This window comes from Mustela lutreola, chromosome 5 (genome assembly GCF_030435805.1).
Source record: "Mustela lutreola isolate mMusLut2 chromosome 5, mMusLut2.pri, whole genome shotgun sequence".
In the NCBI taxonomy this organism is placed as follows: Eukaryota; Metazoa; Chordata; class Mammalia; order Carnivora; family Mustelidae; genus Mustela; species Mustela lutreola.
This window is the reverse complement of record NC_081294.1, coordinates 85,224,232-85,290,850: the sequence shown is the minus strand read 5'-3', so window position 1 is coordinate 85,290,850 and position 66,619 is coordinate 85,224,232. Positions and strand designations below refer to the sequence as shown.

At 39.3% G+C, this 66,619-nt stretch overlaps 2 protein-coding genes across 2 annotated transcripts; both read right to left on the bottom strand.

Annotated features, from left to right (window-relative positions):
• Window positions 1–13,543: 13,543 nt before the first annotated feature.
• MARCOL (MARCO like) lies at window positions 13,544–30,457 on the bottom strand. Its single transcript, XM_059173358.1, has 5 exons — window positions 30,409–30,457; window positions 25,942–26,609; window positions 23,349–23,470; window positions 14,370–14,407; window positions 13,544–13,584 (listed from the first exon to the last, which is right to left on the bottom strand). Exons 1-5 carry the CDS (start codon window positions 30,455–30,457, stop codon window positions 13,544–13,546), a joined length of 918 nt encoding a protein of 305 aa, XP_059029341.1.
• A 22,128-nt stretch (window positions 30,458–52,585) lies between these two features.
• On the bottom strand, window positions 52,586–56,867 carry LOC131831154 (serine protease inhibitor Kazal-type 6-like). Its single transcript, XM_059173357.1, has 3 exons — window positions 56,721–56,867; window positions 53,949–54,064; window positions 52,586–52,631 (listed from the first exon to the last, which is right to left on the bottom strand). Exons 1-3 carry the CDS (start codon window positions 56,865–56,867, stop codon window positions 52,586–52,588), a joined length of 309 nt encoding a protein of 102 aa, XP_059029340.1.
• Window positions 56,868–66,619: the final 9,752 nt, after the last annotated feature.

Below are 66,619 nucleotides of genomic sequence, written 5' to 3'. Positions count from 1 at the left end.
GGGTGATCATCAAGGAAAATTTGAAGGGAGAATGAACACCTGAAAAAAAAAATGATTGGAGAATCTGAACAAGTAATTTCCAAAGAAAATATAAGGATGGCTGCTATATCCCTAGATTATGGAGGAATGCATAAACATGCACACGAATTATTGATAATAAAAATGCAATTTAAAACATTTAGGTACGATTCAGTTAAAAATTAAAAAACAGAAAGAGTATTCTCTCTTGTTGGGAATTCTCATGTGTTGACAGTTATTTCAAATTGTTACTATCTTTTTGGAAGGCAATACTGTAAGGGTTATTAAGTTATGCACGATCTTTGACCCAACAAATGATTTCTATAAATTTAAAAAAATTGTGGAGATGCAGAAAGATTTAGCTATAAGGAGTTCCATTGCCTTCTCATCCTCTCATGAGAAAAAGTTGCAAGTAATCTAAATGCCCCCAAGTAATTAAGTAAGGCTATGAGTTTCCCATTGCTATTGCAACAAATTATCAAAAACGTTGTGGCTTAAAACAACACAAATTTCTTATTTTGTAGCTCTGTAGGTCAGAAGTCTGATGCAGGGTCTACTGGGCTAAAATCAAGACTCTGCAAGGCTCCATTCCTTTCTGGAAGTTCTAGAGGAGAATCGATTTTCTTGTCATTTCTGGTTTCTAGAGGTCACTCCAAAGCCAATGACGGCTGGTGGGGTCTTTCTCACAGTGCACGGCTCTGACATGGACTCATCTGCCAGCTGCTTCCACATTTAAAAATGCCTGTGATTACATTGCCCCATCCAGATAATCTCTGTATTTTAGGGTGAGCTGATTAGCGATCTTAATTCTTTAATTTCATCTGCAACCTCCATCCCCCTTTGCGTAGTAAACATATTCACAGGCTCCAGGGAGTGGGATGTGGGCATCTGTACGTGGATGGGGATCATTATTTTGGATGCTATTGTTTGTAAGTTATAATTCTTCTATATAACTATTCTAGGCAACAGTGATCACAAAATGTTGCTGTATCAAACAACATGTTGGTGTCACCACAGATCCTCTTGGCCTCCAGCAAGTCCATGGATGTTGGACTTGTTCTTCAGCTACTCTGTGGAGACCCATTCTGTATGGTGTGGGATTGTCTTTCCTGGGCACCATGTGAGAGCACCTTGCCTCATGCCCACATGATACAGCTTATGTTTCTCATCCCTGAATTCTTTTTCTACTGCTGAGGCCTAGGAGGTTCATGGTGCAGAAATTCAGGGAAATCAAGCCTTTTGGGAAATCTATTGATTAGTGGGAGATGGAATCCAGTGGATAAACTCTATTCTCCTTTGTCCTCCTCCCAAGGGGTATTCTTTGAAGCCATAATTCCCAGGGTTCTTGGAAGACGGTCTGAGCAATCAGCTGCTCTTATTACCAAGAGGTTTTCCAGTTCAGCTATGCACCCTTGCACTGGTACTTCTCCTTGATACTCCTCTTCTCCCTCCATACAAGCCCCACTCCCTTCTCAAGCATTATGATCTCTAAGAAAGTGGTAGCACATAATCTCTCCTCTCTGAGAACTCAGGCAAAACAATTGGGAGCGGCACTCAGGGTGGGGAGTGGTCTTGTAAATTAGATCAATGCAAAATAAGATTGGATTTCCACACATTTATCTCAACTGTGTTTCTTTCCTTTTTTTTTTTTTTAAGATTTTATTTATTTATTTGACAGACAGAGATCCAAGTAGGCAGAGAGGCAGGCAGAGAGAGAGGAGGAAGCAGGCTCCCCACTGAGCAGAGAACCCGATGCAGGGCTCGATCCCAGGTCCCTGAGATCATGACCTGAGCCGAAGGCAGCAGCGTAACCCACTGAGCCACCCAGGCGCCCCTCAACTGTGTTTCTAAACGTTAAGCCCCTACAATGGAAATACTATTTATATAATTCATGTAATTGCACATTCACTAATTCTTCATGTATTTGTCAAAAACTTTCCATTAAACCGTGCTCTGGCTCGAAAAATGCAGAGATGAACAAGGACATCTTCTCAGCACTCAAGAACTTAACCATCCAGAGTGGGACTTCTCCTCATGTTACTTGTCTTCTCTCATAGTTCTTCAGTTCCTTCCATCCACCCGTACTTCAACCATCCATCTACCCATCCATCCACCCACCCATTTATTTATTTATTTAATGAGGGGCCACTGTGTTCTAGGAACTGGAAGAGGCATGAAAAGTGGCTATTGTCCTAGTTGGCATGGTAGGATAAATATGGCACTTCCTGGATATTTGATGCTGACGTGGGATAATTTTCCTAACCTATGGAATTGATAAAGAGTATGATTTTAATAAACGCGTTCACTGGATACATATTTAATTGTTTCTTACATGCTGGGCACTGTGCTAGATGCATAATAAATCCTGGCCCTCACAACCTTGATTTCTTAGGGAACTATTAGTAGTTCAGATTTTCAGGAATCTGAGTGTGGAAGTGGTGGGAGATGAGGGTAAAGAGGAACTTTATGGAGAAACCTTAGCACGATGATAAAGTATGTGGACTAAGCCAGGGATGATGGGAAGTCAGTGAAGGGTTTTAATCAGAAGAGGCTCAGGATTCTGTCCTCATTAAAGAGACGCCACTCTGGGACCAATGGGGTTACTAATGACAGCTCCAGAATGTCTATATATGAAAGGATTAAGAAATAGCAATTTGTCGAAAGGTGGCGATTTGCAAATTGCCTTGGAGTCATGTTTCCATAGCAAGACCCAGTTTTTACCTAGAGTGAATGCTTATTGAAGGGGGGGCGGTGCTTAATGTGAAAAAATTGGCATAAACTCGTGCTGGGGTGTGAGACTGAATGCTGTCAGTGATGGAAGAGGGAGGGAGTTGACAGGGCCACTGGCTAGGAAATGCTTGTCCAGGTTGGAATTAATTGAAACTGTGGGGATGGGATGGAAGGACAGATAAGAGGCATTAAAATTAGTTTATTAAAAAAAAATTAGTTTATTTGTGATAATGAGTTCTCTACAAAGAGACAAGGCCAGAGAAGAGGGGGCTGGAGAGAAGATTGGAGAGAAGAGATGGCTGTGGGTGCCTACATTTCTACTGCCCCATGGTGCAGTACGTGGGCACCCCCAGCCCCTGTCTCACAAGTGGGAGAATAGGGTTTCCCTGAAGTGGGGCATGTTGGGAGAGGGGTAATTGTAACAACTTTGATTTTTCTGAATTTGGGGCTTAGAGTGAACTTTGGTATGAGAAGAGACTTTTATGAGGTATTCACCCCAACTTTCTGGTCATAATTCAGTTGGTTAGTTATGGTTGAGGGACAGAGCTTTCTATGTGGTGGGTTTTCTAGGCGATGAAACTATCAGACCACTGTCCTCCCCCACTTCCCCAACCCCTGGCTCTGCATCTCATGTCACCCTGCTAGGTCACTAACTACCTCGCTGCCATTATAGCTACAGCTACCACTAGGACAGTCCCGCTCATTTTCTTTCTGTCTTCTTTACAACCACTTTACTGAGGTATATAATTTGCATAACATGCAATTCACCCATTTAAAATGTATAATTCATATTGTCACAAATGGCATGATTGCATCCTTTTTGATGGCAGAATATCCCACTGTATGTGTGTGTGTGTGTGTGTGTGTGTGCATATCTCATACACCTTTATTATAGACAAACAAAAAACTAAAAAGGATCATAAATACAGGGAACAAATTGATGGTTGTCAGAGGGGAGGGAACTAGGAGGATGGTGAATAGGTGGAGGGGATTAAGAGGTACAAGCATCCAGTTATAAAATAAGAAAGTCACTTATGAAATACAAACAATGAAAATAAAAAGTGTACAATTCAATGGTTTTTTATATAAAACTACTAATTTTTTAAAATTGTGGTAAAACGTACATCACATAAAATTTGCCTTTTTAGCTGTTTGCGGTGCACAGTTCAGTGGCATCAATCATATTCACAGTTTTGTGCTAGTATCTATTTCCAAAAATTTTCAGCTGCTTTAAATAGAAACTTTGTAACCATTAAGCAACAATTTTACAATCCCCGGGATTGTGGGCAGGGTCACTGCCATGGCCCCACACCTGAAATCAAGGACCACAATGCCTCCTTCAGATGGGGCTGAATATGGACAACAGAAAGCGTCTCTTTACTTCCCCCCTCTGGGATAGCAAGAATGGAGTAAAAAATAACAGCAGTCTACTTCTGGCAGGAGGAGACAAAAGTGAGGGGAAAGAATCTCATTGAGGTTCAGGCTCACGGGCAAAGCCAAAGGCTGAAGTGGATCGGAACACTGAGAAACCTTTTGTGCTAACCCAACCCCAGCCTTAAGTACAAGCTAATGCCAGGGGAATTTAAAGCCTGAGGTATATTGATAGTAACTAGCAACAATAAATACAAAAGCAGGTTAACTCCTGAATAGGTTGACTCAATTCCTCCCAGTAGAAGTCTAGATAATGAAGGGTTATTCACACAGCCAGACATGAAACCATTTACCTCAATGTCTACTGTCTTGAAAATTATGATGCTCACAAGAAGCAAAGAAAAACATCACACAGTCAAGAGACAAAGCACTCAATAGACTTGAGCTCATAGATGCCTAAAATGTCAGAATCCTCAGAAAGAGAACTTAAATAATTATGATAACTATGTTAAAATCTCTAGTGGAAAAGACAGACAACAGGCATGACCCTATGAAGGATATCAGCAGATATACAGAAACTACTAGAAGGGACCAAATAGAAATGCTAGAGATGAAAACCATAGTGAAAGACTAATAACTTGAATGGCTCATCAGGGGACTTTATTCAACAGGAAACTTAGAGATGGGTCAGCAGTAATTGTCCAGACTGAAGCACAAAGACAAAGAAGAAAAGATGGAAGGAAGGATGGATGGAACTAAGAAAGCCAGAGCAGATCATCCAAGAGCTGTGGGACAATACCGAACTCACCATCATAAAATGGAATCTCCGTTAGAAGAGAGGGACAGGGTGGCAGAAGAAACATTGGCAACGATAATAGGGTGAGCCTTTTATCCCTCCTGAAAGCATGTAAGACTGCTCTTTTCTTCCGCAGACTGAGATGACATTTGCAATCTGATTATTTCACTAATCTGAGCTACCTGGACATATTTACCTCTCTAATTAAATTTCTAGAAGCTGCTATATTCCTCCCCTTATCCATTCAACTTAAGATACTTAGAAATTACCCACTATGGGCTAGATCTGGGAGGCAGGGCCACAAGGGATCTAGTGGCCTAAATAGACCCAGGAGACACTGGGGCTCTGGCCAGTGGGAAGACAGACAGGGCTTTGGAAGTACGACAGCCCTGCCTCTAAATCCTGTACCTGACACTGACCACGTGCACGGTGTCTGAGCACAGTGGTGTGGGGAGTCAGGGGGCTGTCGAAAGGACTGCTGTAAGGGGTTGCTTCTATGAACGACTGAACTACTCGGTCTGGGGTGATGGCAGGTATTTCTCCCCCAGCTTCCCAGGTAGTTATAAAACCCCAGTGAGGACAGAGAATTGCCGCTGTGAAGTGGACCTCCCCCCCCATAACAGGCACTTAGCAAATGTTCGTAGGCCCCCTGTACCTACCTGGAATCGCCACCAAATCACAGTCTTGGCAGATGCAGCCCTAAAGGGAAGGCTGGTTTCCTCTTTATTAGAGATGGGGAGGGAGAGGGGAGAGTGGGTGTTGACAGGAGGAAGAAGGTCCCCTGAGAGTGAGTCTGAGGGGAGGTGGGATGGGCTACAGCTGCCCCAGGCTCATTCTGGGGAGTGTAAGGGGAAGGGTATAACTGGAGAATCCTTTCTCACCAGCTTCTCTCAGCTCAGCAACCCCCCACCACCACTAGCAACTTCAGCTCAAGACAAAACATTTCCTGCAGTTTACACTTGGCCTGATTAGAGAGTGCCCTCCGCTCAGTCCTCTGAGACCCAGTCTTGTCTTTCCTCTGCCTCATGACTGCCAAATGCCACGTTGTTGCTGTGAATACACACACTGTAGGTGATGGTATAAGACATAAATCTACTCTGCAAAAGTCCTTGAATTAGCAAAATTTGATAATTGGTGAAGGGGCTGGGTGATGGACCCATTCCCAGAGTATACATTCAGCCTAGTATTCTCTGCACGTGGGGACTTTCAAAACTAGAGTCCTTGATGGCTTTACTGTGCTGTCTGTGTTACTTGTACCTTGGCAGAAGAGTGACCTGGTGGTATATTCTTACCATCAGATTGTTGAACTTGACCAGAGAACAACTAGCACATATGAACATCGCAAAAGGATTTGGCTAATCACAATGAGTTATAATGTAAAAAACAAATCTTTAAATTTCATTTTGGCATATTTTAAATGCTTATGGTTTTTCTTTGGCCTTTTTTGATTTGTTTTACTGATCGTCTGTGAGATAGCTGATTTTTTGTTATGTTTTGTTTTGGTCTGCGTGAATTTGAAGAAATCTATATGTATGTCCAACTTTTTATAGCATTACAGAGAGCAAGACAGACACAGTTCTGTGGTTGTATACTGGACTGTTTGAAAGCACAGCTGCTGGGCAGAAAGAGGTGGCTCCCCAGCTTTTTAAGTTAGGCACACCTCACTTTACTAGAGTAGGTGTTTGGAGGCTGAAAACCACATCTTCTGTTGTGGGGAATAGAGCTAATTATGGGGGGCAGGGCTCCTGTGGGCACTAAGCAGTTTGGGTGATAGTTTTTTCTTTGTCTACCAGGCTACTTTATTAGGTTAGATTCAGTTACCTCTCCAGAGGTATTTGAGGGTGGGTGGAGGATGAGACTTCTTTCTCTCCTTAACTGACATCTGGAAAGAGTGCTCAGGGCAGAGGGGGTAGGGGCACAGTAGGAGGAGAAGAGTGTGAGTATGTGTATGTGTGTGCAATAGGCTGACCAAGTATGAATGCAAAGACTTGATTAAGATGTCTTTAGTTAAAATGAAAAAATGTCAGCGAAGCTGAGAAAATAACCAATGAGGTAGTTTTACTTGGATGTGAAATGGGCACATCTCTAGCGTCGCACTATTTGTTAAGAGTAAGATGGAACAGCAGTTATCATATAGCTGAGCTGTGAGAAAGAACTCACCTTTAACAAGGCTTACTATATGGAGGCACCTTGGTGGCTCAGCCAGTTAAGCGTTGGACTCTCAGTTTCTGCTCAGGTCATGAGCTCAGGGTCATGAGCTCAGGGTTGTGAGATCAAGCCTCCCATCCCGCTCAGGGTGGAGTCTGCTTAAGATTCCCTCTCTCTCTCTCCCTGCCCCTCCTGCTAGTGCTTTCTCTCTCTGAAATCAATCAGTCAATCTTAAACAACAACAACAACAACAACAAAAACAAAGCTACTGTATGTGTAGAAGGCTACCGCTGTGATGATCTCTTAGCATTTTCTCAACTACCAGTTTTATACATGGGGAGACTGATGATTAGGGAGGTTAAGGAACTTGACAAACCTTGTTAATTGTGCACTTGGAATGCAAATCCAGATGGACTCCAGAGCCCATTTTCTTCTCCACGGGGTAGCAGGGATATCCATGCCACAGAGAGGTGTATGCAAAGCTGACGGATGCGTGACAGTGGAGTCTGGGCCAGGGTGATGTCCATAAGGGAGTGCCTGTCCACACAGCAGTGACGTCTGGAACTATGTCCCTCTAACGAAAGAGCTGGTTAACCACCATTAGCCGAGTTTGGTGGGCAGAGAGCTGCAGAGTCTGGACTCCAGCCCTGACTCTCCCAGTCCCTGGGGATTGCCCCCCTGTGATGCATTTATTTTCCTTGGCAGCTACTATTTCTGTCTCTTAGGTAAGAGAATAGTTAGACTTAAAGTACTTGTACCACCTCAGAGGCTAGGAGAATGCCTTGCAAAATTAACTTTGAAATGTAGTTTGGGGCAAATATATACTGACCACTATTTTCTTGGGGACTTTGTTCTGGTCGTAGTGAAGGGATCTCTGAGAAAGTGTGGAGGGGATCCGGGGCACAGGGACAGGGAGGAACTGCTTGAGGCAACTGGCTAGCAGCTGCCTGAGGTTGGAGAGCCGTGAGTAGCCTGACTTTCTGTCTTGTGGGGAAACTGGCCAGTAGACTGGTTTGTAGGGGAGTTTCATGCAGGGTGACAACGATGGACCTCCTGGGCTAATTACCCTGAGGGAGGGCACTTGACAGAGCTTCTGAGGCTGGGTATGGCTGATAGCTCCTGGTGACGGAGACATCTAGTGTTTGTTTTGCGAAAGACACAGAACTTTAGTCCTTTGGATTCTAGCATCTGTGGCGTGCGGGAGTGTGTGTGTGTGTGTGTGTGTGTGTGTGTGTGTGTGTGTGTTTCCAAGACCTTGCCATCCCAGTTTCCTCTTCATAGTCTCTTCACCTTCTGGAACCACAGGGCCCCAGGGACCTGGAAAAGTTGTGATCCATATTCAGGCTCCTTCACTGGTGGAATCCGGACTTTCATGTTTGAAGTGACTGGAAGGCATGGGGATGGATGCTCAGAGAGGGGCCATGGACCTTCTTATTGCTTCCAAGGCTCAAGGGATAGAGACTGGGATTTAAAGTTGATGACATATCCTCCTGTGATAGCCTCTCTTTCCCACAGAGGTGACAGGCGCAGGGCCAGAAGCATTTGAAAACGAATGGTTGGAGGCACAGTTTTTTCCCAGTCTTGCTGGGCTTCTCTTGCAGGATTTCACGCATCCATTCATTGGTTTATTCATGTATTCATTCGTTTGTGAGCTATTTACTGACTTTCCCATGATGAGAAAGACACCGACCTCACATTCTATGGGGCTGGAGTGGGTACCAAAGCATATCAGAAAGAGACCTTTTTTGGAAGGAGTTTACAAAAGGAGATAAGATAGAAATGTCAATACCTAAAATACAAGGAGGAAATGCTAAGTGCAAAAAATGGCATTTGCTAAACACTATCAGGTTCTGGAAGAGGAAGAAAGTACCTGCAACTGTGAAGGTCAGGTAAGGAATCATGGGGGAGACGGTTGGATTTGGACGTGCAGGGATTGGAAAGAGAGCACGAAGGAAGGAAGCCTCCAGCATCAAAGTGGGGAGGTGGGAAAGTGGAAAGTGTTTGGGGGAATAGCAAGCTGTTTGGTTTGGCAGGAACATGAGGTTACTGGGTACAAATGGAAGAGTTTTCTCTCACCCCCACCTCCATACCTTCAAGAATAAGGCATGTGGAAGACAGCATCAGGCCTAAATCTTGCCTCAATTAGTACTACTGAGAAAAGGAGTTAGGGATCCAAACCACCTCTGGTTCTGGAGTCCATGGGACCCTGCCAAGGAGAGAAGTTAGTCAAAAGACCAACTTGAAGACTCCCTTTCTTGATGGTTTCCTGAATGGATTCTGATAACCACTCTGGAAAGGGCTGGTGAACCAACCCTCAACACAAACACCCTTGGCAAACCTAGACTGCCAACTCTTTCTGGACATTGAAAGGCCTGGTTTTTTAAGTGGACTCCTTTCACAAACACAAGAAACAAGTAACTGCAAGTGAACTGTTTCTTAGAGGAAGAACTAAAGCAAAAGTTTTCCATTCTTTGGATCTAACACTGTCTTTCTTCTGGCATGAGGAAGACCTTGGGTGTGGGCCAGCTTAGAGGAAGGATGGGGGGAACACTGGCATCCCCAGATGGCTATTGCTAAAATGTTTTCACAGGTTCTAGATGCTACTTTCCAGTAACGAAGTCTGCACAGCAGGGTGGACGTTGAGCAATGTAATGGACAACATTTTTCAGAAAAAATTCATCCATGTTGTTGCATGGGACAGGATTTCTTTCCTTTATTTATTTATTTTTTAAAGATTTTATTTATGTATTTGACAGAAAGAGATCACAGGTAGGCAGAGAGGCAGGCAGAGAGAGGAAGGGAAGCAGGCTCCCTGCTGAGCAGAGAGCCCGATGCGGAGCTCGATCCCAGGGTCCTGGGATCATGACCTGAGCCGAAGGCAGAGGCTTCAACCCACTGAGCCACCCAGGTGCCCCTCTTTCCTTTATTTTTAAAAATTTGAAAAATATTGCAGGATTTTTTTCATTGCAGTAAATGAAAATATATGTAGCGTAAATTTGGCCATTACAACCATTTTTAAGTGTACAATTCAGCGGTAATAAATACATTCACATTGTTGTGCAACTTTCACGAATATCCATCTTCAGGACTTCTTCTGTCTTTCCAAACTGGAACTCCATACTCATTAAGCATAATGAGTCCCCATTCCTCCCTCCCTCAGCCTCTGGAAAAGAGCATTCTACCTTCTGTCTTGATGAATCTGACTACTCTAGGTACTTCATATAAGTGGAATCGCACAGTATTTGTTCCATCACGAACAAATTTTGCTCATTTCACTCAGCTTACTGTTTTCAGTGATTATCCATTTGGTAGCTGCTGTCAGACCTTCCATCCTCAATAATATCCCTTGATCTGCTTATACCACATTTCCCTTCTCATTTCGTCCATTGGTGTTTCCTTGGGTTGCTCCTACCTTTTGGCTCTTGTGAACGATGCTGCTCTCAACACGGGTAAGCAAGTATCTGTTTGAGTCCCTGTTTTCAGTTCTTTTGTGTGTATATCCAGAAGTGGAACTGCTGGATCCTATGGTAATTCTATTCTTAGGTTTTTGAGGAATCAGCATAGTGTTTTCCATACTGGCCCTACCATTTTGTATTCCAGCAACATAGCATCAGATTTCCGATTTCTGCATGTCTTTGCCAAAACTTGTTACTTTCTGCTTTGATAGTAGACATCTGAATGGGTGTGAGGTGATATCTCATTTTGATTTTTATCTGCTTTTTGAGAACATTTTTAATATAACATTTCTATAAGGATAAAGGTCATGACACAGGCTGAATGCTTTTTTACAGTATGACTCCAAAAAATGTATAGTCCAATGGATATTTTCATTAAGAATCAAGAGTAGAAATTTTATACAAAGAAATAGTCCCTACATCAATCCCACACTTCCATAAAAATGGAGAAAATTTTTTTTAACCAAAAATGAGCATGTTTGATATATTATATATGGCAGATTTATACTTACCTTCCGGTAAGACAATCTACATTTCTGTCATTAAAATTGAGCTTTAAATGAACATTTGGCCACTCAGCTAAAAGCTGCTTCTTGTTAGTTGGGAAATGGGAAGAAATGGAAGAGCATCAGACTTTCATCACAAATAGATATCCTACTGTCACCTGCCATTAGATCACTCACTTACCTCTTGACTTATTTGTGAGAAAATAAATAATACAATAAATATTTCCCAAGCCTTTGAAATCTTACAGTATCTTTGAATACATTCTTTAATTCATTCCATTATAAAATTTAAGCTCTTACTAATAAACTACTTCATTAAGTTCTTATTGCCTTGCTTTCATGATTATCACATTGGTCTTGGGTACTTCCAAAATTCAGTTTCCCGCACCCCTTTCCTTGGAAAATTTGATTGTTTAGGATGGAGCAGACCCAAGAATCTGCACTTTTGTTAAACACCCCAGTAACATATTACTTGTTTGCCTCTGAATATATTGCTTTGATTATCCTCTCCCAAAGTATGCACATCTCTTAACTCACTGCCCAGTTAAAGAAAGGGTATTTTGATAAAGATGACAACAATTTAACATTTTAATGAATGAAATATTTATTATTTTAAATCACATTACTTTTCATGTTATCAAACATGCAATCAAGACATTAGTGTTTCAAATTACCATTGAATAATTGAACATAGAGAATTAAAAAACCTGAAATCACAGGAAATTCGAGTTGGAAAAAAATTTTCAAATTCTCTATATTTTGTCTTCTGTTCATAGGATGTACCTGGCCATCTATGAATTTCAGGCTCTGATCGAGAATATTCTAATTGTCTGTGGGCTCTTCTACAAAATATGATGACACATTCATATGAAGGGCTGTTCGATCAATATTCAACAAGTACCAAAATGTGAAAAATATATATGAGCCCTGTAAAGAAAGCAAGAGAGAGAGAGAGAAAAGGAAATTAAAGAGTTATAGGGAAGAAATAAAGTTTGCTCCATTTAAAAAAAAGCTAAGAAAGATGTTAGTTGAAAACTCGGTGAAATCCAAATGAATTCTATAGGTTAGTTAACATACCAATGTTAATTTCTTAGGTTTGAGATATGTGCCAGAGTACTATAAGGTGATAACCTTAGCGGAAACTGGATAAAGGACATGGAAAATTGGTACTATCTCTTAAGATTTTCTGAAAGTCAAAAGTTATCTTAAAAATAAAAATTTTATTTAAAAACGTGATCTTTTAAACCCCTGGCTCATCTCACTGTAGACAGTAAATTCACTGCTATAAATTTGATCGTTGGCTGCACAGATTGGATCCATTTCTGTGGTGCAGAAACGTAGATAGTATGCATGGAGAATACAGTTTGGATAGATACATGATGATATTAAAGCGCTTCTCAACAGGGAGGATCTGAAGGTGGCACATGGTGGGGAGGCTGTCCTCCACTATGGAAGCAGTTGGGCTCAGCTTGCTCCTCGGGTGTGGCTTATGTCCTTGTGCTGTGCTCGTCCCCTATTAGGCTACATGACTCTTCCCACGTGCTCAGTTCTGACTCAGTCTTGGGACGCACCCCAGTCTGAGAGAGGAGTTATTGGAGATGGTCTTAATGGCTCTCTGTAAACAGAGGCCAATTTGGGGGATTCAATTTGCAAGGATTTGTGAAAGGAAACACCTGTGAGAGAAAATGAGGAAGGAGGTGGGAAGGCTGGCCAAAGAGTTAGACAACAAACTCCTTCAGAGTGAAGGGGACAGGGGAAGGGAGATTTGATGGGAGTACTCAAGAATGCCCTACTGCCCACGGAGGATATCTGGAGACTGTCATGGATGTTATGAGACAAACTGGACTATCAGAGGAGTTCCTTTCTAGCATGAATGGGCCCATTATGATGGATTTCAAATTGCAAAGGTCAGTTCAGGTTCACACATGAGTAGGCCCTCTGCAAACAGAGGTCTGCCGGGGTCAGGATCATGGCCACCATGGAGAACTATCATTCTGCATCAGGGCTTAGGCATTATGTCACACTGGTTGCTAGTCTGCCCTTAGTAATTCACAATTAAGTTCAATGAATTGATTTCTGCCTTTGCACAGTATCAAGCAAAATTATAGTGAGAGTGCAAACACAAAACAACTTTCAGAAACAGGAACTTTGGGGAAAGGTGCAAGTGTGGCCCCTAAGTTTTTACAGACATCTTACCATTACCATCTATTGTGCTGAGGTTATCTATAACACAGATTTTGCCATCACTTTGTGATAGTTTCTCATACTCTTGAAGAATAAAAATAGACTGTTGTGTGCTTACCCCCTTCCCCTGCAGAAAGTACATGGGTTGCTATAAGTTCTTCCATTGCTTGCACAGACTGGATCCCATTCTCTGGTGCAGAACTTATTCTCAGGAGGAAATCGTGTACAGTCCACCGTCTCAACAGAGAGACAACAAAATTCGTCAGGGAATGAAACTCTAGAATTTTCTTGAATCTCCTTCTGAAATGCTACGTGTCAAACTGGAGAAACATAGTCTATATGTAGTTGTAAAAGGTAATATCTATAACACTAACACCTAGAAAATGAACACATATATCCCTTAAAAAATAAGACATAAAAATGTCTTTACAAACCTGCTATTACTTTGTAAAAGGTCACAGAACTAGCTGTGTTTTTCTAATTTGATACCACCATCCTCACTTCCCGTCACATCTTTCTACTTCCAAACTTGAGAAGAAATTATAAAGCTGAAGTTTTTCTGTTTATCATTCCCTTAGCTTTCCTGATAATTTCACAATGTATATGTGTGTGTGTGTGAGTATAAGCATATAGATATAAATGCAATTTGTTTGGTGTTGACAGTGTTGGTAATCTTCATAAATAATATGTATGCATGCTTATATTATCTGCTTCTGAAATTTCCCTGTGACTCTGTTTATTCAGATACTCAAATAGGTACTTTAATTTATACCTCTCTGTGTATATATGGAAATGATCGTATTCCATCCATCCTTGAAGTGTGTATTTCTGTTGGTTCACTTTTCCTTTTGTTTTGCTAAAATGAACACTATAAACACCATTTGACCTCTCTCAGATGCTTGTATGACATATTTGTGCCCTTTAACTACATTTTTGTGTAATGGGATATGTACATTTTTATGTTGTCTAGATAATGACAAATGGTTTTTTAAGGCTGCTATGTTTCTATTCCTTGACGTTAGTGTAAGAATACCACTGCTTTGTTGTAATTTTTGAAAGATTTCTCCGTTGTACATTTGTTTGGTAAATTCCACTGTTAAAATTTACAATAAAATAAGCCAAGTATTTTATTTTTTCCAACTTCCATCATTATTGACTTACCGGAGGATCGGTTGTAGTCGGAGGTCCGAAAGCTGTCTCTGCAACCAACAGATTGATGTAATCATTAAAAGTGAAGATGAGGAAGAGGAGGAGGAGAAGAAGAAGGAGAGAAAGGAAGAAAGAAGGAGGAGGAGGAGGAAGAGGGGGAGGGATGAGGGAGGAGATGAGAGACGAAGAAAAGGAGTAGGATAGGGAGGAGTAGGAAAAATGGTCTTTTTGGTAAATAGAACCCATCTCTTAATAAACCTATGGGAATTGTTCCTCAACACTTGGCAAGTAATGAGGTGGGGCTTTGTGTCATTAACAAAACCAAACACTCACTGAATACTATCAAATTTGGAAATCTTTTGAAATCCCAATTATTCTCACTCTGTGAAATATAATTTGATGTATAATTTTTAATCATCCCTAATGCCCTTCTTTGAAGATAGGCTCTTTTTTTCTCCTTCTTTTTGTAGGTGAGACATCTAAAACTGAGAAGACCATGCTTTTGAGCACGTTGCTTACATATGAAGAAATCAATGAGAATCAGTTCCCTAATCTAAATGGGAACGTCTATCCAATACGATGCAGATGACTTATTCTGCAGTTCATGGTCCCCCTTCAGCTCTAAGAAAGATAACTTTTGTCAGAGGAGTCAATGTGTCTCTCCTTCGAGGCCTGTTTTTGGGACCTCACTGGGTGATCAAGCAGCCAGAATATTAACCAACAGCAGACCCAGAAGAGATCATTCCTCCCCATGGTTTGTATTTAACAACAATGGATCTGACCTCCAAAAAGGGGGAGGAAAAAAAAGGGGCGGGGGATTTAAGTAATGTTCTTTAGTCACAGATGGACAAACAACGAAGTTCTGCTGCCCATTCTAACCCACTGCTCTGTCTCCACTTGTCCAAAAAAGGAAACGAGAAAAAGCAATCCACTGATGCAATTTTAAAAAGACATTTGTAGGGCACCTGAGTGGCTCAGTCAGTTAAGCAACTGACTCTTGATTTCAGCTCAGGTCAGATCTTAGGGTCCTGGGATTGAGCCCTGTGTCAGACTCCCCATTCAGCTGGGAGTCTGCTTAAGATACCCCCCACCCCCCGCCCCGGGCTCCTCTCCCCCAGCTCAGGCATGCTCTTTTGTTCTCTCTCCATTAAAACAAATAAATAAATCTTAAAGATCCCATACTATGCCTCTTATCACTTTACCAGTTTAGAAGCTGCAAAGGAGCTCCTCCCTCCTGGTTTGCTGCAGTGGCTTCCTGCATGTTCTAAGATATATTTTGCCTTGGACAGGAAATATCTCACCTTGAACTGGAAAACTTACTCACCAGAATAAAGAGGAAACACCAAGGCAATGATGAAAATAGTTTTGATCCACGACGAAAGGAGAGACATTTTATCAAGTCTGTGGAAAGAAATTTTGGTGTGTTTAGAACACATGGCACATGTACAAATTTTCTGTTTCCACATGAGGGTTTTTGACTGGCAAAGTCCCAAATCCTAGAGTGCTTAACAGATAACTAATTAAGGTAGACCACGTATTCTCATTTTTCTTCCCTCAGCTCTCAGATTCAATAGGACATATATATGAACAAAAGGGCTCCTAGAGATGTGAGAGTAATCCCAAGATAAGTCCTCTCAGCACATTCAAGAAGGAGCTGCTCATTCTCCCAGGCTTGGCACAGCTCACAAGGAGCCTGGCTGCACAGAAGGAAATAGGCCTTTTGGAGGCCCCGTTTTGCCACAGAACACAGAAATGGTTATTTCTGGAAGGAGTGACCTTGAGCAGTCCTCACAGTGATGCTCTGTGCCAGGGCCACCTTTGTGACAGTCCTCCTCACTGACCTGAGACAGAGATGGCAGTGGAGAGAGTGAGGCCTTCAGCTTTAGGGACTGACTCCGTCTGTTTTGCTCATCTGTCTCTCTTGGTCACTCCCACCCAGCAGAGGTGCCTCCTTTATTGGCCTATCAGTGGGGAGCCTGACGGCACAAAACAGATGATCGGCAGCAGACAAGAAGCTGAGGTATCGTGTGCTATGTGTGGAAAAGACGTCCCAGTTTTTCTGTCAGGGGGAGGCTGGGGACAATTTGATCCGATGAGTACAGAAGAATGAGATGGAAGAGCGTAATCAGGGTAACTATAGATCCCAAGATAGGGAAAATGTATGTAAGCTTTCCAAGCTACTGAGTTGGAAAGGACAAGAGAATCAAAACCAGCCAAGAAGAGCAGTTCGCTGAAGTGTAATTAGATACAGGCCTAGACCCTGGGCTTCACAACGCAGGAGCAGAGACTCAATCGGAGATTTGTTTTAGATTGAAACTCTCCTTACAGTTTCAATGTCAACTTTTTGTTTTGAGATAATTATAGGTTCAATGTAGTTCTAAGAAATGACACAGAGCTGTCCGGCATCCCTGAGCCAGTTTCTCCCACTGGGAGCATCTTGTAAAACTGGAGGGCAGGGGCGCCTGGGTGCCTCAGTGGGTTAAAGCCTCTGCCTTCAGCTTGGATTGTGATCCCAGGGTCCTGGGATCGAGCCTCACATCCGGCTTTCTGCTCAGCAGGGAGCCTGCTTCCTCCTCTCTCTCTGCCTGCTTCTCTGCCTACTTGTGATCTCTGTCTGTCAAATAAATAAATAAATAAATATCTTAAAAACAAAAACAAAAACAAAAAAACTAGAGGGCAAATTCCCAGTCAGGAATTGCTATGAGCGGAGACCTCTGGTTCGTGTCTGCTCTCATTACCAAGATTGTGCATCATTGGTTTGTACACAAAGACTGGGTAGTGGTATGTTGGAAAAACTCCCAGGTGGGTATCAGCGTAGCCAACTTTGGAACCTAGCCTAAAAGATAGTAGGCATGAGAGAGACCAACTCATAGTGTTAATCCTTCCTTGATACGTATGTGCATCCAATCATCACGCTGTATGGCTGTAATTTACAGAATGTTATATGTCAATTCCATCTCAATAAACCTGGAAAAAACTAAAGAAGACTCACAGAAACGAGACTGAGACCACATGGGGCAATGTCTTAAGTTAAATAAGCGGGTGACATTAGAGACTTTGAAGGAGGGTACGGTATCATCAGTCTATGTCTCCCTAATTAACTAACCTCCTTTACAGTCTGATATCTGGAGTTTCAGCAATTGAAAGACTTGACTTCGAGTCTCATCTACCACTGAGTGACATATTGACACAATCTTTCGATATTCTAATGTAACTTCTTTATTTTAAATGTGGGCATAACAATTCCTGTGTCTTAGATGTCAGGGATAAAATAGAAATGCGGTTTGCATTCACAGTTGAGTGGTGGGCTTACCTTTGCCGCCCTAATGTAACTTGCCTTTGACCAGCAGTGGGAACAGCTAGGACTCAGGTGGGAAACTCGGAGGGTAGAACCATTCAACTCCAATTTTATGGAAGAATACAAAATCTGTTGTGTGCAGAAAGCGCTTCATTATTCTAGTTCAGTGAATATTATTCCTAGAGGAACTCTTGGAATTATTGACAGACACCATCAGAGGCTTCTGTAGCAGATCAGTTCTTCTGATGCAGGACGTTTGAGGAAGAAGAAAACTGAAGTCTCGAGTTGAAATTACTGAGAAGCCCTCCATAGTTCCCACCCTAGACTTCTCTTGTTTGTTCTCACCAGTAGAGTCTACGAGCAGGAGAGGCAGCCTATGAATCCCAGCTGGCCACATGCATTTTTATTCTCTGTTTTTTAAATTATTCAGCATGAATGTTTACATGTGTGAGATGAAAGTTTCATGAAGAAAAAAATGAAGATATTATTCAACTTGCCTCAGAGGAAAGATAAGAAGACTGCATCTTTCAAATAATAGAGATATTAAGAGAGAAGGAAGGAAAAAAATGGAAAGTGCCACTTCTAAAAAATGAGAAGTACCTCAGTGCCGCTGCCCCATAAATTGTGGGCAAAGAAATCCGCCATTTTGGACAATAACAGTAAGCTACCTGAATTTTGCCTGAACATGTAAAACACCAGCTGGACTGATACATGAACTTCTCCTGGGTCATTGAATAATGCGTGTGTATGGTTTTTTAAACTTCATACTGTTGAAGAGAATAGGAGAAGTCCACATTTACCAGTATTTCATGAAAGACTGAGTTCTTCCAGTTTACCACCTGTTTCAGAAGAAACCAAAGGGATTTGATGCCATATGCCATGCTTTTGAAAGATGTCTCAGAGGATACCTGGGAGGCTCACTTGGTTAAGTGTCTGGCTCTTGATTTTGGCTCAGGTCATGATATCAAGGTTGTGAGATCAAGCCCCACATTAGGCTCTGCTCTGAACTTGGAGCTTGCTTGCGATCCTCTCCCTTTCTTCCTCTGTCCCTCCTTGCACTCACTTGCTCTTTTTTTCTCTCTCTCTCTCCTAAAGTGGTGGTGGTTGGGGGGAGGGAAGATGTCTCAGGCAATAACCAAAGAGCAGAATTTGCTGATATAACACCCAGTGCTCATCACAAGTGCCCTCCTTAACCCCATCATCCATTTAACCCATCCCTCACCCACTTCCCTTCCAGCAACCCTCAGTTGTTCACTCTAGTTAAGAGTCTCTTTTATGGTTTGCCTCCCTCTCTCTTTTTTCCCCTATGTTCATGTGCTTGTTTCTTAAATTTCACATATGAATGAAATCAGACGGTATTTGTCTTTTTTCTGACTGACTGATTTTGCTTAGCTCAATACACTGTAGATCCATCCACGTTGTTGCAAATGGCAAGATTTCATTCTTTTTGATGGCTGAGTAATATTCCATTGTATACACACACACCAACTTCTTTCTCCATTCATCTGTTGATGGACATTTGGGCTCTTTCCATAATTTTTCTATTGTTGATAAGGAAAGCCATCTTATACACGAAAGCCACCAAAACCCAACACAGATTGTCCCTTCAAGAAGTAAAGGCAGGGGTGCCTGGGTGGCTCAGTGGGTTAAAGCCTCTGCCTTTGGCTCAGGTCATGATTCCGGGGTCCTTGGATCGAGCCCAGCATAGGGCTCTCTGCTCAGCAGGGAGCCTGCTTCCTCCTCTCTCTCTCTGCCTGCCTCTCTGCCAACTTGTGATCTCTGTCAAATAAATAAATAAAATCTTAAAAAAAAAAAAAAAGAAGTAAGGGCAAAAGACAGCTGTGACCATCTTGTTCGCTCTTGCCACCTCAGCTAGCTTCACTATGCTGAGAAATCTCCTTAAAGATCTTTGTATAAGAAACTCGATGTAAGAGAAATGTTAATGATAAGGCACTGGAGTTCCTTTTGTCCTGCCCAGATTTTGAGAACTTGCCTTCTACAGATGGCATCAAAGCTATTCAAGCAGCATAGAGTAGGGGAATGTTTTTGATCCAATAGGCACACATGAATGGGGAGGGGTGAAAATGATGTGTAGTTAGTTATAGCTATGTACAATCTGTTCAAGCAAGGGGGTTTTACAGGCTCCAAGAAACTAGGATAAGAAATTAAGACTTGGAATCTGTAATCGCTAAATACGACCAGAACCTCAGTATTTTAAATAAGTGCTAGATATGAGAATCACTGAGGAGCTTTATAATGACATCTGGGTTCATTCCCTGAGATGATGATTCGATTGTTCTACATTAGACCCTGGGCATTGGTATTTTGAGGGGGGTGGTTAGAAGTAACCAAGATAAATGTGCAGCTCCAGTGGGGGTGGGTAACAGAATAAGGGATGTAGAACTACCTCTGGGACTTCATTCCAACCACTTCCCACCGTTCCAAACCAGAGCTTTTGTATTTAATAAAAACATTTTATAAATTGCTCTGCCATGACTTTTATTTACTTAATATCTGTGGAGCTTATTTTAATGTCATTTTATATAAATTAGTTTATTCTTTTGAAAAACACTATATGATGCTTCTAGTATTATGTAAGTATTAATTTAAGCATATTTATTAATGGGGATTTATTTATTTCACTCCTGCTCAGAATGATCTAATTTTTTCCATGGCCTCTAGAAGGAAATAAAAGTCATTTAAATATAATGAAAATTGGAGAAGTGTCTGTTCATCTCTTCTGCCCATTTTTTGATATGTTTGCCTGTTTCATGTGTGTTGAGTTTGAGGAGTTCATTATAGATCCTGGATATCAACCTTTTGTCTGTACTGTCATTTGCAAATATCTTCTCCCATTCCGTGGGTTGCCTCTTTGTTTTCTTGACTGTTTCCTTTGCTGTGCAGAAGGTTTTGATTTTGATGAAGTCCCAAAAGTTTATTTTCTCTTTTGTTTCCTTTGCCTTTGGAGACGTATCTTGAAAGAAGTTGCTGTGGCTGATATCGAAGAGATTACTGCCCATGTTCTCCTCTAGGATTCTGATGGATTCCTGTCTCACATTGAGGCCTTTTATCCATTTTGAGTTTATCTTTGTGTACGGTGTAAGAGAATGGTCGAGGTTCATTCTTCTACTTATAGCTGTCCAGTTTTCCCAGCACCACTTATTGAAGAGACTGTCTTTTTTCCACTGTATATTTTTTCCTGTTTTGTCGAAGATTAATTGACCATAGAGTTGAGGGTCCATATCTGGTCTCTCTACTCTGTTCCACTGGTCTATGTGTCTGTTTTTATGCCAGTACCATGCTGTCTTGGTGATCACAGCTTTGTAATAAAGCTTGAAAATTGGTCATACAACTGGCTCTGGCCTGAATTGTTTGGTGCTTCTGTAATTACTGTCAGATCCCAGAAAAGATGTACCATATCACAGAACCCATGCCCCTTATGGGTCAAGGGCTTTTTTCATATTATTTACTTGCCTGAAAATTTTTGTTCCCTTTCTTCTGTATATGGTAAAGAAGGATTTTTTCCTACTCTCCTTCCCTTCCCTCCTCCTTCGTCTTTCTGATGGTATCTTCCTATGTCCTTTTACTAGGAAGTAAACTTTTATGGAGCTGGTTCATTCATTTCTCATCAGCTGTGGCAAGACTGTAGGCCTTGTACAAGAGGTTGCCTCTTTACCCTACCCAGCCTGGACTGTCATTTGCTCCCAGATAGCTCTTATCAAACAGCCCTGAGAAATAGAAAGCTTCAGGTGGTTGGAAGTGGTACAGTTGATACTGTACAAGGTAATCTTCAGGTGGCAGTCTAGGGACTGGGACTCTTCAGGACAACAGTGATAGGGATAATGTAGAACAATGGATCACACTGAAGTCTCTTCCAGTCTTTGGGATTTTTTATAGCTATCCTCAAGAGACTTAATCAGGGAGTAGTGATGTCATAGGGAAGATGGTACCATTTCTAAATAAGTCAGGGGGATATAATCTAGGCAGTTAAATATATTTACCTAACCATGGACAATTTCTTTCTTTCTTTCTTTTTTTCTTTCTTTCCTTCTTTCTTTCTTTCTTTCTTTCTTTCTTTCTTTCTTTCCTTCAGATTTTATTTATTTATTTCACAGACAGAGATCACAAGTAGGCAGAGAGGTAGGTAGAGAGAGGGAGAGGAGAGAGAGCAGAGAGCCCTATGAGGGGCTTGATCCCAGAACCCTGAGATCATGACCTGAGCCGAAGGCAGAGGCTTTAACCCACTGAGCCACCCAGGTACCCCAGCCCTGGACAATTTCTTATCTAAGGGGACTCTTTAGCTAAAATTTCTATCTCTATCCCTTGAAAATCAATGCCTTTAATTTTTTGAAGTGTTCATAAACACAACTTAAAGTAAAACTAATTCTTATTTTTAAAAAACTTTTCACCTATTTTTCTCACCCTAGTCCCCCATGTTAGGCAAAAAATCAATTATGTTCTATATCCGCAAGTTTGGGGAAAGTCTAGAAAGCAAATAATCCCAGAAATCAGTAGCAACTCTGGAACTGACTTTATTAGTAGTGGAACAAATTTGAAAATAAGGTAAGATCCATCATATCAGTTAGACTCTTGCTGACCTCAGTGGAATGCCTGAGGAAATCCATTTCTTAAAAGAAACGAAAGTAAGATTTTGAGGTTCCAGGTAATTTGGTTGCTGTCAATGCTTAGCATTTCCCTTCATGATTCAGATTCAGTTTTCCATTACTCATCCTGCAATCAAGTTAATGAAAGAAATTAAGGATCAAGAAGTTGTGGCACCAACAGAGAGAGCAAATGAGATTATTTAAAAATCATATGGGAAAGAGCAGGTCTAAGCTTTGGCTCACCTGTTTCACACTGAGTGCTCTGAGAAAATGTGACTATGTGCCAGTCCTTCCTTGACCCTGGGCCATGTGTCTTATGTATAAAATGAGAAAACAAGGGACTCGTGTTTCTTCCTGCTCTAACTTTTACAGCTCTAGGGCATACTTACCTTTAACATTTATTTATTTCTGCAGGAATGATTTATTGAGTCTTTAATACATCAACTATCAAAAACAAGAGAGGTATAATTTTTACCTCATTACTATCTTTATGGCTGAACCTTCATTGATTTTGAAAGCTGAGTCATGTAACACTTGCTTAGCCATGTGTTCTCATTTTAAGCAGCCTTATAATCATTATGTTTTGTGTGGATGGACAAGCGTGCAACCCTTAAACGTTTGCCTAGCTCACCAAATCCATTCTCTAATACTGTTATTTAAATTAAAAATACGTTTTAATAGTCAAGATTAAGTAATCCATGGGATTCACAGTCCTGTTTATCCTCTGATACATTGTGTCTTCAACTACAAGAAAAGCTCCATGGAAGCAGGAAGTAATTCTGTGTGTTTTGCTCACCACCTTCCCTTCCACACAAGCAATGCCTGGTATATAGTGGAAGTTTAATAAATATTTGGTAAATGAATGACTCAATAATCAATTTATTCCTACTTCAAAAGCTGAATTAGCACATTCTCTCAGAAAATGCCTGAATTTACTGTTTCAGGGTTCAGTATCTTTCATGTTTCCTTGGACAAAACACCCAAGGCACTATTCAGAGAAAACTACAAAGACACAGAGAAAAATGTTCTTTTACCCCCTTTCGATCACAATAATACTTCCTGATACAAAGACACAAAGAGTCATCTTACCTTTTGGCTTCATTGAATACACAGCGGTTCCCATAGGTTTTTCCATCAGAACCACAGACTGGCTTGTAGACAGATGGACATTTTGTATTTCCAGCTGGGTTCTTGCTGCTGGTTTTTCCAGTCTGCAGTAATGTCAAAGACCAATAGGCAAATAAAGGGAACTCGATTTAATTCTGATATTGTAGTTAAACCAGGAGTTCTTGCTAATTAATTATTGATTAAGCATTGCTCTAAAGCAATCATTTTGTTAATCCTTTTATTTTAATTTAAATTACACAACAAAACTGAAAAAAGAGTAGATTTTGCTCTGTTGCATAATCACAGGCATACAGTATATTTAAGTGACAAGCCCCAGACCAGATATAGATTAAATACTCAAGTTGGGGAGCAGACCCTAAATTAATGCAGCTCCAGAGCCCCTCCTCTTATTACACATCAGACTGCCCCACTTTAATTCCTTGTAGGCAAGTCTTCCCTTGCCTGAGAAAACAATAATTATGGAAAAGTCATACTGGCAAATAACATATGTGGTTGTATATATTTTTTAGAGATTTATTTATTTATTTGAGAGAGAGAGTGTGCACAAGAGTGTGGGGAGGGGCAGAGGGAGAGAATCTTTTTTTTTTTTTTTTAAGATTTTATTTATTTATTTGACAGACAGAGATCACAAGTAGGCAGAGAGGCAGGCAGAGAGAGAGAGAGAGAGGGGGAAGCAGGCTTCCTGCGGAGCAGGGAGCCCGATGCGGGGCCCGATCCCAGGACTCTGAGATCATGACCTGAGCTGAAGGCAGCAGCCCAAACCACTGAGCCACCCAGGCGCCCCGAGGGGGAGAATCTTGAGCAGACTTCCCCACGAGCAGGGCTCCATCTCACAGACCCTGAGATTATGGACTGAACTGAAATAGAGTCAGACACTTAACTGACAGACACAAAGGCATTCCACATGTGGTCTTCATTAACTGAAACTTTCTTTTGTCAAATCACATGAAAGAAAATGAGGCAGGAGGTAGGATTGTGCAGAGTTAAGTACTACCTGAGGCACTAACTTAGGAGGGAATCACAGAATGACAGACACCTATGAATAGAAAGGAGCTCTGACAGCAGATGAGAACAGAGACACTAAATGAAATTGTGAGGATCTTCAGCAGGAGGTTTCGTCTTCTTAGGACCAAGGAAGGTGAACCTCTAGCTTAGTTTTTTCTGACTCAACCCCCATTTTTGTTTCAATCCATCTCTTTCCTTCACACATGCTCTGAAATGGACAGGGTTAGCACACCTATTTCCAAAAAGAATGTGACATTGGGAAAGCTTAAGTGACACTGTAAACACTCAGAAACATGCTGGTGGTGACAGTAAGTTCTGGTTGGTGGGAGCGTCCCTGGAAGATCACTACTTCATGCCAGCCTAGACATAAGGATGAGAGGGACAGGCAATTTGCATTAGAAAGGGTGCCGAGTGAGGAATGACAAATCTGAGGTAAAAAAATGAAATTCCCATTAAGATCAGGGCGTGCTCTACCAAACTGTTTTGGATGGAGTAAGTGGAGTGCCCAGGATCATTGCTGAATGGAAATAGGAGGCTGGCACTTGGGAGAGAGAGAAACTGGCAAGTAAACCCGAAGCACAGCAGGACTCAGAGGCAACACAGGAGTCATGGATGTACAGCTGTTTGCAATGATGTCTCGAAAACATCATCATTCACTCGTCTGACAAGCAGTCCAAGAGAACATATTGTATGCCTGTCTTGTTCTAGAATTTAGGGACATAGATTTAAAAAGAAATCGTACTTTCTTTAGAGGGGTTCACATTCCAACTGAACATACAATCAATTACAAAGCAATATGGTACATTCTATGAGAAAGAATATCATCGATATTTGGAATACAACTGTAGAACATCAAAGGGTTCTGTAAAATGTGGATGATGTGTGACCAAGAGTGACATGAAATGTCCAATCATAACTAATCATGACATGGGTTCCAATCATTAAAAAATCCTAAATGCCATGCTCAGGAGTTTGGGTCTTATCTTCTAGGCAGTATGGTGCCACGGAAGAATTTCCTACTGGGCAGTGATAGGACAGATGAGATTTATGATTTAGAAATGAACCTTGAGTGGCTTGTAGATTATGGATGGGACGGAGAAAGGCATGAAACGTTAAATCTGGAGGGGATAGGGACTCAGTTCACGGAGGCCTGACTTTGTCCCGTATAGGTAGAAAGCCTGGTGTGGAAGTAGAAGGGAATGAGAAATGGAATGGAGAAGGATGACTCATCAATGATCATCGATGTATATGAAAATGGCCATCTCCAGATCCCTCCTCATTTTGTTGAATCACAATCACCACAAAGTATCTGTCATTAGTACAGTATATTTTGTTAACTATTTCAAGTCTTGGAAAATAGAATGGCTGAGGTAAGTTTTTGTTTGTTTGTTTGTTTGTTTTGCTAGGCAGGGAGCCTGATGTGGGACTCCATCCTGGGATTCCAGGATCATGACCTGAGCTGAAGGCAGTCGCTTAACCAACTGAGCAACCCAGGCGCCCTGGCTGAGGTAAGTTAGGAGAGGGAAAAAACAAAGAGATGAACACTAACCTGAATCTCCATTATATTGGCATTCAAAGGGTTGCCTACATTTTTTCTTTCTTCTTGATTGTAAAAAGACCTTGATTTCCCTTGTTGGTTAGACGATCCTGGTCTTCTTTGTGGGTCAGATGAAATTGAACCCCCTTGCTGGCTAGATGAGCCTGCACCCCCTTGCTGGCTAGACGACCCTGTACCCCTCTGCTGGCTGGATGACCCTGGATACCCTTGCTGGCCGGATGACCCTGGACACCCTTGCTGGCTGGATGACCCTGGATACCCTTGCTGGCCGGATGACCCTGGATGCCCTTGCTGGTTGGATGACCCTGGATGCCCGTGCTGGCTAGAAGATCCTGTTTTTCCTTGTTCATTAGAAGCTTCAGCATTCTCTTTTGAATTAGAGCCTCCTGAATTCCCTTGCAGACTCCCAGGCTGATGGAGAATTCCTGGCCTTTCTTGCTTATTAAAATTCCCTGGTTTCCCTGGCTGGTTAGAATACCCTGTTTGTCCTTGCAGGCTAAATGTTGCTTGTTTTCCTTGTGTGTTGCTACCTCCTTGCTGATTAGATTCCTGTTGTTCTCCTCGATGGTTATCTTCATTTTTTCTTTCAAGAATAAATGCAGGTTCTGGACCCTCCTGTGGCTTAAAAACATTTGTTTTCAAAATTTGGGTTGAAGACGCTGGAATGATACCATAAGCACAAAAGTAAAATAATGTTATTTAACTTCAACAATTCAAAATCAACAGCATTATCCCCAGAGGTAGTATGTATTTCATGCCTCTTTGATTGTTTTTAACCAAACCTCAAGACAGAAGCTTTGCATAACTTCTCATAACCTTAATGTTTTGATTCTTCCATTTTTTCCTTAACTCTATCACGTGGTTTCTAAAACTCATGGGTCCAAACCAGTCTGTCCCATTTCTAAATCAGTCTGAATTACTTGAGCTGAATTATCCACATTTCATACTACAAATTCCTTTTAATGATTTCCTAATTAATCAAGAGACTCTGCGTTATAACCATTATAAACTTTCTCTCCATCACAGAACCCTTTCCTGTATTCCCAACTTCATGCTACAGAAGATGCTATCATCAATTTTCCAGACATAAGTCCTGCCAGGCAGGCATGAGCCCTCTTTACATATTCTTTTCTCCATCTCCATATATGCTTTCTGTAGCTGTTTTATTTGCCGCTTACCCCTGTTCCAAGGGTGGTGATTTCCTTCTTCAGAACATCAGCTTTATGTCCACCATTTCCCACAAGGGCCGTAGCATCAGTCAATCAGCCCTATTCCCTGGTGATTATTTGTTTCTTTCTTTTGTGCTCAAACTACTGGAGGAGGTGGTAGATATTACGTGACTATTTCTTTTTTATTTTTTGTGACTATTTCTTAATACCTAAGTATCTTAGCTCTTCTACTTCATCTCTCAAATTGATTTTGGAAGTTTATCCATCACTATATACATATATATATATATATAACTTATACATATATATACATACACACATATACACATCATATGTATTTGTAAGATAAAAACATATATATGTATATTTGATAAATAGATATATGTTTGGAATAGAACTTGAATAAATTATATGTTATAAAATATATGTTATATATTATATGTCATATATTATATTATATAATATGTATATTAAATATATATACTATATTTATATATTTATAAGATTTATTCAAATTCTATTCCAAAATAAGCAGGGATTAGACAACAACCCATAAGCAATCCATAAATGTGTGGAATGGCTTTCTAGTTGTTGAGTGCAATGGAATTCTGTTGGGTCTTATGTTTCTTGTTCTTGGTTTAGTACAAGAGTGTTTCTTTTTGGCTTCCTCACCTTTTCTGCTTAATGACTCTCTGTTCCCCCATCCTTTCTCAACTGGGGTTTCCTCAAAAGCTGTCTTCAGGCTTGCATTTTCTTCACAGGCTTCCTTGGTAATTTTTTCAATTTATATTTCCATAAGCGTACACATTTGTACCTTCAGGTAAACTTGACTAAAATCAAATGCTTTGTTGATTATCATCCATTGAGCATGCAATGGTATACCATATTATTGGTAGTTAAGGTCTTACCCAGGTCTGACCCAGGTCAGGAGCTTGGCACTCAGGAACCTGGCTTACTAACTGGTGGTATAGTGTGAGCTGGAGCATGTGGGTATGATATAGCCGTTCTTTCAATCTACCAAAAAGTATATTTCAAGAGTCCATTACTATGGTGGAACTATAGTAAGATCTAGACACACAGCCATGAATAAGACATTGTTGTTGTTGTTTTTAAAGATTTTAGTTATTTATTTGACAGAGAGAGATCACAAGTAGACATAGAGACAGGTAGAGAGATGGGAGGAAGCAGGCTTCCTGCCGAGCAGAGAGCCCGATGTGGGGCTCGATCCCAGAACCCTGAGATCATGACCTGAGCTGAAGGCAGAGGCTCAACCCACTGAGCCACCAGGCGCCCAAACAAGACATTGTTATTCTGCCCCAAAGAAGCTGGGAAGTCTAACAGTGGGTACAAACAAACAGACAGACATTTACAGTAGTATGATCAAGGTGAGAAGTAAATTAGACAATAGACCCAGAATTAAGATTGGTGATCGTAGGGCATCATCTCTCCTTTCTGGAGGAGGTGACACATGAGAAGGATAGGCAATGACATAACATAATAATAACAAAAAAGAAGGATAGGCTATAGCCAGAAAAACGGATAAGAAAATAATTATTTTCTGCATTAAGATGAGTATAGGCATGAGTTGTAAGAATCAAACAGTGTTCCTTAACAGGCACTAACATTGAGAAGAAATCAATTAGAATAAAGAAGTGGATGAAATAATAAAAACTAGATCAGCTGACCAATTTTCTTTGTAACTTATGTTTGGTTTTTTTAAAGGTCATACAAGCAAATACGTTTAATTTCCAAGATAGAAAAAGGTAAATAGTTAAAAATAACTTTCCCTTCCTTTCCTGTCCCAAAGCACCTTGGACAAAATTACATTTACTAGGTGTTCTTTGGTATTATTCCAGAGATGTTTTACATATTTACAAACATATTGGGGATATATATTTCCACATACTTACTAGCACATTGTTCTACTCCTTATTGTCTCCCTTGGCAGTACAGTGAGGTTTCTCTATATCAGTACATATAGAGCACTTTTATTATTTTCCCTAAGGGCTGAATATTATTTCATTTGTTCAATTTACCATAATTTATTTAAACGGTCTTCTGGCAATGAGTAGCTATGGTATTTCTCTCTTTTCCTAGTACTCACAATGATCTAATGAAAATCCAATTAAAATATCCTTGCTCACATGGCTAAATTTGTAAAGTAAAAACCGAGGGTGGATTTTTGAGTAAAAAAATGAATTCAAATATCAGAATGTGGCTTAGTCATGGTTTTTTTTTTTAAGTTAAACTTTCACAAAATAATTATCCTCACTTATTGTTTCGTATTTATCTCTTCTGATTTTACAAACGAAATACACTCTAGGCATTGCTTTATATTGTAACAGTCATATTCCTGACCCCTCTCTTTTCTTCACCCTCCAAATCCACAGAACCACCACATCTGGTATTCGTGTACTTTCTTCCATCAACAAATGCCTTCTCAGTACCTATAAAATGTCACCGGGCAAGGCACTGAAGTTCAAAAGAGATATGGTACCTGCTGTTAAGGAACATGTATGTTCTAGAAGTGATTTTATCGATGTGGATTTTTCCTCTAAAACGTATATAATCCTAATAAATGCATGTATAATATACCTCTTTTCTCTGGCACATATATTATAAAAATATAGAATGTCTGTGTCACTTATTATCTCGAGAAATTTACAACCCTAGCTGGAAATTGCATCTTTGAAAACAGACCGTGTAACTGGATTGAGGTAAGGAATGGAGCTCAATGACAGGCACCAGAGAGCTCAAATGATGGTAGCTAATATCAGTGCAAATGTGATCCTTATGACAGCATCTAGGAATGGATATTTACTTTCATTTTATAAATGAGAAAACAGAGATTAAAACATTATGTGAGTTGCCCCAAATGACATAAATAAGAAATTGAAAAGCCAGGGTCAGAACCCATTTCTCTTTGACGACATAGCCCTAGATCATCATACATAGCTGTATTTTTTAGGGAATGTGAGCTTGAGAGTATTCACAAACTCTCATAACCCCTTTAGATTTCATTATCTTTCTAGTGTAATGTATCACTTTTCCCATTCCCCTGCCTCTGCTTCTCTTCAGCTGCACAAAACCATTATTCTCTGTTGTCTTACCTTGTCCTTACTTTTATGCCTTTGGTCTATATTTATGCTGTCGGGAATGACCCTCTTCCTTTTCTCTGTCTGATGGATATTTGTCACTTTAACATTTTCTGATAAAGTATTGCTAAGTCCCTCAACGTTTCTAATTCTTTGAGAGTTGAAGGAAAGTCTTCGAATGTAACTTTTCTTACCTGAGAACATGGTCACGAACACGAAGGGGAGGAAAATGAAAGCCTTCATGTTAGAGTCCGCTGTTTCTGAAGTCTTTGTTGGATGGAGGTAAGGGTAACTCTTCAGTAGATGCTTTCTGAATAAACCATCCTGATCACCATCATGTTATATATCTGAAAAATCCTCCACCCTAGTTGCTAAACACTGTCACTTTGTATAAAAAAATTATAGAGTAACTCTCACAAACTGGAAGGTGTTGCTTCTTGAGTGGATTGCCATTTTTAAAATTAGCTTTACACCCCAACTCCCATAAATATCCAAAACGTAATATGCTTTTATAGAAACCCATCTCACAGAAAGGAATAAAAATGGTGAAATCCATCTGGGAGAGTGGTAAATTCAGTGCTCAATTTTTTTTTTTTTATTGTTAAGAGATGACTGATCTTCAGTTAGTACTGTGACTGACCTTGTAAGTTTGTATGTCCACATCAGACATTCCCATGACATTTTCCAACAGATAAATTATGTACCAATTATTTACCTCAAATTATAATTTAAAAAGCCAGTAAAATGCATCAGGTATGAGTCATTAAGAAGTGATGAACCTTTCCAGTGGGAATGATGATGTATAATGTATTTTTATGAGGAAACAAAAAACAAGAGATCTTCTGTTTGAGAATAACATTACACCATTGACCTTGCCTTAAGCTATTATGCCAAACAGAAGCTCATGCGAAAATTGCCTTGAGATTTTTAGTTAGTCATAAAGTCAATATTATGAAACAGTGAAATACTATGTTTGTTCAAGGTTGGCTGCCCTATATAAGAGAAATTTGAATTAACTGAGGCCTGGATAAAGCAGAATGACCTTGATAAAATGGGATCTAAAAAACACATAGCAGAAGGTTGGTTAATTGTAGCAGAAAATGTAAGCTTGAGTAAAGACAGACTTAGGAGTGATGTTGCCATTGGATTCATCATGTGAAGGGCATTAGCATGGAGGAGGAAGGTACTATGTGATCTGTGTAGTTCCGGATGGCAGAACTCATCCCAATATAAGGAAGTGCAGGATAAATATTTTTGAATTCTAAAGAAAATTTCAGCTTTGGGAAGGGAGGTGAGATAGGTGAGTCTTACAATTCCTTCTCATTCTAAAAAGTCTTCAGATTTTAGTGGTTCTGGATTGCTTTTGATTTTCATTTCAGCTTCTCTACAAGGGCAATTTTGAAAATGATGAGTGGTTTCTTTTAACCAAGCCAGCAATGTTAGGGCGTCAAAAAGGACAGGTTTTAATTTTTTCTATAGTAAAAGGCAAGTTTGTTTCCCTCTCCACAATTATTCTCTGTACTGAGATTCAGTTGAATGTCAGAACAGGCTCAGTGAATCAGAAGGCCTGATTATATGGAAATATATAGATATAGATATAGATATAGATATAGATATAGATATAGATATAGATATATAGATGTATAGATATAGATATATAGATAGATATCTCCATATAATATACCCCATATCATTAATATACATATTTGAAGACCAGATAAAGTTAACCAAAATTTCATTATGGCAAATTCCAAACACAGACAAGTTGAAGGAATTATGCTGTGAAAACCCATATAACACTACCAGGACTCTTCAATTAATATTTTGGTACACTTTCTCTATGATGTTTTGATCAAAATGGGTAAATCTGATATAAGTTTTTTTCATATACAGATACTCATTAGAGACCTCAATTCAGTGAATTCCCAAAAAGCTGCATTTGCATTTTTACCTAAACAATTGCTTTGTACAGACTTAGTGCCATCGGCTGGTCTACCAATGCTTTTCTCCTAGCTCCGGTGTTACCGCACTTCAGAATAGCATATGTAAAAAACAAATATCATGTGCGGATACTGCAGCAAGAAGATGAAGTCTCATGAAACCTCTGCTCCAAGGTCTTGGAGACCCTCACACTAATTAATAGAAGCTATTGCTGGTTGCGCTGAGTAAGGCAGTGCTTTTTCTATGTCACTGTTCTCCAAGCCATGCCAAAGGGTGTTTTGGATAATTGCTTTTAATCCTCTAACTTTCTTAAATGGAATATTTAATTTCTTCTTTAATGATGGGAATCCTTCCACCTTTAGAATTGTCTACCATTGTCATCTTCCTATACAGTTGGGAGTCATGTCAAAATTTTGTCTTGGAGTAGGCTCACGACATGAGGGCATGACCATTTACCAGTGAAGGCGAAGGGGTGTCCCACATATCTTGGAGTGGGATTCTACGTCAAGGCTACTTTTGTAGTGTTCTTCGTGTTTGGGTGGAAATAACAAGAACATTAGGGTCAGATGACCTAAGGTGTCTGTCACTCCTCATTTTAGTTGTGTAATCTTTTGCAAGTTAATCTCTCTGTCTCTTTGTCTCTCCATCTGTCTCTTTTCCTATCTCCCTTTCCTCTTATTTCAAAACTCATGATACTAATACCCTATTGAAGGAGTCCAATTTTGCAAAGTATTTTGTTGTGGTTTGGAAGGAGAAAGTTCATTCCTGAAGTTTAGTGATCTCGGTTTCTGATTGTGAGCTGTCTTCTAACATCCCATGTCCAGTTACCCGATTCAGACCTAAGAAGCCATCTGTCATGCAGCTAAAGGGAAGGAAGCTTTGAGATCCTTACTAGCTCTCTTCTGAGGAATACTTTAGCCACTGTGTTTCCTTTCAATTCTTCCTTCAGGGGAATAGCACATGGCAGGTTTTGTTCTTTGAACCTCACATGTGTGAAGATTGAGCACAGTACAAGATGGAAGGCAGCAGCTACATAGCATTCACTAGAATATTCAGACATAGATGCAAATAGGTTGAACTGAATTCAGCAGAAAAGCAGAATATTTGGTCGGGTTTTTGAAGTATAATTCATATTGCATAGAAGACATAACATTTCTTAAATTCAGAGTCAGAGGGAGGCTTGCCATCTGGTTACCAAGTCTCATTAAATAGTTCACAATATTTAGAAAGAGCCAAAAGCTCAGGCACTAGGTAATCACTAAAGGCACTAGATAATCACTGAAGGCCCTTTACCGTTTCTCGGTTGACTTATTAATTGGTCATTTCACCCAATCTTCGCCCACATAGAGGCATTAGTTTCAGAACACAGAGTCCTGCAGGGTAGCAGATGCTTGAGATAGAATCTTGGGCAACTTCTCTTGGGTGTCAATTTTTGCACTCAGCACATAGTGCTCATCAGTTTGATACAAACTGAAATTCAGATATATTTAATTTTATCATTATTTATTGAGATGATGCATATATCTGATACCCACACTAAAATGTACCATTGATGTCACCTACTGTTACTATACCTGTGGGAGTATTTGGGATTAGAACCATGACTCTTTCATGTGTTTGTTAATTTCACATTATATACAGTTATATACAGATATAACTGGCCACATTTATGTGTACATATATTATGAGTATATGTGGCCATTTATTGTCTGTGGCCCAATCACATAGAGACGGCCTGTGACATCTTACACCATAACATACTTAAGGCTGCTTTCTAGACCTTTTGTGAAAAGACTCAGAAACCTTGAAATTGTGAGCCCAGGCTATGTGCACCCCCATAACTTCCCACAGGAGAGAAAATAGATTGGCCAAAGACATAAATTCATTTGTTCACATACCATCTCTGTCACACCAGTATACTGATTCAAATATTTTCAAAATATTTGACTTCCAACTTGTATGCCCTGTATTAAGAATAATAATAGATATTTAGTAAACACCCAGGACCAGACTCTGTGCCAAGAACTTTATATGAATTATCTCATTCAGTTCTCAAAACAACCTGTTTTATAGGTATTGTCTTCATTATTCCGATGAAAGAAACAGAGATTGTTATGGAATTTTGTGACAGAGCCCATCTTCTAAATTATCTCTCTTAATTGCTATAAAATATCTTCTGCCTGGGTTAAAACTCAAACAATATGACCGACCTTTTCATCTAGATCGGGTGTCCCCTGCCTTCCTCTCAAATAATAACAAAATCTAAAAAAAAAAATCCCCTCAAAATTATTCTCTATTGATAGAATGGGCTGCTTCTTTATTGTGAATTTTCCAAAACCAAGAGTACTCGATGAGGTGCTTGAAACTGTTGTGACTTAAAGTGAGATGCAGAGCTCATATGCCATCAGGAACTAGGAGCTAATGAGAACGAGTCGCGGGGCCCCGTGGGAATAATTCATCCAAAGAAGTCAGAAGTTAATCTTTGTTGTTACTAAGGAGCACGGGCACCATGTCAGCAGGTCCTTTCCCTTTTCCAGAGTTTCTAGAAATCCAGTTTTTTTATGTGAACTTCTTTAGTATTCAAATATTGGTATCTACGAAAAGAAGTGACTGTGTGTGGGCTAGGAAAATCCTGAAGCCTTGTTTTCCATTTGTTGGAGACCTTTTACGCTAGCAACAGTGTGCTGAAAAGTATGTGATACTGGCATTCTCTCAGTGCTGATCTTAGTTTTTCTGCATACTCAGTTTGAGACTTTGGAAACAACCTTCTCTAATATATCATTTTTCACAATGTTTCTGGATTTTTTCTTCTGCTTCCCCCCCTTCTCCTTCCTTCCTTCCAAAATACCAGCAGCATCTTTATTTGAATGCCAATGTTTGTCAACCATTAAATTGACTGATTTTTTATTATACAATTCAATACAAGAGGCAATCTTCAGTTTGTATGCAACGTGACTCTGAAAAAAAGACTCGTTGGAAAATCCTTCCTGCTTTTAGTTAAAAAACACTTCTTTCGCAAGAAACTCATGTTTTAAAACTATCTTTATACATGAATTGCCCCATTAATATGCCTGGTACAGGTTTAGTGTGAGAGGTTTGTTTGTTTGTTTGTTTTAAATTTAAATACTAGTTAGTTAACATAAATGGTAAAATTGATTTCAGGTGTAGAATTTAGTGATCCATCACCTACGTATTCCATTCTTTTCAACCCAGCAAATTTCTTGTATGTCATTGATCAGCTAAAAATGCCATCCCTGCAATGAGGTTTTCTATTAATGTACTGCAGTAATTTCCTATAATTCTTAGGCTATGAATTTCTTTAGCTTGGCTCCCAAGGCTCTTTATGAACTGATGCCTTTCATCATTGATCACACCAACCTTCAATTTCCATTTCTGAGTTTTGATTTTTGAATTGTGTGTTATTATTTTTTAAATTATTATTATTTTTTATTTTTATTTTTCAGATTGTTTTGTTTTGTTTGTTTGTTTGTTTTTCTCTTTGCTTGGAATACTCTTCATCCAAATTTGCATGGGACTAAATCCTTTTTAAGCTGTCAAGATTCAGTTCAGAGTTACCAATTTCAAATAATTCCTCTCTCTAAACTGTACCCGCCCTTCTCCCTCTCAGGTCTCAATTTGATTTCCTTTACCAATTTATTGATAACTGAAAAATTACTGTTATCCCTTTTTTTTTCTTTTTAGAGAGAGGAAGAGAACATGCAAGTGGGGGAGGTGGAGGGAGGGGTCGGGGGAGGGGCAGAGGGAGAGGAGAGAGAGAGAATCCTAACTAAGTTGGCTCCATGCCCAGGGCAGAGCCTGCCTCAGGACTCAATCTCATCAACTGGAGATCACGACCTGAGCTGAAATCAAGAGTCAGATGCTCAATTGACTGAGCCACTCAGGCACTCCCTGAAAATATATTTTTAAAATATTTTTTGTGGGGCACCTGGGTGGCTCAGTGGGTTAAGCCGCTGCCTTCGGCTCAGGTCATGATCTCAGGGTCCTGGGATCGAGTCCCATATCGGGCTCTCTGCTCACTGGGGAGCCTGCTTCCTCCTCTCTCTCTCTGCCTGCCTCTCTGCCTACTTGTGATCTCTCTCTGTCAAATAAATAAATAAAATCTTAAAAAATTTTTTTTTTTGTGCACCCACTTAAATCTTAAAGCATGACACTTTAAAATAGAGAACTTCACCCCATTCTTGGGATGGTAGCTGGTATCTCATAAGTATTGAAAAATTATTTGGGTAATTAACAAAAGGAGTAATTCATTCACTGCGATTTTTTAAAAAAACAGAAGCATATCAAACTACATTTTAGTTAGTTGGGATACATTTGTCTCTCCAAGTAGTCTATAAACAGTCTGAAGATGCCAAGCTTGTCTGTCCATCTTTAGATCTCTAAGCACCTACAACATGTCAATAAATGTATACTTTCAAGGTTTTTCACATTCTACCACTCATAGAAGCTGACGCTATTTTAGATAACACTGGAGTAAACTGATAAAGCTGGTAAAACTGATACAACCCAAGACAACTGTCCTTGGGCTTCAGCTTTTCCTGAACCTATTCAGCTGCTTCGATGACCGAAGGGACCCACAGTCTGTCCAATGTGGTACTTATTTCTTGTCTCCTCATACAAGCTGAGAAGCTCTAAAAGCCACTCAGTGTGCCTCTTAGGGCAAAATACTTCCCCAACTATACGATATACTACAGAACGCTAATTTGGGTCAGATAATATATATTTTCTTGGTCCAAGCTTTGTTACCTTGAGCTCATCTGCATAAGTCTGAAGAGCCGAGATTCAAAGTGCTGGTGAGTGAATTCTGGGTTTGAGAAGTGTAGTAACAATCTATGCCCGGTGTTTGTTTTCAAGTGGTAGCATTTCAGACTCAGGTGGTCTAACTAAATCAAACAGGTGGCTCCACTGTGACCCAAAAAGAACACCAAAGAACACCAATGGTGAAAGTCTGCCAAGTAACTTTACTCAAACTGTTGTCCTTCATGCATGATAACAGGTGGGAAATACCCCACAAAAGGTAGTGAGTAACAGGGACCAAATCTTCTGATGCCAAGGACAAATGGAACACTATTCTTAGCTTGCAGGGTCAGAGGAATCAGCATTTCCCGTTGTGTTTGAAACCAAGTTTTCCATTTTTTTTTTTTTCCCTGAAAGAAAAGCGATGGGGCTCACCTCCCCTTCCAATTTTTCCCAACTCCCTTCTCCTTTCTATGGACTCTGAAAAGCAATCTGAGGGGTTTGAAGTGGCGGGGGGTGGGAGGTTGGGGTACCAGGTGGTGGGTATTGGAGAGGGCACGGATTGCATGGAGCACTGGGTATGGTGCAAAAATAATGAATACTGTTATGCTGAAAATAAATAAAAAAATTTAATCACTCAAAAAAATAAAAGTAGATAAAACTAAAAAAAAAAAAAGCGATGGGGCTCAGAATGAAATGTAGTGGAAATGGGAAAGGATACTTAACACTTTCTAGGTCTCCTTGGGGATAATTAGTTTGTCTAATTCTAATTAAGAGCTGTCTGTACAATACTTAGAACAGGAAAGTCTTAACCAGTACCTTCCCAGGCCCATTCCCCACTGGCCCAAACTAAGCGTGCATTTCTAGAAGCCACTTCTATGTGCTTACGTAGCTGCCTTGCAGAATTCACAGCCATTGAGGTTAAGTTTGCCCATCAGAACCACACACTGGTTTTTGGATCTTGAGACAGGGTTTTCTCCCTGTAGCTGGTTTCTCATAGTCGCTGCAAAAAGCCTGGAATTTAAATGAAAGGCTTTTTTTACTTCATGAATAATGCCATTGACATCATTAGTTCACTCATGGAACGAAAAGATAGGCTAAATTTATGCTTAGAAATTCTTTGAAAAAGCATATATTTTATTATTCCAATGAAGATATATGTAGAAAATAAAAAGTAGTAAAAGTTACATGCTGTCCAAGCACCCAGAGATGTCCTTTGCAAGCATTTGTTGTTCTTTTTTTTTTTTTTTTTAAGATTTTATTCATTTATATGACAGGCAGAGATCACAAGCAGGCAGAGAGGCTGGCAGAGAGAGAGGTGGAACAAGGTTCCCTGCTGAGCAGAGAGCCCGACTTGGAGCTTGATTCCAGGACCCTGGGACCATGACCTGAGCTGAAGGCAGAGGCTTCAGGCACCACCCAGGTGCCCCAAGCATTTGTTGTTCTTGCCATTTCTTCTGTGTGCATTGCATTTCCAGTTTTATATTAAAAATAGAATCACAGAAGTGCCTGGGTGGCTCAGTGGGTTAAGCCTCTGCCTTCGGCTCAGGTCATGATCTCAGGGTCCTGGGATCCGGACCTGCATCGGGCTCTCTGCTCAGCAGGGAGCCTGCTTCCCCCTCTCTCTCTCTGCCTGCCTCTCTGCCTACTTGTGATCTCTGTCTGTCAAATAAATAAATAAAATCTTAAAAAAAATAGAATCACACTGTAAATATGCCCCATTCATTCTTTATCACTTTACCTTTTCTGTACCATTATGCACATCCTGGAAAACACAATTTTTGTGGTGTAATACTCCATTCTAAAGACGTGAAATGATTTATTTTACTAATTCCCCATTGTTGTATATATATATTTTAAATAATCAAATTCTCCTTTTATTTTCCTTCTTATTTATCATGATTTTGTTTTAAAAGATTTCTCTTATTGCTATTTAGCTTCCCTTTTAATTACCTTTTGCATGATTCCATAAGGAAAGCAATTTAATTTCTTTACTGGGTACTCAATAAACATTGATTGAGTTGCCAACCTTGTGCCAGTGAGTTGAATTTCCAAGGTTGTCTAAATTTCTAGTGAAAATTTTACAATCAAATTTTTCCTCAAGAAAGTAACTGTTGCTTAAAAAGAGTTGAGATTAGGAGATAAGACAAGTACATGTGATTTTAGGTTACATCCCGTACTAGAACGATGGTATTTTGGGGACAACTGGTGAAATTTGGATAAGATGATAGATTAGTTAACAGTTACGTGTCAATGTTAAGATCCTGATTTTGATGACTGTGCTAAAGTTATGTAAAATATTAAGAAGGTATTTCTTCAAACTATTTTTACTGTTTTTTCTTTAAATCAAATTATTTCAAAATGAAAAGGTCATAAAAACTTTAAAAAATAAGTACAAAGAAGTCCACTTAGACCATTCCATCAGCATATTTTAAACTAAGTTTTTAGGTTAGATATGTAGATGAAAAAAGGCGCATCTCACAATTTGGTAATAGGCTAATTTTTGGAAAGTAGAAATTTCACATGGAATAGTCTTACATTTTGAGAGAATGGGCACAATTTAATGATGGCACAGACAGTAGCTGCCGGTTGTCTTTCGGATAAAGAGTAGCATCGGCAAAGGCATCTGAGAGGTCTTGGCCAGGGAGAGACTGTGGGCCATCTGGTATGGGCAGTGCCCTGGTTGCAGGGGGGTAAAGAATGAATGAGGGGAAACAGGGACACTGCCCACAGATCAGAAATGGACTGAAATGCAAAGCTAAAGAATTTAGATATTACCTTCTGAGCAGGTGAAAAATAATGACTTTAAAATAGAGGATCAAGTGACAGAAGTTAAACATTAGAATATTCTTTGGTATCAGTGTGCAGGATATTTCTTGAGTGGATTAAAGTTTCAAAAGCACTGAAGTTGTTTTTCCTTATATCCCTTTATAATCATTTTATGAAAAATATTTAATATTCAATTAGAAAGGCAAAATTATAAATGTAACTTAATTATTAAAATGTAATTATAAAACATCATTTAATAATAATTTGTATTTAGCATTTATTATGTGCTAAACACTCTCATGGGCTGTATACAAACTAACTCATAATACTGAAGTAAGTGCTATTATTAGCTGAATTTGATTGATAAAGAAACTGAGGCACAGAACACTGACATACGTTACTTCAAATCAAACATTTAGGGAGTTATAGGGCTGGAATAGGAGCCTACATATTCTCTTTCACAAAGGTCATATTTCAGTAAATAAGATAAACTGCTCCACTGTGTTTTTTTGTATTTGAAGATAGATATCTATTTTTTAATGTAGGTCTTATTATTATTGTTACTATTACTTTTATTGTAGACCTTTTCAAGAATGTTGATCCTGTAATTATTACTTGCTAACACAAACTGCAGCGGATTCCCCATTTATGAGTCTGGTATAGACTCACTGTGTATACTCAAGCAGACTAACTGAAATACTGAAATTTAGAGCTGTGGTTCTCAAATTTTAATGTGCCAAAATGGCAGGGGACTTCTTAAAATGAAAATTCCTTGGCCTCAAAATCCCTAGATGTCCTAATTCAATTGATAGTGTAATATGGATGTATAAGAAGCAGGAATGTGTGTTTTTATGAAGCACTTGTAGGGATGTTATGAATAAGGTACACAGATCCAGAGTTACCCGATGTCCTGAGTTGCCTGGGATGCTCTCCGTTTTCTTATTATCTTCTTGCTAGAACTACTGTACACAGTACTTCCACTTCCAAAATTATCCTGATTTGGAAAATAAATGATATTCACCCCACGGTTTAATAAATACTGCCTATAAATGCCTTCTATGGAAATGCGACATCTGACTAATTTAAGGAGAATGGGAGGTGAGTTTCAAGTCCTTTGGTGGATCTGCATCAGTGATGATCCTTTGTCTATGTCAGTGTGTCAGGCCACCATTCTGTCTTCTCACCAAGCTAGCCAAATGAACTCTGAAGATCTTAACAGAACAGCCATGTACCCTTCAGCTCTAGATCTGCTATTGTTGTAAGGCAACTTCTTATAATTGAAGAGGACCCATGGGAGAGTACATACCTGAGAACCTCCTTGGCTTACAGCCTCTGCAGTAAGAGAACACACACTGATAAATCACAACAGCTCAGAAGAATCCCAGAATTTAACAACTAAAATTATCCTTGGTGATAGCCCCTTACAACTGTCTTGTTTTATGGAGGAAAAACTGAGGCCCAGAGAAGGAAAGAAGATTTCTCAGGACACACAACCTGTTAGCCACACAATGGAACTAGATGCCAGATTACAAATGTCCAGTACAAAGCTCTTTTCCTTTCATTTGCTATTTATGATTTATGTGGCTTTTATCCAAACATGTGGCTCACTTACTTAAGATTTATCTTAAAACTGAGCTATTCTGGGGGGGCCTGGGTGGCTCAGTAGGTTAAAGCCTCTGCCTTTGGCTTTGGCTTCCAAGGTCCTGGGATCGAGCCCCATGTCAGGCTCTCTGCTCAGTGGGAGCCTGCTTCCCCCACTCTCTCTCTGCCTATTGTGACCTCTCTTTCTCTGTGAAATAAATAAAAAATCTTAAAAAACAACAGCAACAACAAAACTGAGCTACTCCTGAAGGGAGGAAGGCACAGTCTAGATCTATTCTTTATCAAAGAAGCATATATTTAACCAGAAAAGAAGTTGAGAATTCCAAAATTCTGAAGTCATTTGATTAAGGGATAACCAAGATAACTGGCAAACAAGTGGTAACATAATAATAGAATATAAAAGAATTTCAAGAGCACTTAAAAAAGTCACGTGATTCACCATCATTCCCATTAACACTATCTACCATGTACTTGGGAGATTTCTATGTTTTAAGCACTATATTAAATCTTATATACATTAAGTCATTCCAATTATCCCAGAGAGAAGGAAGTTGAGTTCTGGGGCAAATAACTTGTCTAAGGGGCGCCTGGGTGGCTCAGTGGGTTAAGCCGCTGCCTTCGGCTCAGGTCATGATCTCAGGGTCCTGGGATCGAGTCCTGCATCGGGCTCTCTGCTCAGCAGGGAGCCTGCTTCCCTCTCTCTCTCTCTCTCTCTCTGCCTGCCTCTCCATCTACTTGTGATTTATCTCTGTCAATAAATAAATAAATAATCTTAAAAAAAATATATAACTTGTCTAAGGACATACACTTTGTAAATGGCCGAGCCAGCATTCAAACCTAGGTCTTCCAGACTTTAGAGCTAAGGTAGTGAAGCATAATCTTTTATTGAAAGAAGTCTTAGATCAGGTGAAGTTCACACTCTATATTTTAATGTGATGAGATAGAAGCCAGAGAAAAGGAGTAAGTTGCTCCTTATTTTAAAAAAAAGGATAGGAACATAATGAGGATTAGAAGTGAAATCTTAGCATCCCAGTTGTAGGCACTTTCTACTTCTCTCTCTAGGAGTCTCTCTTTCTAATAATCTCTTTACTTTGCTTGGGTGAGTAAGAACGAGTCAGCTTTCTGTAAAACGAAAGCTTCTCCGAAAAATTCTCGCAGTTGAACTCCTTAGATAATAATTTTTTTTTTAAGATTTTATTTATTTATTTGACAGACAGAGATCACAAGTAGGCAGAGAAGCAGGCAGAGAGAGAGGAGGAAGCAGGCTCCTTCCTGAGCAGAGAGTCCGACGCGGGGCTCGATCCCAGGACTCTGGGATCATGCATGACCTGAGCCGAAGGCAGAGGCTTTAACCCACTGAGCCACCCAGGCACCCCTAGATAAGAATTTCTTAAAGGTGATTCTAAATGAAAATTTCTGATTTCACTCTAAATTGTTTCTTTGAGGAATGAAGCCTCTGCTGTTAATTGTGGTCTGCTGAAGGGAACACAATTAATTGGCCTGGAACTCCTAGATTACCCACTTGGAGCCCACATGACCCAGGACAGACCATCTCATCCTACGAGATGTAACATTTTTTTTTTCAATAGGATAAAACCATCTCTGGTGTAGCATTGTACTAATAACTAAAGTAGTCAATTTGTAAATAAAAGTTCCTTCTCCATTAAAAATGTGATGGGCAGCTACCATCATTAACCATCCTAATTATCATCATTATCAATGTCATCATTAACAGCATCACATCACATCAAGACTGCTGACACTAAATGATCTGGTCCAGAATGTCTTTTATCATATATATAGTACTCACCTGTGAAGATGAACAGATAGGCCATGCTGACCAAAAGCAGAAAGCTGCCTGATGGCTCCATGGTCGGTGAGGCCTGCAAGGTCTGTAGGGAAAGTGTTAATAGAGTCCACCACCGTAGATGTTCTATGGGCTGTATTTTTAAGTGGATTTGTATGTATGCATTGAAGTATATACATTTTCAACCAGCCAGATTCTTCACCCTAATTGTGTAATCTATTTTCCCAGTGATTAAAGACACCAGAAACCAAAGAAGATTGTTTCATGCCTTTTGCAAACAATCAGGGACAATGGCCAAAAGTGATGTTTGGAAAGAATGAAATGAATTCCATGTAACACACACAGTTGGCTCCCATCAGCAGCACATGGTGATAATTGCAATCAAGTCATTTTGTTCTAATTTGCTTATTTTGATCTATCTGCCCCCAGCAGAACTTTGGGCCAGAAAGCTTCCATCTGGCGGTAACCTGTAGGATGGTCTGTATAAGATATGTACAACATTAATAATATTTTGTGTCATGGGTACTAGGACAGTGAAAATGCTGATGTGAGGGATTTTGAGGTAGAGGAATTCGCTAGGCCGACTATGGACATAACCCTAATAGTCATTACATTAAAGATTCAGACATGCAAGGTGAATGTGAATTGGAGACTTTGTCTTTCAACCCCTTGCTTTTAGGGAGCACGTGTGTATTGGTTCCTATTCAATATTTTTATTCTAGCAAGTTTTTCACAGGTGGATTTTAGTCATTGTTCATAAATGCCATCCACACTTACCTTCTTTCTTCTTCTCAAATACACAATGTGCCCTTCTCCTTAGGGCTCTTGTACTCACTCTTTCCTCTGCTAGGAAAAATCTTGGTTGAATGATTTGAATAGTTAGTTTTTCTAGAAATATCAGTTTACATATTACTTGCTCACCAGTGAAGATTTCTCTGACAATTCAAAGTACACCCACCCCTCATCAGATTAATTGTGTTTACCACTTTCTTTGTTCTTTTTAATATCTACAATTATCTTCCTCATTTAAGTATTTACTTGTATATTTTCCCACCAAGGAAATAAATATCTACACACAGTCATATGCACAAATGTACACACCTACATGCTAGGATATGAGCTCATGGATCTTTTCCACTACTGTGTCTCCATGTCTCCATGCATAAAATAAGGTCTTGCCCATAGAAGCCTGTAGAATGATACTAATTTTACAAATGCTAACTGATAAAAATTCCTTCCTTCCTTCAAAAATAATAATTGAGCACCCATTATTTCAAGTATTACCAGATGCTGAAAATGTAGTGAAAACAAAGACAGATTCATAGAGCTTACCTTCATTTTTTTCTCAGAAGACACTTGTTGGGTGGAACCTACTGATTCCAGGAAATTTATTAGATTCTGCAAATTTAAAGATGAGTAAGAGGGCCACCTGGGTGGCTCAGTTGGTTGGGCGACTGCCTTCAGCTCAGGTCATGATCCCGGAGTCCTGGGATCGAGTCCCACACTGGCTCCCAGCTCCACGGGGAGTCTGCTTCTTCTTCTGACCTTCTCCCCTCTCATTTTCTCTCTCTCTCTCAAATAAATAAATAAAATCTTGGGGAAAAAAAAGAAAAGATGAGTAAGAGAGGTTCACAGGTAGGAGGAGAAGAAAGCAATTTGGTTAATGTTATATACAAATAAGTAGGGTACCCCTGAGGAGAGCACATTTTGGGGGGCAGTGAGGGGTGGTGGGGGAAAGGCTGAGAAGGGTGGTCAGGAGCAGCCATCACAGAGGATTTGACCTTCAGACATAAGAAAGTTGGAGGCACATAAAGTGCTAACCAGCATTCTAATAATAAAGATTAATGCAATACAAAATAAAAAATTAATATAAAAAAGAAACAAGGTATATTTTGAGAAATAGTTAGACTCAAATGCGGAGACAGGCCTTAAGCTGAAAGGTTTATAGGTGATGCTGAGTTTTGTCATAACTCTTGTACTTGAGGTTCGTTAAGATTCCTGGATCTATGGGTTTATAGTTTTCATCAACTTAGAAATTTTGTTAACTATTATTTTTTAAAATATTTTTCATTCCCTCATCATCCTTCTCCCACACTGCATGAAGTTGTCTTACAACTTACAGGTATTCTTTTCAATATAAAATTTTTTCCTTTGCTTTATTTTTGCTCATTTCTTATACATATCTTCAAGTTTGCTAGTCTTTTCTTCTGTACTAGTTAATCTGCTATTAACACCATAAGGTTTATTTTCCTCAGATATTTTGATATTTTCATCTTCATAATACATTTTGGTTCTTCTTTTTTCTATCATTCTTTCTTTTATCTTCCATTTACCTTACTAAACATGCTCTTCTACTTTCTTGAAGAGATAACTGATTTGATAGCCTCATCTGTCAATTATATCATTTATGTTATTGCTGGATCTGTTTATATGATTGATATTTTTCCAGATTCATGGTCATGTTTCCTTGCTTCTGCCTTCTATTTTCAGTTTTTTTGCATCCTGTTTTCCTTCTCATTTGGTCCTTCTTTAGATATTATTTATCCTAGAGAATCATTAGCTCCTTGTCCCCTGCAAGGAATGACATATGCTATGTAAAATGGCTAGGGGTACAGGACCTGGGCAAGAATAGAAGCAGGAAAAGACGCAAAAAGCAGATTTTTTAATGGAGAGCTTCACTTTCCTTGTCTCAAGACTTCATTAAAATCCTAAATTTCTTTGCTGAAAGCCACTAACTGAGGGAAAATATTTGCCATATTTAAAATACACCAAAAAAATCTCTTAAAACTCAACAGTTCCCTTGAAATGAGCCAGGTAAAGTGTATTAGCAAGAGGCAAATCTCTTCCTGGATTCTAGGATTTGGGAAACGGAAAGTTGGTGTCCTTAGGGAGGCGGGCGTGAAGTCTTATGTGGTGATGTGTTCTTGAGATCATGCCAATTTCACTTACATAAAAGAGTATGAAGGTTCTCAGTAAGTCTCAGAAATTAACCTATAATTAGTTATGACACCTGTAGGAGTGGCTCAGTGCCTCTTGAAATACTCAGTATGAAAATATTTAATGGTGTCTGCTTAAATCTATAAAACTGTTTTCAAAGCATTGCACATCTATCAAAATTATGACCACAAAATGGGTTAGATTTTATTAAGTGAACAGTTTTCTGTATAAAGAGAACTCAAGGACTGTATTTATGACGTCAAACTATTTGTCTAAAAAATAGAATAATTCAGTAACTGCCATTGTCTTTCTAACCTGAGAATTGTGTGGTTTCCATTCCCACTACTACTTCCTTTTCTCAGCTGATGGTCTTTCCTACTTTCTCAATACTGTGTTATTAACTATAGTCACCAGTCTGTCAGTGGATCACCAGAACTTATTTATCTTATGTATGCCCTTTGACCAACATCCTCCTATTCTCCCTTATCTTTCCCATCCCTGGCAACCACCATTCTTCTATCTGGTTCTGTGACTTGGACTTTTTAAAATTCCACATATATATGACATTAGGCAGCATTCGTGTTTCTGTGTCTGGCTGTTACATTTAGCATAATGTCCTCTAGGTTCATCCTTGCTATTGCAAAAAGCAGGATTTCCTCTGTTTTAGTTAGTTTGTTTGTTTGGCTGAGTAACATTCAATTGTATATACTGTTTAAAGTAATTAAGGTAGGAGGACACTGCACTAAGTGGCTCTAATGCCTTGGCAGACTATATAGTAAGCAAAACCAAACTAAACCAAAGTCAACAGGCTCGAATCAGAGGAAATGGAATGTAGGCAAAACCAATTGCAAATAGCCAACTAGGTTCTCCCAAATAAGCCAACTGCTACAGGTAGGGTCAACCAAGCAATTGCTTTGCTTTGCTTCTATATCTGTGTTAAAGCCTTTCCTCTAGCTTCTGTCTGTGCTCCTAACCATTTTAACTTTGGTGTTGCCTGATTTGAATCAACGTTTACCCAAATAAATGTGTAAATTTTAGTGATCCTCAGTTTATCCTTTAACAACATACACAAAATTTTCTTTATTCCTCTGTCAATAGCCACTTAGGTTGTTTCCATATCTGGGCTATTGTGAGTAAGGCTGCAGTGAACATGCGAGCACAGAAATCTCTTTGACATCAGGATCTTTTTACTTTTAGAGACGTACCTAGCAGTGGGATTGCTGAAGCACATGGTAGTTTTATTTTTAATTTTTTTGAGAAATTTTTAAACTGTTTTCCATAATGGCTGTACTGATTTACAATCCCACCAACAAGTTATAAATTTTTTTTCTCCGTAACCTCACCAAAACTTAATACCTTTTGAATTTTTGATAATAGCCATCCTAACAGGTGTAAGCTGATATCTCATTGTGGTTTTGATTTGCATTTTCCTAATGGTCAATGAAGTCGAGCTTCTTTCTATGTACCTATGGGCCATTTACACATCTTCTTTGGAAAAATATCTATTCGGTTCCTCTACCCATTCTTTAGCCAATTTTTTAAAAAATTTGGGTTTTATGAGTTCCTTATGTATTTTGGATTTTAACCCCTTATTAGATACATGGTTTGCAAATATTTTCTCCCATTCTGTAGGTTGCCTTTTCATTTGGTTGACCATTTCTTTTGTTGTGCAGAAGCCTTTTTAGTGTGATGTAGTCACACTTGTTTATTTTTGCACCTATTGCTTGTGTTTTGATGCCATATCCAGAAAGTCACTGTCAAAACCAAAGTAATGAGATTTTCCTTTTGTTTTCTTCTAGCAGTTTTACAACTTCAGGTCTTTTGTTTAAGTCCTTAATCCATTTCAAGAGGGTTTTTGTATATGGTATAAGATAAACTTCATTCTCTTGCATAGGAATATCCAGTTTTCCCAATACCATTTATTGACAAGACTATCTTTCCTACTTTGTATTCTTGGCAGCTTCCTTGAAAATTAGTTAACCATTAATGTGTGAATTTATTTCTGGGTTCTCTATTCTGTTCCATTGGTTCATGTGTCCATTTTTAAGCCACTACCATACTGCTTTGATTCCTTTAGCTGTATAATATGATCTGAAATCAGTGTGAGTGATGTCTCTAGCTTTGCTCTTCTTTCTCAAGACTTTCTCAATAGTTTATCTATTTAAGGTCTTTTGTGGGTCCAAATGAATTTTAGGATTATTTTTTTCTATTTCTGTAAAAAATACCATTGGAATTTTGATAGAAATTGCATTGAATCTGCAGAACAATTTGGGTTCTATGGACATTTTAACCATTTTATTTCTTCCCAGCTTATGAACAGAGGATATCTTCCTATTTATTTTTACCTTCTATACTTTTTTTTTTTCATGAAGACTTTACTAAGAGCCAAATAAGGTCATTATGTAATGATAAAATTCGTGAGAATAAAACAATTGTGGATATATAGGCACCCAATACTGGAGCATCTAAATATATAAAGCAAATACTAATAGAACTGTTGGGAGAAACAGACAATGACACAGCAATATCCCCTTTTCAACAGAAGATAAATCATCTTGATATAACATTAAAAAGGAAATGTTGAATTTGAACTACTTTTAGGCTTGATGGATGAAGTGGAACAGAACAGGGCATCCAACAGCAACAGAACACACATTCTTCTTGAGTGCAAACAGAACATTCTCTAGGCAGATCATTTGTTAGGCCCTATGAGTCTTACCAAATTTAAGGAAATTGAAGTCATATCAATATATTTTTCAATTACAAACTTATGAAAATGGAAATCAATAAGAGAGGACAATGGGAGGACTCACAAATATGTGGAAATTAAACAACACGTTTCCACAAACAATAACCCAGCAGACAAGGGAGAAATCAACAGGGAAATTAAAAAACAAAACAAAACAAAAACAGAAACAAAAACAAAAACCACTTGAGACAAATGAAACTGGAAATACAATATACCAAAACTTATGGAATTGTGCTTTATGATGTGCCTTCTTTTAGTGTACATGTCTTATCAAATCTAAAGGATAACTAGTGAGCTAAATGGGGGCCATGCAAGGATTCCCTTCCCTTATTAGTTTAGGTCTAAATCTTCTCACACAAAAGCGGAAGACATGTGTTCTGCTTATTTTCCCTTAGGTCGAACTACAGAACTGAAATGCACTCAAATTCTGTAAAGTCACAGATACCAGCTCTGAGGAAGAAAAGAAGAAAGTCAGAGAAAGAGCAAGAACATTTCAGAGAATGCCTGGTTCAGGGTTAGTAACCCCTTTGAACCAGGATTTCTCAGGCTACAACTCTAGCCCCATCATGAAATTAACATCAGTGTTAACATGTTAGGAATTATGGTAGATACTGTCACCCTCTTTGCATGTTCTTTTAAAAAATTTTTTTTTAAATTTTCAGCATAACAGTATTCATTATTTTTGCACCACACCCAGTGCTTCATGCAATCCATGCCCTCTCTAATACCCACCACCTGGTTCCCCCAACCTCCCACCCCGCTCAGCTTCAAACCCCTCAGATTGTTTCTCAGAGTCCATAGTCTCTCATGGTTCACCTCCCCTTCCAATTTCCCCCAAGTCCCTTCTCCTCTCTATTTTGCATGTTCTTTTAAGCCTTTTTTAAGTTTATGAATACTTGTAATTCTGATGTCTCGAAACATATAGGACTATCCAAGTCACTTAAATTACCTAAATTACGTGAAAAGTAGTTTAGGAATATGGGATGGAAGTGACCATCTCGAGTAGAGACTCCGCAGCTCTATGGCTACAAGATTGTGGATGAATCTTTTATATCCCTCCACCTCAGCCTCCTCTTTCAGACAATGGAGCTGCAACTTCACGACCATAGCTAAATTAAAATGTGATCATGTTTGGGTGCTGATCAATGGGAGCCTGGGCAATCAGTAATAGACTGCCTCACCTAATTTGTTGTGGGGAGTTATTTTAGTTTTTTATCTTAGTTACTATTTTCTCTGGCCCCTTTTCCCCCCTGTTGCTTCCCTCTCAATTTTAGAGGATGTGTGTGGGGGTGCATATGTTTATGTGTACTACTTCAAGAAAACTTTACATAGGTACAGACAAACCTCCAGACAAAGCCCCCTCACTCAGCCTACTTACTGACACAGAACATCATTTCTGCAGTGAATTTGGCTTCCAAAAACCAGGAAGAGGCAAACAGATGAGAGAAATGTGACTTGGCAATGCTTGGCAGGGAAAGAAAAACGCCTGAGGATACTCAGTACTTATGCATTTGGTATGGTCCGGTTTTGACAATGTTCCCATGGTCGTTTGAAGGTTTAATGACAGATAGGAGTGCTCAGATCAAAGGAATTATTTTCTTATGCTTTCAAGAGAAAAGTAAAAGCCATACTCAAAACAGTGTGTTCTGTCCTGGCTCTCACCATAATGAGAAACAGAAACACAATTATGAATATTTGCTTCTGTTGGAAGAAACTCTGTGTTTTTAAAATTCATTAAAGAAACATTTTTACTGAAAAAATTTTAAACGTACAGCAATACTAAAATAATTTTAGAGTGAATCCCCTGAAACCTACGTGTTAGATTGTACCATTGCTCTTTTACTATGCTAGTTCTGTCATGTATCTGTCCATTAATCCATCCTTGATGCAATTCAAAGTAAATTGCAGACTTCAGTATCATTGTCTGAAAAACTTCACTATGCATATTGGAAGTAAGACCACACTACATGTAAAGAAAAGACTACATGACATGTTTACATTCTTTTCCTTGGATCTTAAATTTGCAAACTATGATATGAAATCTTAAGTGTGTATTCACCGAGGTTTGACAAACACATACATCTCTGAACCCAAACTCCTATATTCTGGTCATTGATTATTTTATATGTGACTTGCCTCTTCTTTCTAAGAAATATACTACTCTGGCCTTCTGTGGTTTATTTTTTAGGTGCTTCTCTTCCACCCCCAAAGAATAGTTCAGAACTATTCAAGAGATAATAATTGAATTATTTACCCAGTTATGGCACCTGAAATAAACCTTGAAATAAATGGTAGTCTTAAGAGGTAAGGTAGGCAAGAGATTTGTATAAGGAAGGAAGGGTGGCTGGAGGGGCCCAAGGTGGCGCAAGAGGCCTTCCAGCAGGGTCGGGAACAGTGGTGGAAATAGACATTTTGTTGGGACAGCCAACAGGAACCTGGTCCGGCTGGAGGGGACAGTTCCAACAGGAGAAAGGACAAGTGGACCACGTCAAGAGACAATATGTTCAAAGACTCATAATGACTCAGTTTCCAAAGTACACACAGTGCCTACATGTCTACATAAGAAGTAACTAAATTATACCAGGGAGTAGAAACTGAAGAGGAGAAAAGAGCATAATTTTGCTTATGAACAGGGCACTTAGTATACAGATAAAACAGGACAGAGAAAAACCCCACATGACAAGAATTTTTAAAAATGTTGAAAGAACGGAAGGTAGACATTTAAAAAAAAAACTATTTAAATACTGAGAAAAAGAACAAAAATATCCTGGATGGTGAAGACTGTGTCATGCTGAAATGGATGAATGAACATAGTGGGGTAAGCTACTGATTTTTGAGCTCTCCTTACTCATCAGAGATTGTTTAACTGCTTACATATACCATTTTCTTAATCTTCACGATAAATTTAGGAAGTTGATACTAATACCCCCATTTTACAGATGAATACATTGTAAAGGAAAGAAGTCAAATGACTTGTTCAAAGACACATAGCTTATGTGAGAGCCCACGACTCGCATTCTGGTCCGTGTGACTCAATGATCCACTCTCTTCTAGCTGCCTTACCTGAACTATGTATCTCGTGGGCATTTTTCTCCTGCAAGGGGAATAGTCTTTACCCATGGAAGAGCACAAATCCCATACTTCAAAGAGTAGAAGGTGTATATTTTGACTAATGTAACCTAATCTCCCTGGCTCTTGAGCTAAAGTTCAGATGCATCCCCAGTTTGATTAGGTCCCATTCCATTGTATACACAAAGGGTAACATCTATGTACAAAACTCTACCATTCCAAAGAGATGAGAAAACTGTGGTCTAGGGAGGATGAATGTTTTATTTTTATATAAAGCACTTTTCCTGAATTTAGGAAGAAGTGGTATCACGGGATCTACCACCTAAATAATAAGTATTGTAAAATAATGATAAACATAATGTATTGTCACATTGTTAAAAATCTCTCATCATCTATATGGCAACTCCAAAAACAGGAAAGGGGAAGGGATTTTCCCAAGATCCGACAACGACTGCTTGGTTGACTTAGATCCAAAAAACAAGTCTTTTTATCCAAGTTTGTGCCAGGTCAATTGTTCCATAATGTATCCGTCTATCTTCTTGATCTCAAATTAGAAACCCAAGCAATGCTTCTACAGAATTTACTTTAATGACAAGCAAATCCAGGGAAATTGATACATACTGAACTACCCAAGAGCCAGGCAGAGTAGAAGGCACATCTTTATAAATTTAAGGGATCCATTAGAGAAAAATAGAAATGAGAAAGGAGGTGGCTGGAAGTCAGCACAAACACTGCACAAAATTCAGCATTTTCCTTGATGCTTTAGGTTGATCTTCCCACCACTTTTCCTATAAAAGAGAAAGACAAATGTGTGCTCAGTGAATTATCATTAGTATTCATTACAAAGGTTGGAAAAAGCTTTGACAGTGCAAGTTCCCTGCAATCCTTTGATTCTACAGGTATCCACATTTATGATTTGGCAGAGGTTAATTAAATGTACTCAGATATGACATCTGGACAAATTATAGAAAACATGAATCTTAAACAAATTTCATCGTTTTACCCAGGTTTGACATCCTGGTTTCAATTGTTCACTCTCTGAGAGGAAATACTCATACAACCAGAAAAGGTTAAAGTGACAGAGATAATGGCAAAGGGACTCCAGTGTCATAGTCCTCATGAGAAGATGTAAGAGGTTGAACCAGATATTCAGCCATTTGGTACTTTATAGCAGGCCATATGTTCATTTCTCCTCAGCAGTAAGTGCCCATTAAATCAAATCTCTGTTTACCCTTCTGCCTTTCTTCTGGGAAAGTTTGGTGTTCATCAGATATGTTACATAAGCAAGTTGGCCCATATTAATGTATTAATTTCATTCTATGTGCCTGGCCCTGTTATTATTAATAGGGAGTTATATAATCCCTGTGTTTAGCCATTTTACAGCAAAGTTGAGTGAAATTAAGACATTCATGGAAGAAACTCTAATATCGGAAAATAAAGACCGTGGTGAGTATGAGACTTTTTTCTCGCTTAAACAAGGGTTAAAATCCTTGGTTTTAGGGCAATCAATTAGACTAAAAGACTGCTTGGTTGGATAAATTTTTATTAATTATGAACTGATCCCTTGGGAAGGTCACAGTTTAGTGTCTAAAATCTACAGCATCTGTTCTGTTCCTTACAAACGTGTAAATTCAATCAATACATATGGTCTTTGACGGAATCTTCCTAGGATCCTAGTAAAGTTTGACTAGACTGCATTCTAAAGGATAATTTTTTCCTCTATTCTTTGATAAAGGTTTTTTTTTTCAATGGCTTATTTTCATCAAAATAAAAGAGGAATGAGAGGGGGGAGCCTGGGTGGCTCAGATTGTTAAACATCTGCCTTTTCAGCTCAGGTCTCCTAAGAAGTTCCTGAGAGGAGTCCTGCTCCTAGCTCAGCAGGGGGTCTGCTTCTCCTCCCTTTACCTCTCCCCCTGCTTGTGCTCTCTCTCTCTCTCAAATGAATAAATAAAAATCTTAAAAAAAAAAGAGGAATGAATGGAAATTGGTACCTTAGTAAAATGTAATTTGGTATAAAAGAAAATGTCTGGAAATAATACTTTTAGTGATGATAAATTTTCTCCCAGCTTTTTCATATTTCTGATTTTGATGAGTATGATACTTACACCATCGCCTTACAAAAGGTACATTTATTGCCGTACGTCTGGCCGTCAGAGCCACAGTGGGGGTTAGATTCCCGAGTGCAGTAGACCTTGGGATCCTGGAACTCACCACAGTCAATCTACCAACATAAGCATGGCGACATCAACATTAATGCATCCTAGTCTATGTGGACTGTCCCTCAGAACAGAAACTTCGGGCAGCAGGCTTAAACACACACACACACACACACACACACGCCCTCTGGATGTAAAGCTTCCTGAAATAGAAACACAACTTTCCTTATCTGCTTAACCAGAACTTATTAAATGTAAATGAGACTTTTTCTTTGAGACACAGGAAACCCATTTCTGTAGTTACAGCATTCAGGAGTAAGTTAATGATGGAAGGCAGATGCTTTCTCCTTATATAAGGAGTGAGACAAGTGCTATAGGTATGATTTTTTGCTCCAACACCTAATTATTGAGAGAGTAGGTTTTCAACTTTAAGTGCTGCCTGCTTTTTCTTTTCTCCCTTCCCTCCTTTCTCTCCCTTCCTCCTTCCCTCCCTCTCTCCCTCTCTTTCTTCCTTCCCTCTCTCTCTTCTTAATTTAACTCTAACTGCACTCCTTCTGCATTGCTATAAAGATACAGAAGATTCTTGCAAGGAGTTCCCATATGTTATCCGATGGCTTGTTAGTTTTCCCTGTTGGCTGCGACATCTATTTACTATCTCTTGAAAACAAAGGTCTAATGTTTTTATTATTAACTTACTCTGTCTGAGGGTCTATTTGTAGAATTTGAACTTTTGCATGTACTATAAAAACATAGTAATGGCTGCCTAAGCTGCTCTATTTAGAAGGATCCTGAAGGTGCATCCAGCCTTGGGGAGTACACATGCTATGACTAATTAGTAATTATCATCACAGGTCCTGTAGAAGGGAAGGTAGCACCTATGCACTAATATTTCTCCTTAGTTTTAGTGGTCTCTCAGCAGTAGACTGGAGTTTTAAGATTCTTTTCAATTCAGTGTCAGCTGAGTAAATACTTGGTGTGCGAATGACATTTGAGGCATTTTATTCCAGAGTACAGGCAATATGTGATAGGTAAACTTGAACTCCTCCAGATATCAGCTGTGTGGGATAAAGTAACATTTAAACATGAGCACAGAGACCACACTTTACTCCATCCCAGTTCCATTAAAACAACACCGGCTCATGTTTATGAACTAATTCACAATATTTAAACTACTCTTATATGGATTAGCTAAGTTGAGACTCACAATAACCCTGAAACATACAGTGAACGATGTTGTATTTACTAGTTTATAGATGTGAATAGTGATCCTTGGGAAATTTATGTGGCTTATCAATGCCGCAAGGGCAGACACCATTGAAACCAGTGCTTGAACATATTCCTCCTCATTGCTGGTCTAGAATATCCCACAATCTATGATGGCTGATTTCCAACACATCCTCATTAGAGAAATAAAGATCAATGGCCACCATGCACTCTTGACTACACTTACAGTCACGACTTGTAGACTTCATTAAAATACCTTATTAGAGACATGCATGGGCATAGGTGAGATGAATCATTTGTTCAAGATATTAGTAAATGATTATATATTGACAAAGTCCTCTGACAGTGCATGGAGAAAGCCTCAGCAAAAGAATCACACAGCTGAGTTTAAAAGTATTATCACATATATCAGGTTTAGGGCACCTGAGACTATTAAATATAGATTCTTGTTGAAATTTGACACTTGTACTGTTGAGGTTGGGTGGTGTGGTACTTACCAGAGATCTTAGAGCCTGGCTTCGAGAAGATAGGCTTCTCATAGTTCCAGCTAAAGTTCTACTTTTTCCCACAGTTCTTCAAGATATCTCCTATCTCCCAGACAGTACTCTTTCCTTTAGGCCTCCAAATAGGAAAAAGGCTGGAAAATCTTTGGGGTCTTTTAAATCACAGGATAAGGGGCACCTGGGTGGCTCAGCGGGTTAAAGCCTCTGCCTTTGGCTTAGGTCATGATCTCAGGGTCCTGGGATCGAGCCCCGCTTCGGGCTCTCTGCTCCGTGGGGAGCCTGCTTCCTCCTCTCTCTGCCTGCCTCTTTGCCTACTTGTGATCTCTCTGTGTCAAATAAATAAATAAAATCTTTAAAAAAAAATCACAGGATAATTTTCCCCAAAGCTAATGTATTTTATTTTATTTTTATTTTTTTAAAAATTTGATTTATTTATTTGACAGACAGAGATCACAAGTAGGCAGAGAGGCAGGCAGAGAGAGAGGGGGAAGCAGGCTCCCCGCTGAGCAGAGAGCCCGACGTGGGGCTCTATCCCAGGACCCTGAGATCACGACCTGAGCTGAAGGCAGAGGCTTAAACCACTAAGCCACCCAGGCGCCCCTGGCCCTCTGATCTTGCCATCCAGCCTCTTTTGCCCTTGAGAAAGCCGATATGAAAGAGGGAGTTGGGGATGGTTCACTGTTGAGAGTGTTTAGATGCCACTTCCCTCCTCAAGCCCACTTGTCCCTTCCTCTGCTCCCCTGGGAATGACTAGGCAGAATATAAGATTTCAACAATGAAAACCCAAACAGTCAAATGGCCTAGGAACAGACTCCTTTACAACATAGACATACTTTGCATTCTTTCATTGTCCAGGCCTCCAGGGATCCCTGAAGGGAGATGAGGAATCCTGTTAGGGAATTTGTTCCACCACATACCATTAACTAGCTGTGTCATCTTGGACAAAGTACTCAAAGCCTCAATTTGCTCACTAGAGACTTGGAAAAAATAATACTTTCCATGCTTCATTCCGAGCATTGTTACGAAGATCAAAGGTGATCATAGAAGAATTGCAGAAAGTCAGGATAGAATATTTGAACAGTCCCAGGCAAGGAGTGTGGAAAATAAGCTTCCGATTATAGGCCTGCTTGAACTGTACCATCGAACTAGATGGTCTCTGAAGACCCTTCCACCTTGGATGGTTTAAGTTTGAGGAGTGACCTCTCTCAATAAAGTGGCTTAAATAAAGCTAAGTCCTTAGTTCTTCCATTGGGTGGGAGAAACAACAACTTATGCCCAAATGCCTCTTCTTTTGTATTTTGAGGACCCTCTTCACTCACTGTGTGTGAAATTTTAGCATGGTGACCAAGGACAGAAAAGGACCACTCTCTGAGAGCCCTGGAGGACAGGGAAGGTAAAGAATGCTTTTGCAGGGACAGCCAGAAGTCCCTTCTGTGAGGCAAAGAGCAAGGCATGGGCCTAGTAGGGCTGGGACTAGAAAGAGGCCAGGGCTCTCACAACTGGAGGAGAAGTGGGCTAAGATTTCTGAATATCTTGCCTTTCTTAGGCCTAAATTTCCTCTCCCCTTTTAAGTTTTTATTTTAGACTTCTATACATGGCATCCAAACTAATGGCTTCTCAGTGGAGGTCAAAGCAGGTCTAGACTAAGGGGATGGTGGGATTGTGTTTTCCTCCTTGAAATTTTCCCCTGTGAGGGCTTTAGGACACCAAGGAGAGCTGAAATTCTCCCCTCCTCCAATCGTTTAGAATCCCCTACTGCTCTGTCATGTTGGGGACTGTCCTGTAGATGCAATTAGACAAACCTGCCTCTGAATTTTGCTTCTTTCACTGATTGGCTCATTACCTTGTGCAAAAACTTGACTGCTGCAAGATTAACTTTCTTCATCTTTAACGGGGCTAGCCATGCCTATCTTGTGAGGTTATCGTAGTGATAAATCCTTTGCAAACACTTTGTAAATCTCCAAGTATGTGCAAGATTGCTACTATGAATAGTAACAATGGAAATTATATCACAATCTACAATTTTTGGAGCCTGTTATTTATTATCCTATTTTAGTGAATTTTTTTGATGTTTTTATAATTGTCGTTGGGTTTAACAAGCACCTCCATTTATTTCCTGAGTTTAGCTTCTGAAGACCATGTCTAGGCATTTGGATGCCAGTGTTTGGTATCAGCCTGACCTCTTGTGGTTCTTCAAAGAACTGTGCCTTCTGAAATATTCTGGAATAGGAGGACACTTAGTACCCAAATCAATGGGTTGTTGTATTTTTGTTTTTTGTTTTGTTTTTGCTAATGGGGACTACCAAATTATTTAACTTGTCTGGAAAATGAGCTTGTACAGTAACTCAATCAACAAAGAGTCAGGATCATTGATATTTTAGTCTAGCACTTCAGTTCTACAAATAAAGCCAATGAAAATTTGCAAACACACACACAATCATACAAAAATACCCTAGAGTGTAGTACTTTACCTATTCTCCCCTTTACTAAAAAATGCTAGCTTAGGTGCCCCTAAATAACTGTTTTCATTATAGTACTTCTTTGCTTAAGAAGTGAGGATAGTGAACACTAACATGTATTTATTTGCTCAGAAATTCACGCCATTCAATATGCATTCACATGCCCTGCACAATGGCTTTCTGTTGCTGATCGGAAGTAGCATGGAGGGGCACCTGGGTGATTCAGTGGTTACCTGTCAAACTCTTGATTTCAGCTCAGGTCGTGATCTCAGGGTTTTGAGATGGAGCCCCACACTGGACACCGTGGTAGGCGTGGAGACTGCTTAAGATTCACTCTCCCTCATAGAGGGTACATACCTCAATATCATCAAATCCATCTATGAAAAACCCACAGCGAATATCATTCTCAATGCGGAAAAACTGAGCTTTTTCCCTAAGGTCAGGAACACAGCAGGGATGTCCACTGTCCCACTGCTATTCAACATAGTACTAGAAGTCCTAGCCTCAGCCATCAGACAAAAAGAAATAAAGGGCATCTGAATTGGCAAAGAAGTAAAACTTTCACTCTTTGCAGATGATATGATACTTTATGTGGAAAACCCAAAAGACTCCACTCCAAATCTGCTAGAACTTATACATAGAATTCATAGAATTCAGTAAAGTGTCAGGATATAGAAATCAATGCACAGAAATCAGTTGCATTTCTATACATCAAGAGCAATACAGAAGAAAGAGAAATTAAAGAGTCAATTCCATTTACAATTGCACCCAAAACCATAAGATACCTAAGAATAAACCTAACCAAAGAGGCAAAGAATCTGTACTCAGAAAACTATAAAGTACTCATGAAAGAAATTGAAGAAGACACAAAGAAATCGAGAAACATTCCATGCTCATGGATTGGAAGAACAAATGTTGTGAAAATGTCTATGCTACCTAAAGCAATCTACATATTTAATGCAATCTCTATCAAAATACCATGAATTTTTTCCCAAAGAAATGGAACAAATAATCCTAAAATTTACATGGAACCAGAAAAGACCTCAAATAGCCAGAGGAATGTTGAAAAAGAAAACCAAAATTGGTGGCATCACAATTCCAGACTTCAAGCTCTATTACAAAGCTGTCATCATCAAGACAGTATGGTACTGGCACCAAAAAAAAAAAAAAAAAAAAAAAAAACAAGACACATAGATCAATGGAACAGAATAGAGAGCCCAGAAATAGACCCTCAACTCTATGGTCAACTAATCTTCGACAAACCAAGAAAGAATGTCCAATGGAAAAAAGACAGTCTCTTCAATAAATGATGTTGGGAAAACTGGACAGCCACATGCAGAAGAATGAAACTGAACCATTTCCTTACACCACACAGAAAAACAGACTCAAAATGGATGAAGGGCCTCAATGTGAAACAAGAGTCCATCAAAATCCTTGAGGAGAACACAGGCAGCAACCTCTTCCATCTCAGCTATCGCAACTTCTTCCTAGAAACATCGCCAAGGGCAAGGGAAGCAAGGGCAAAAATGAACTACTGGGACTTGAGCAAGATTAAAAGCCTTTGTGCAACAAAGGAAACAGTCAACAAGACCAAAAGACAACCCAAAGAATGGGAGAAGATATTTGCAAATGTCTTATCAGATAAAGGGCTAGTATCCAAAATCTAAAAAGAACTTATCAAACTCAATGCCCAATGAACAAAGACCCTAATCATGAAAGGGGCAGAAGACATAAACGGTCATTCCAGCAAAGAAGATATCCAGATGGCCAACAGACACATGAAAAGTGCTCAACATCACTCAGCATCAGGGAAATACAAATCAAAACCACAATGAGATACCACTTCATACCAGTCAGAATGGCTAAAATTACAAGTCAGGAAAGGACAGATGCTGGCAAGGATACTGAGAAAGGAGAACCCTCCTACATTGTTGGTGGGAATGCAAGCTGGTGCAGCCACTCTGGAAAACAGCATGGAGGTTCCTCAAAAAGTTGGAAATAGAGCTACCCTATGACCCAGCAATCGCACTACTGCATATTTACCCCGAAGATACAAAAGTAGTGATCTGAAGGGGCATGTGCACCCGAATGTTTACAGCAGCAATGTCCACAATAGCCAAACTATGGAAAGAACCTAAATGTCCATCAACAGATGAATGGATAAAGAAGATATGGTATATATACCATATATATAGAATATATATAGAGAGATAGATAGATATACACACAACCACCAAAGAAATAAAATCTTGCCATTTGCAACAACGTGGATGGAACTAGAAGGTATTACGCTGAGTGAAATAAGTCAGTCAGAGAAAGACAATTATCATATGATCTCTCTGATATGAGAAATTTGAGAGATAGGGAGGGGAGGGGGTTGTGGGGGAGTAGGGAAGGGAAAAATGAAACAAGATGGGATCCAGAGGGAGATAAACCATAAGAGACTCTTAATCTCATGAAACAAACTGAGGGTTGCTATGGGGTGGGAGAGTAGGGATAGGGTGGCTGGGTGATGGACATTGGGGAGGGTATGTGCTATGGTGAGTGTGTGAAATGTGTAAGCCTGATGACTCACAGACCTGTACCCCTGGGGCAAATAATATATTATATGTTAATAAAATAATGAAAAAAAAAGAAAAAAAAGATTCACTCTCCTTCTGCCCACACATCCCCAATATTTTTTAAAAAAGAAAAGAAGACACATGGAGCCACATATGGTCACTCAACATGGAGTCAAGCATCCTGAGGTGGTGACTACATAGTTTTACTGCTGTATAGCTTGGGTAGATCCTCTTTCTGAAGCTTGAGTTTTCCTATCTATAGTTAAAGTGTAGATGTTGGTTAACATGGCCAAGTTGTATTTAGGTATCCTGTAAGTATCTTGATTATAAGTTAATGCAAGTTAATTAGGAAAAATGAAGAGCCCCAAACATGTCTTAGCCATGGAGCATTATTTTACTAACTATACTATAATCTACCATGCATTTATCTTAAAATACTAATGAAAATAAACTTAGATATCTCAAAATTATTGTAAAAGAAAACCACTGACAATTATTTATTTTTGAGCAGTTTGTTATATTAATTACAAACTGGAATATTAGTTTAAACAGCTCCTTAAGGGTGTGGTTTCCAAATACCCAGCCTGATAGAGAAATAAGAAAAAGAAAGAGAAAGCAGTGAATATTTTGACCAAAAAACTATCCTTGTTTGGAGATTATGTCTTTCAAGCATTTTGGTATTATACTATAATTTCTTTAATAAAGACTGATGATGGTAAATAGTAGTTTCATTTTTAATTATTGTTATTATATCTTAATTTTTATATTACTTAATGTTCCAACTTGGCAAATTTAAAAGTTGGCAGCTTATTAGTCACTTACATTTACAGGGAAAATTTTACAGGACTATGAATCCCTTAAGTCCAGGAACATGCTTTTTATTTAGTTTGAACACTCTTTTTGAAAGAATGTGAAGCTTTTACAAATCAATAATTTAAACTGGCTCACTCTAGTTTCCCCTCAGCTGTTCCATTATGGAGACACTTCCTGGCATGAGAGTATTGACTTTGGTGTAAGAGAAAACTCTCTCACTTTTGTACTGGCTGGATCAGACTTGAGCAGGCATGTTTCCAAGGATAGTTGCAACTTCTGCCTCTTGTTGGGACTGCCATCAGCCCTCCAGACACACAAAAGAGAAACATAGGCTTTGTGCCATCTGAAAGATGGGAGGCATTCTCTTGGCTCTTGATATTTGAGTGCAAAAGAGATAGCAGTCTTGGCCAGGCAGGCTTGGTTCATAAGAATCTAGATACCTAAGGCCAGAAAGGGGCTCTGGAGATCCTTGAATCCATATTTTCATTTTAGAAATGTGGAAATAGAGGCAAGGAGAAAGGAAGAGACACCCATTGGAACACACAGTCAGCAAATATTCAAACAAGGACTCATCTGTACTATCTCCAGGGTGCTGGAGCATTCCAAAGTCAGTGCTTCCCAGCATCAGAAAATTACCTAGAATGTAGATTCAAAATTCCCCAGCTGCGTGATTATTACTCAGTAAGCCTGGCATGGTGCCTGGGGCTCTGCATATTGAGGAAGCAGCCCACAGAATCCTCAGGCAAGCAGACTCTATGACTTGGGTCCATCGAGGAACAGAACCAGTAAATAGCAGATAGTCAATGAACCCTAGGAAACACTAAATGTCCAATCTGAAATCCCAAGCTGAAGGAAGAAAAGGAACTTGTGTGTTAATGAGAAAACTGGGGTTAAATTCCATTTGTTTTAAATCTCTATATAATGGCTTTATCATATTTTACTACTTAGTGGAATATGGAATATTTGTTTGGATTTTATGTCCTTTCTCTGTTTGTTTTGATATATAACATAGACTAGGCTACCATATACATTTAAACATAAGAATAAATCAATTTTAATATGTATAATTACATATAGCAATACAAACACGTGTGCATGTACTGGGATACAAGTGCACATGTGTGCCCTCGTGTGCACATGCACACAAAACACTGATAGTTAATTCTAAGGTATCATTCATTGGGAGATGCATCTCAATTTCTAAGATGTTAAAATTTGAAAAAAAAAAAAAGTCTTATGCAAGTGGTCTGTATACTATGGCTGGAAAATATTTTTCAGCTCTTTTGCCACCTCCACTTAGTTGGCAGTAGTGTCTGGGAAATTTTGATGCCAAAAGTTCCTTAGCACAATGAGGTTAACCAAGAACCAAGGCCAAAGTCAAGTAAACACATTCGGTATAGACACAGGGGCAAGAGTGGCAGAACAAACCCCACTTACTTGTGTTGTCTTTTAGTAGAATGAGAAAACTGGAGAAAAAGTGGTGAATTGATTTGGAAAAAAAGAATCAGCTAAATAAAGAAGATAACTTGTGCTTTTTCCAATTTTCAAGCCCAAGTATATTTAAGCTTGAGTGAACCTGTTTGTATATACTCAGCCCAAGACACTGAACAGGTTTGCTCTCTAAGCAAGAAGTAAGAGCCTCTGGCTTACTATCTCCTGTAGAAGCTGCTCATGATGGATCAATAAGCCATCCTCCTGTAGTTACCAAATGCTCCTACATAGTTTATATAACTTAAATCTAATTCTGTGAGGTGAATAATATTATTCTTTTTCTATAGTTGTGGAAATGACGGCTTGGAAAAGCTGAGTAACTCCCCCAAGATCACACAGTGAAATCAGTGACCAAGCATTAACACTATCATAGATTTGCCTGATTTTTGTTTATACTCATTTCACTTTAACAAAATCTGAGAATGGGCATTTAGGCTCTTTAAAACTGAAAAAAGTATACTCAAGTAGATATTGTAGTTAAGAAAATGAATTACTTCTGATTTCTGCATTTGGGCCCCTTGTTCGTTGTTTTTGCTGTTTCACCCATAGGCGAACTTCTGTGCCAAATGCCACCTGGGTCTGAAGAACAGATAAAAAATATACACTGACCTGTACTCCTTGACTGGAGACACCTGAAAAAAAAAAAAAAGGCACAAAATCTAAACAATGTAGTCTTTGAATGTGCAAAAAGCAGGATTTGTAAAATACGATGCCTCCCCCCTCCCACCCTGCCCCAATCTAGGAATGATACCTTTTCTCTGTTCTTGGTTGCCTGAACATTACACCTGTTCACTTCTCCGGGCACAGCAGAAACTTCTAAAGTGATATAAGGACATGGGCCATGATGGGTAATATTTCTTGGCAGTTTGGGGAGAAGTTAGAGGAAATGGTTTAAGGATCTGGAGATTCATGTGATAGTCCTGGCTGAGTCACGAATTTACTATGGGAATGACCAGGTCATCTCTAGCTTTTCAATAGAGAAGTTGGGTTAGAAACTTTCCTCTCACTTTAGTGTTCAGGATTCAGCACATGCAGACCCTCCCCAAAGCTTTTGTCCCAGCCAGCTGGGGAAGATACTACATTTGTTGTTTGTTCTTTGAGCCCCAAAGTGCTCTTCTGCCCTTTATACTCAACCAGCTTTAAAGACTTGGCCCAAATACGACTCATAAGGACAAACCCTTTCTCTTTTCTATGACTTATTTCTCCTGCTACATCTTTCTAAATTGCTGAAAGAGAAAAAAGTCCATAAATAGAGTCTTGGTTCTCTCCCTCCATCTTCAGGATTATGTATGTGATATTAAGTTGTGATTAATTAGCTCAGTGGTTTAAAATACTGATAATAAAAGTCTTGGGTTGAATTCTGGTATGAGCTGTTGAATCTTATCTGGCCATGGCTGCAGAACACCTAGTGCCAACAACACTTCTCACGTGTAAGCCCAAGGGTGCTTTGATGACAGAATTGCATGGTTGCCATCCTTCTCTTGTGTTGGCCCGCACTTGCGGGAGAACACCTGGAAATATTTCAACTGCACTCTCTATTCAAGGGGAAAGGAGAGGGGCACCTGGATGGCTCAGTGGGTTAAGCCTCTGCCTTCAGCTCAGGTCATGATCTCAGGGTCCTAGGATCGAGCCCCTCATCAAGCTCTCTGCTCGGCAGGGAGCCTGCTTCCTCCTCTCTCTCTGTCTGCCTCTCTGCCTACTTGTGATCTCTGTCAAATAAATAAATAAAATCTAAAAAAAAAGGGGGGGGGAAGGAGAGACAAGGCTTTTGAATTTAAAAGGAAGTTAATAAATATCTGCTGTAGTAATTCCCAAACTTACTGCAGCCATCTGGGTTATTACATGGGAGCTACATGTGTGGTGATCACAGCAGAATGTATACACTTGGTGAATCACTATGTTGTACACCTGAAACTAATGTAACACTCCGGGTCAACTATAATTTAAAAAAAAAAAAAAGGATTTCTGCACTAAAAAAAAAAAAATCACAATTTCAACAACAACAAAAAAATACAGATTCTTTGGACAATCACTCAAAAATTTCATACTATAAGATCAAATAGGACCTGGGATGTCTGGGTGGCTCAGTTAGTTAAGCATTCCACTCTCAGTTTCGGCTCAGGTCATGATCTCAGAGTGATGAGGCTGAGACCCGCCTAGGGCTCCACACTCAGTGGGGAGTTAAGGATCCTTGAGATTCTCTCCCTCTACCCACCCCTCCCACCCACCTGCTTTGCCTCATGCTCTCACGTACACACTCTCTAAATAAATAAATAAATAATTTATAAAAGAGAAAAGATCAAACAGGACCTGGAAGCCTCTATTTCTATAACCAGATCAAGTGATGTTTATGAAAATACATCATTATAACTTTTAGTCATTTCTCCACTTTATAAATTTTTGATCGAAAGAGGAGGGATTTTGCCCAAAGTCCCATAGGTAAGAAATGTCAGGGCAGAAGCAGAATTAATATCTACAAAGTCCGAGTACAATTTAGTATTCTTATCATTAAACTTTAATAATGGCAATATTATAGATGTTTGTTGAGCTCGTACTATGTCCCACCCACTATGTTAAGTATTTCGCAGGCAATTTCTCATTTAAACTTCCCCATATAGGGATAGTTCTTTTATACCTCCATTTTACAGACATGGAAAATGAAAGGCAAAAAGGTTATCTCACAGTTATAAAATGGAAATGACAGAACTTAAATTCTTTTCTCTTTGTCTCAACATTAAGGCTCTTGGGCACTGTGCCTTCCCCAATACTGATATGTCTGCGAAGGATCCTGTTTTGTATTAATATTTGGGATTGGTCAAGGAGATTTCATTAGAATATCCATTAGCTTTTGTAAAGAGAAGCAGTAAGAGGATATCAGCTAATTTATAAGACTATATTTGCAAGTAAAATATAATGTTTTTATTTTATTTGTTTAGTTGAGAGACAGAGAGAGAGAGTGCACACAAGTGCATGAGTGGGATTGGGTGGGGGTGGGAAGGACAGAGGGAGAGGGTGAGAGAGAATCTAAGCATGCAGAGCTTGATCTCATGACGGTGAGATCATAACCTGAGCTGAAATCAAGTGTTGGATACTTAACTGACTGGGCCACCCAAGGGCACCTTAATGGTATTTTATTTTAATGTTATAGATCTATTTTTTATGGCACCTCAGCAGCTGACTGAACCACTCATTCAAGTTACTTGATTTTAGCAGTCAAACTTATTCTACAATATCACTGAAAACCTTTCTCCAGGGGCGCCTGGGTGGCTCAGTAGGTTAAAGCCTCTGCCTTCGGTGCAGGTCATGATCCGAGGGTCCTGGAATCGAGCCCCGCATCAGGCTCTCTGCTTGGCAGGGAGCCTGCTTCCCTCTCTCTCTCTGCCTGCCTCTTTACCTACTTGTAATCTCTGTCTGCCAAATAAATAAATAAAATCTTAAAAAAAAACTTTTTCCAGTTTTAAAAAAGATATTTCCAATTGTATTTGTTATGTAAAGAGGACTAGTTCTCAACAAACAATGACCTCTGCATCTGCTCAGTTTCAATGGAAAATGCTTGTTTTTACATGTTC

What these genes read in the sequence shown, in the direction of transcription:
- MARCOL (XM_059173358.1), bottom strand. Translation starts at nt 30,457, where the DNA reads ATGAAGGCTTTCATTTTCCTCCCCTTCGTGTTCGTGACCATGTTCTCA. An exon ending in GTTCGTGACCATGTTCTCAG is followed by an intron (nt 26,610 to 30,408) that starts GTAAGAAAAGTT and finishes GTATCATTCCAG; the next exon opens with CGTCTTCAACCCAAATTTTG. An exon ending in CCAATATAATGGAGATTCAG is followed by an intron (nt 23,471 to 25,941) that starts GTTAGTGTTCAT and finishes ACATTACTGCAG; the next exon opens with ACTGGAAAAACCAGCAGCAA.
- LOC131831154 (XM_059173357.1), bottom strand. Translation starts at nt 56,867, where the DNA reads ATGGTACAGTTCAAGCAGGCCTATAATCGGAAGCTTATTTTCCACACT. An exon ending in CTCGGAATGAAGCATGGAAA is followed by an intron (nt 54,065 to 56,720) that starts GTATTATTTTTT and finishes TTATGTTGGTAG; the next exon opens with ATTGACTGTGGTGAGTTCCA. An exon ending in ACCTTTTGTAAGGCGATGGT is followed by an intron (nt 52,632 to 53,948) that starts GTAAGTATCATA and finishes TCTCTTTTATAG; the next exon opens with GAAAAGTGGTGGGAAGATCA.